The following is a 72,089-nucleotide window of genomic DNA, read 5'->3' as shown; positions in this document are numbered from 1 at the left end:
GATTGCCCTAAGATCTATCACGATTCTTGAATTGTCATGTACATTAACATAAAGTCATCACAAAAGAGTTATATTATAGTGAGTAAAGTGAGGTAAAAACATTTTTTTTATATAAATATATTTTTTTTTGTTGACATAAATAGTCAAAATGATGTATAAGATCCTAAGTTAAAGGACTTTAGTCTAAGTTCATTGACACACCATGGCATCGAACTGTATATAATTCTCCATGTTCATCTGTCAAAATCCTTTCATTAGGATCATTGAGATAAACAATGTTTCACTTTTAACTTTCTCTAAAGTAAAGTGACTGATTAATTGTTACCAGTTTCCATGCCTGATTCTGGCATATCTTTGCTACCCTCAAAGTGCATATTTACTACAAACTAATATCACAAAACAAGTCACACATACATTTTATGCTAATGCTTATTGGTTATCCTTAGAGAAAACAACACCTGATAAACAAAAAAAAATTAAACACCAAACTGGACTCGAACCACGGTCTCCAGCATGAGAGGCAGACTCGCTAACCACTAGACTACAGGTTACTACATGTTATATTTGTCGGTAGTAGATGTGATGAGGTTTAGCCTACTGTGGGTGAAAGCCAGCCAGATGATGATCTTTAGACTTTAAGGACAAAAACAAATGTGAATTCTTAACCACTGACTTCTTTCGGAAATTTTAGAAGCCTCATTTGCTTCATTTTTGCTGTCTTTCCTGCTAACTGCTGTTAACTCGCCACTAAGTAACGTAAGTTGATGTCAACGACTGTGCAAGCTCCTCCCCTACCTGCTGCATATTCAACAGAGAGGAAGAAACGGAGTTGCCCATAGGCTACCGACAGCAAAGGAACTTATTCTATAGGCTAGATTATGCCTATGTCTATTTTTACAGGCTGTATGCAGTATGTGCAAAGCCAAAGCACAATGAAATAAGGCAACTTATGATTTCGGGGGTTTACATAGGCTTTTGTCCGGTTTCATATTTGTCAGTCAACTTTTCAAAATACATTCGGGGCTACACTCAAACCATTCGGGGCTGAAGCCCCGGCAAAATCGGCTGCTGCCGCCTCTGCATTTGATCCTTTTCCAGTATGCTAGCATCCATTTCTTTATAATGTTCACACTTGAATTTACATGGGATTTTATAATAACTGTGTACAGTATACTATAACAAAAGCTTTAAATTTGAACTATTGATTTTGCAAGTGATTACAAAAATCTTTGTTCTTGAAGATTACATAATAATACTTCTTTAGCCACATATACTGTGTACAGTATACCTTCATGGAGCACTTGATGGACAAAAAGAGTTTGCTTGTGTTCTCTAAATTAAAAATAGTTAGTAAATGTACAATATAGGTAACATAAACAGCAGAGTGCTGTTCAGTGAAGCGGAGTTTGTGTGAATAAATAGTTTAGGATGTGTTCTGTACTGTTGAGAGAGTATGGCTCCGATTCCAGAGTTAGATGCATCGACCTCAACAATGAATGGACAATCAGGATCTGGATGGGAAAGAATGGGAGATAGCAAAACTTAACAGTGATATCATTAAGACTGCTATAAATCAATGCATGGGCGAAGCCCTCCTTTCTTACCCACAGAAACCAGCTGAAGCAAGTTCTTCCTCACAATGCAAGACTTCATGGCCTCAGACTTGGGTTTTGACGAGGGGAAGATTCTTCCACGTGTGGGTGAGGTACCGGGTAAATGTTCAATGGCACAATCACAAGAGCGATGAGGAGGTAGTTGTGAGGTTTTGGTCTTGCTGAAGGCTTCAATTAAATCAGCATACTCAGAGGTAGATTCGGACAAAAGCGGATTCCACTTGAACAGCCGCAGCTCTGATAGTTTTGGATGGAATGGCTTAAAGCTGGTTGAGATGCAGGCACTGGACCACTGGGTGACTTGCCGATTGCTCAATGAGATTTGAGGGTTATGTTCCAGCAACCGAGGTAACCCTAATATTACTGAGTACTGGGGTGAAAGGATGATATAAAGGCGAATGGTTTCAATATGTAGTACTCCATCTTGCAATGTGATATCCTCAGTAGTCTGTTGCACATGACCGTCATCTAGCGGCCGTCCATCTAACGTTGCTACTGCCAAAAGAGAATCACAGGAGTTAAGTGGAATATTATGATCCCTGACGAAATCCTCATGAAGTTGCCTGCTGCCACAGAGTCCAGCATGGCTGTGGTGAAAACAGATCTCCCCACAAAAGTGAATGTCACTAGTAATTCCACACATGATTTAGAGGGATTTAACAGACTACAGGCACTCACCGTAGTTGAGCCATTATGAAGAGGTCGAACTGGGCAGGAAACTCGTTGATGTCCAACTTGACTACAGAACAAACACAGATGCTGCTGAATTCGACGATCTCTCTCAGATGAAGTAAGGTGGGAGTGTCCAATATGCATGGATTCAGTGTTACTTGGTTAGAGTACGGTAGTTGTATGATCTGCAGGAGTCTTGGGTTTATGTGCTTGGAGGAGGTTATCGTTGCGGATCGTCAATTCAATTAACTTATCCAAGGTTTCACCCTCGTTGTGACATGATGGTTCGCTTTGAAGCTATAAGTTCAGTCCTCTCCAGTAGCTTCAAAGTGTCCTCCACCCATGTAGTTTGGGAAGTTAGAGTTCAGAAGTTGAGAACAAATTCAGTGGTGGAAGCATTACCCTGAGCAGCTGAACTCCGGCACTTTGTCCATCCACTTAATCATTGGAGGAAACAACTGAAGGAGGGAAATGTTGTTTGATCCCCATTCCAGAATTCTGTAATCCAATCCAAAACTTTCCCAGGGAGCAATGAACAAACAAAGGAAATGTGACTCTCATCAGTGGGGTAAAGTGCGGGATGCTAGGCAAGGCAAGGCAAGGCAAGTTTATTTATATAGCACATTTCATACACAATGGTATTTCAAAGTGCTGTACATAGAAGAGATTAAAATAAGAATAAAAAAAAATAAGAATAATTGAAACAGTTTAGAATATAAAATAAAATAAAATCCAGTACAAACAGTCGGACACACAGTGGCACAGTGCTCATTCAGTAAATGCACAGCTAAACAGATGTGTTTTAAGTCTGGATTTGAATGTGATGTGTAGGAGCACATCTGATCTCTTCTGGAAGCTGGTTCCAGCTGCGGCTGGCATAATAGCTAAAAGCAGACTCTCCTTGCTTAGAGTGAACCCTTGGTATTTCTAGCTGATGTGATCCTAATGATCTGAGTGATCTGTTGTTCTGCTCAGAATCCTGGCAGCAGAGTTCTGTATGAGCTGCAACTGTCTTATGGTCTTTTTGGGAAGGCCAGTGAGGAGTCCATTACAATAATCCACCCTGCTGGTGATGAAAGCATGCACAAGTTTCTCTAGGTCTTGACTGGAAACAAAGCATCTAATTCTTGCAATATTTTTCAGATGATAGTATGCTGATTTAGTTATTGCTTTGACATGACTACTGAAACTAAGGTCTGACTCTAGAGACACACCAAGATTCCTGACTTGATTTTTAGTTGTTTGACCCCTAGCGTCAAGGTATGCATTCACCTTGAGAACTTCATCTTTGTTTCCAAACGCAATGACTTCAGTTTTGTCTTTGTTTAAATGAAGAAAGTTTTGGCACATCCAACTGTTAACTTCATCAATGCATTGGCACAGGGAGTCAATGGGGCTGTAATCATTAGGTGATAGGGCTAAGTAGATCTGTGTGTCGTCTGCATAGCTGTGGTAAGCAATTTGGTTCTTTTTCATTATTTGGCTCATTAGGAGCATATACAGGTTGAACAGGAGTGCGTATTGAGCATTGAGGGACTCCGCATGTCATGGACGTCCACTCAGACTTATGGTCTCCTATACTCACATAATAACCTCTCCCTTCTAAGTATGACTTGAACCATTTTAGGACCATCCCAGAAAGCCCCACCCAGTTTTCCAGCCTGTCAAGAAGTATGTTGTGATCGTTTAAGCGAATATCGTTTATTATCTTTATGAGTGCTATCTCTGTGCTGTGATGCGATCGGAAACCAGATTGAAAATTGTCAAAGTATCCATTCGAGTTCAAGAATTTGTTCAGCTGATTGAAGACAACTTTTTCAATGATCTTGCCTATGAAAGGAAGATTTGAGATCGGTCTATAGTTGCTTAATATGGTCTTATCCAGATTGCTCTTTTTTAAGAGGGGCTTGACAACTGCAGTTTTCAGGGAGTTTGGAAAACTCCCAGAGAGAAGTGAAGAGTTTATCACTTCTAGGAGATCTGCTTCTAAAGAGTTGAACACACTTTTGAAAAAAGATGTGGGAAGTGCATCAAGGGCGCAGGTTGATGTTTTTAGGTGCTGTACGGTTTCTTCCAAGATTTTGCCATCAATTTCTTTGAAATCAGACATAGTAACTACTTTCTCAGGTTGTGGTCTGATTTGTCTGACCCCAGCACAACTCAAGGATGTGCTGATCACCTTTCTGATATTATTGATTTTTTCAGAGAAGAAAGAAGCAAACTCGCTGCACTTGCTGTCTGAGAGCATTTCACTGGGAATCTGGCTTGGGGGGTTTGTCAGTCTCTCTACAGTCACAAAAAGAGTGCGTGTGTTGTTTAAGTTGCTGTTTATAATATTCGAGAAGAAAGTCTGTCTAGCTTTGCCTAGTTCCATATTAAAAGCATGGATGCTGTCTTTGTAGATGTTATATTGGACTACAAGTTTTGTCTTCCGCCACATGCGCTCTGCTTTTCTGCATTGTCTTTTCATATTTTGCACTGCTGTTGAGTTTCTCCAAGGTGCTTTTTGTCTGCCACTCTTCTTCCTGACTTTCACAGGAGCAATATCATCAATTACACTTTTAATTTTTGAGTTAAAAGAATCAAGGAGAAAATCAACAGAGTCAGCAGATATACTTGGTGTTAAAGATATAGCCTTCATAAATAGTACACTAGTGTTCTCAATTAAGCATCTCTTCTTGACAGACACAGATCTAGCTTCAATGGCAGGAGAGATCAATATATCAAAGAAAACACAGAAATGATCAGACAGTGCTACATCCTTAATAACAATCGATGAAATGTTTAGACCCTTACTGATAAGTAAATCTAGAGTGTGTCCATGATTGTGTGTGGGTCCATGTACATGCTGAGTCAGATCAAAAGTTTTTAAAACAGTTATGATTTATTTTGTCATATTGGTTTGCATTATCTATGTGAATGTTAAATTCTCCAGCAATGGCAAAACAGTCAAACTCTGAGGTAATTGTTGATAACAGTTCTGTAAAGTCCTCAGTGAAGGCTGGAGAGTATTTTGGAGGCCTGTAAATAATGATAAGTAAAATGCGTGGAGCACCTTTTAACACACTACCCAGATATTCGAAAGACGGGTAATTCCCAAATGATTTTTACTTACATTGATAGACATCTTTAAAAAGAGCAGCTAAACCCCCACCTCTCCTACCTTCTCTGCAGACACTCAAATAAGTAAAGTTAGGAGGGGATGTTTCATTAAGGACTGTTGCACTACAGCTGTCTTCTAGCCAAGTTTGATTTAGAAACATAAAATCCAGGTTGTATGTGCTTATTAAGTCATTGACTAGAAGTGATTTATTTTTAAGTGAGCGGATGTTTAAAAGTGCTAACTTAACAGTTTTTGTCCCCACAGCAATCTTAGTTTGGCGTGTAATAGGCACCAGATTAGATGGGTTTGCTGTACGGCTTTTGAAAGCCTTAGACTTTCTATCATGTAATCGAACAGCAATAGAGAAAGATACAGGCACACTGGGTTCCCGCTTGTTTTGTAAACATTTGAGAAAGTTACTGTTATCGTAGCGGGGACCCGACACATATCACTGAGAGCTGGTATCAGTTGTTTTTGGTTCACCTCGAGCAGATGGAGGAGGGTGTGAGCCCTGGCATTGTGGCAGAGGTCGAAGAGCTCTCACAGGAGGAGGGGGAGGGCGAGCTGGGCCCGCAGGTGCTTGAGGGGCCTGCTGTTTTTTGCTTGATATCTGGGGGATTGCAGCAAAAGAGTGGGATAGTTTGGTTCCAGCACACACCAGTTCTTCCATTTTCTCTGAGAAACACAGATGTAGAGATGCTGGAGAGAGGGATAACGTGTCTGGTGAGAGGGGCTGTTGCTCTGGTGTTATCGGAGGCTGTAATATGCTGTCCTGGTTTCCCTGGGTGTTTTCCAGAAAGTCGTCCTTGGGTGCTGAATCTTGGAGCAGTTCTAATATGTCACAGTCCATCTGCGGTGAGCTTTGTGGGCAGGGCTCAGATGAGATTGTGTCTGTGAGCAGAAATTGTTGTGGCTGAGTGGTGTTATCATTGTCCTTGTGTGATTTGTCAACTGCATGTCCATTCAGGTGCTGAAGTGAAGTCCTGTGGTCATTCATACTGTGTCCAGGTGTGTGTGCCATTCAGATTGAGTGGATTGGCACACACTGCAGAAGGGTGATTGAGGGAGAAGTAGATATTGTCCTTTAGCACTCTTGAACCAAGTTTGTTTGGGTGGTGGCCATCTTGTCGAAACAGTTGCCTCTGACTCCAGAAAAGATTGAAGTTGTCAATGAAGTTAACTCCTTTTATATTGCAGATTTTTTGCAGCCATGTATTAAGCCCAAGCAACCGTGAAAACCTGTTTGTTCCTCTTGCTGGAAGTGGTCCACTGATGAATGTTTGAACTTTCAGTCTTTTAAGTGTTTCAAAAAGTTCATTGAAATCCTTCTTAAGGAGTTCTGACTGCTCTTTATGAATATCATTATTCCCCACATGAATGATGAGTCGATTTACAGTCTTATGTTTCATCAGAATGTTCTGAAGTTCCCTGTTTACATCCGAAGTTGTTGCTTGTGGAAGGCAGCATGTAGTTGTATCCCTGCTGCTAATGTTTCTGATTATGGAGTCACCCACTATCAGAGTCCTGGGCCCGGCTGCGCTCTGAGCTGAATGCCGCTGTCTGCTCGACCTTAAGCGCCAGTTAACATCAGTGTTAGCTACTGGCTGATTCAGTCTGTGTTCGATCACATTCATCACGTTTGGGGATTCCTCCTTCATTAATACTTCAAATCTGTTCACAAGATGTATAGGTGGTGGTAGGAAACCAGTGTTTGCAATCCTTGTCAAAGCCATATCTGGGGTAGAGGATGCTGCTAGTTAATGAACAAGGAACAAGGAACATTGAAGCAAGAATCCCTTACATTTGGTAGATGACCCATTACATTTTTCAGGGAAGGTGAGGCGTGGATTATCGATGGATGTGCCAGATGGAATCGGGTGAGTTACTGGATTGAGTGAGAATGTTGACTGGCTGGGTGTTGACAAACGGAGGTTTTGCATTGTTTTAACAAGTTTATCTGTAAGCGTTGTCAGTTGATTAAGCTGTTGGTGGTGTATGGCCAGCACATTGGCTTGTGCTGAGACTTTGGTGGTTAGTTGAAGAAAAGCCGCTGGATCAGTTTTTGGTGAAGTCTTCTGTAATGATGAGTCATTGGAGTTGAGATCCACGTGCAGCTTTATTAATAATAATGAAAACAGGCACACAAGCAAAGGTCAATCACCAGCAGTAGCAGTATCCAAGGATAATCAAAGGAGTGGTCACAAACAGGCAAGATGTCAGGGCAGGCAGCAAACAATCAGAGTAGTAGTCCAGGTAAGGAGTAGTAAACGTAGCCAGGCAGCACTCGTGCACAAGTAAAAGTACAATTACTTAAAAAAAACATCATCACTCAAGTAGAAGTAAAAGTACTAACATAAATAACTACTTGATTGACAGTAAGAGAAAGTATCCAATAAAAAGAGTACTCAAGTAGTGAGTAACTCGTTACTTTCACAAATGACATAATAGACGTTTACTCCCCTAAATTCCATTACATGATACACATTGAACATGTATTACAGAATTATTATTATTAATATTATTATTAATGGAAATTCTGTCATCATTCACCATCATGTTGTTCCAAACCCACATGACTTTTCATGCAACACAATAAGGAGACATTAGACAGAATGTCACTATTTACTTCCAGTGAATGTTTTTTTGTTTTCTGTATATTTTGAAAGGGAATGGTGACCGAGACTGTCAGTCGCTAACATTCTGTCTAACATATTTTGTGTTCCACATAATACAAAGCCTCACACTGGTTTGGAACAACATGAGGGTAGAGAAATGATGACAGAATATTCAATTCTGGCTGAGCTGTCACTTTAAAGAGATTGTACACCCAAAAATGAAAATTCTCTCATTATTTACTCACCCTCATGCCATCCCAGATGTGTATGATTTATTTCTTCTGCAGAACACAAATTCAGATTTTTAAAAGAATGGTTAATTTCCCACAATCCACCACAGGGAAGACGTACGAGCTGGGAGTTTACTGCTTCCTTCACTCCTGAAATGTTTTATTTCATGCTGAATGTAGTAAATAACTTTTTGACAAATCATTACTGGATACAAATAACAATAACATACAGATACATTTTAAAATGTACTCTTTATTTGATCAAATGTGTTTCCTCTTTATAGTAACACACAGTATAGGCTACTATATCAAAATGACAAACAAAATGAAGATTTATTGTATTAATATATATTATTTAATAAGAATAACAAATAAGGCCCAAATATTTTAAAATGTCATATGTGACGTTTCTGCACCAGCCCCAGAGCTCCGACACTTACATAATGAATTCACTCATTTCAGTCACTTACTGCTGAGATATAGTGCACTAACTGGCATTCACTATATAGGAAATAGTGAATGAGTGAATGATATAGCAGACACAGCCACTCTCGTCGCCACGATCACCTTGCGCCCGCACATCTCACACGCTGGCACAGAAATGCTGTCTGTTCGCGCTCCAGTGGTCGATCATGCGAATGTCAGTGATTTACACTTTATTTGGATGTTTACATGGATTTATACGGTTAATCCGCCTGAAGTAGCTGCGATAGTTTCCAGTAACCCATGAGGCGCTGGAGTAAATGCATAAATACTGCTCATGACATGTGGGACAAAGCACACTGATATATTGCTGCACTGATTTAAACATGTACACTTAAAAACGGATGTCATAAGAGCCCAGTTACAGAATCACCCTAAAATGACCATCTCATTACACAGAAAAGCCTGCGTTAGAATTTGAACCCAAATTTACCTCAGCTTGCTGCCTGAAGTTGGAGCTGTGATTTTAATCTTGAAATATCAGCTTGTCTTGGTGTTTAAATGAAGGCATTGCATGACGAAACTGTTCTTTTTTTCCACTGTGCTGAGCAAAGAAAGTGTTTCACTTTGAAGAGTTTGATGCTGCTGCACTGATGACTTGAGTGACAGTCGGTGACACCGACTCAGCGCGCACAGCTGTGAACTTCCGCTCTTGTAAAAGTAATAATAATCTCTCAATAAATTGCTCATTAATTCAAATTAAACCCAGTGATGTAACGACAGTAACGCCACACAGCGTAAAGAAGTAAAAGTAAAAAAATTTAATTAGAAATTTACTTGAGGGAGAGTAAAAAGTACCCACTTTTAAACCTACTCTAAAAGTACCCCCCAAAAAAATTTTACTCAAGTAAATGTAACAGAGGTAATGTAGCGCTATAAACATTTAGCTTTTTTGTGTTTAAGTGACATAACGAAAACACAAAACTTTATTTTTGTTAAACTGCGGATGTGAGTTTTGCTGCATAACAGTAGTCTTTGTTTTAGAAATACATTTTATCTAACTGTTAAAAGTTAGAAATATATAAAAATAAATATTGTGTTGCAGTAACACAAACCTGTTTGGTAAAACACTGGAATGCTAAACTTTTTTTTTACCTTTTGTTCATCTACTTTAAAAGTGACAATGTTAGAGATTTTCTTGGATAGATATTGCTTCTCAATATAATACCTATTGTTTAAAAATGTTCTTCTCTTTTGTTAAAAATAAAAATGTATGATTATTTGTGTTAAAGCTACATCTAAAATGACATGAAATGCATTACTGTGTTATAGTAATAGTAGTATAGTTTGATTACAGAATGTTATGTTAGACTTTATTTTTGTTAAACCATTTGTTCCTTATCTTTAATGTAACTGAGTTTGCTGCACAATGTTCACCTTTTTGTTTTGGAAACTAAGTGTTAAAGATACAACTAGAATTATTTAAATAATTACGCTGTTACTGTAACTGGATAGTTTGCAGCACATCCTTTACTCGTCGTTTTAGAAAGATAATTTCTTATCTTTGGTAAATGTAAAAATGTAAGACACTTTTGTGTTAAAGCTATAGCTAATGTTAAATGAAATGCAATGTTGCATTTTAGTAACTTAACCCTGTTTGTTAAGCTAATGTTATACTTTGTTTTTGTTAACCCATTTGTTCAGCTTCTGTATAGTCACTATGAAAGTACATTTTGTTGCACATCGTCACATTTTGTTTTAGAAACACATTTTACCCCAATAAAACAAAAAAAAACACCACTTAAGAAATCGTTATGGTGGGGTATGTCTTACATGATTCCATACAATTTCCTGCAAGAGTTAGTTGCCGCTATCCACTATCACTGTTTGACACAAACTGTAAGGAATTTTCAGATATTTCCTGAACTTAAGGCCAGGATAAACATCACCATGAATTGGAACACACCACAGCTCTGTAACGTGGTAATACTACTTGTTATTTTTATAATAATAATAATATTTACCCATATTATGTCATCATGGTTGAAAACATCTTGGTGATTACAACTTTGTATTATTTAATCAATCACTGTTTTTGAGTTGCGTTGAGAGAAAACAAGTCTTATACCATACATTATTTTTTCACCTCAGTTCCCCTTCTGTCACTCACTCGATGTTGTGTACACTATAAAGGGAGCAGACGTGCGTCTGTATATCAGATTTTTTTCTTTGGCGGTTGTGTGATCAGTGAGCTGTGTTCACGACTGCTTCACCCACCTCTGCAACAGAGCTTCTGTTGGATCTGACCTCGCATTCCAGCGGCTTTCTCCTCTCTGCACGCTGTGCAGCCTCTGCCCCTGGGTGCTTCGACAGCGCTTCTCTCACAAAAGAGTTGATTTTCTCTGAAAGAGTATATTTTCCTCTAAAAAAGTTTATTTTCTGGTAAAAGAGCAACATACACAAGTGAGCGATGATCGTCCTTTTCCACTTAAAGATGCCTTTCCGCCGCTGTGTTGTTCCTGGATGTGGTAGATATCAATCCAGATTCGACGGTCATAGACGCTGCCTCGTGTGCCTGGGTCGCGATCACACTGAGGTGGCATTTTTGGATGGTTCATGTTCTTACTGCGAGGACATAACCATGGCAACGTTGTGGTCGTGGCTTTCGTTCTTAAAGACGAAGACCACTCCAGCCGCCCCCCGAATCGCTCCTTCTTCCCAAGGGATTGAGGATGACCCGGCTGGTGATGGAAGCAATTTGGAAGCCAGTCACAGCCCCACGAACTACCCGCCCCCCGGCACGCTCGCTTGCTTCCATCCACGCTCGGGACGATGGTGGCTCGCTTCACGGCCAGTTTGCCTCCTCCTTAGAGCCAGGTCTGGATTATGGCATCGCCGCTGCATCGGAGAGCACTCAGGCGTCTGACGCTGAAGATTAGACTGGACTCCCATCCTCGGGCCAGCCCACACAGTCTGAGTTTGACGCGCAGATGGCCGAAATACTTTCCCGGGCCGCTGTGAGCGTTGGGCTGGATTGGAACCCTCCGTCTTCCCCCCAACCCTTGCGGCTTGATGATTGGTACCTCGGCTCGGCGTCCCCCTGCGAAGAAACAACAGGCAGCTCTGCCTCAACCCGGGCCCAACTCTCCGCCTCAAGCCCCAGCATAGAGCGTCCCGCAAGCGACGCACACACCCCGTCTCCAGGACCTCTTCTAGGGTATGTAAAGCCCCTAAATGCTCCTGAGACGATGCACCCAGGAAGCCAGACATTTGCTCCGGAGCTGGTAGCAAGACCACTCCATTTCCCCCTTTGGGCTGCGGTACCCACAAAAGAGCAATTTCCTCACATCCTGGGTCATCAGACCAGCATGCGCCATTCTCACAGCTCCCCGGCACCAAAGCTTTTTGATGAGTCTTGAAGACTGGGCTCAAGATGGTGCAGAGTATGGCTGCTGCGTTGCGAGCTACAACACAACACTGCAGTTTATTGTTTGTTTTGTTTACAGTTTTTAGTTTTTTTGTCTTGGATGTTGTCAGCCTTATTGTATACGACAGACAAATGCTTTTGGACATTGGTTCGGCAATTACACACCGAAAACTGGACTTCAAATTCCTCAATGCCGACCCGCTGTTTACAAACACGCCAGCGGAGCCCTTGTCTGGGCTGCCCGGCCGCGGAAACGCAGAAGGAAAAGGGGAAAAAGAGCCAGCCTTCTCATCAGAGTAAGACGTCGCACAAATTGACCCCCACTATCCAGTATACTACTGGCAAATGTTCAGTCTCTGGACAACAAGCTCTGCGAGCTGAGAGCGCGGATCTCTTTCCAACGAGAGACAAGGGATTGCTGCGTTATCTGCCTTACAGAAACCTGGATGTCTGCGGATATTCCAGACTCGGCCATCGAACCCGCAGGGACCTCTCAGGTAAAAGCAGAGGTGGTGGTGTATGTTTTATGATCAATAAATCATGGTGTGATCAGAGGAACGTACATTTTATCAAGTCTTTCTGCTCTCCTGATCTGGAATATCTCATGCATCTGTGTCAACCATTCTGGCTACCGAGGGAATTCACAGTGGTCATTATCACAGCTGTGTACATCCCACCACAAGGTTCACGCTGATAGCATAATGTGTTTCTTCAGGAAGTGCATGGAGGACGTTGTGCCAACCAAAACAATAAGGATATACCCCAACCAGAAACCATGGGTTAACGGCGATGTTCGCATGGCACTTAATGCTCGGACCTCTGCTTTTAATTCCGGGAACGCGGAGGAGCATAAACAAGCCCTCCGTAACTCTATCAGTGCAGCCAAACGCCAGTACAGGCAAAAAATTTAAGGACAGTTCAACACCACCGACTCTAAAAGTATGTGATAGGGAATTAACATCATGGACTACAAATGGAATAAAAACGGTGAACACCGCTGCCTCTCTCCTGGATGAGCTTAATGCATTTTATACACATTTCAAGGACAACAACACCGCCCTCGTGGAGAGAGCACTCGCAGCCAACGCTACAGAGGTTGGTTCACTCTCAGTCTCTGTTGCGGATGTAACCCGATCCTTCCGATGGTTGAACATCCGTAAAGCCGTGGGTCGCGTCATCAGAGCGTGCGCGAACCAACTGGCTGGTGTTTTTACGGACATTTTCCACCTGTCCCTCTCCCTGTAGTCCCCACATGCTTCAAAACATCAACCATTGTGCCTGTACCAAAGCAAGCCAAAATCACTTGCCTAAATGACTGGTGTCCTGTTGCTCTGACCCCCATCATTAGCAAATGTTTTGAGAGGTTAATCAGAGATCACATCTGCTCTGTGCTGCCCACCTCTTTGGACCCATTGCAGTTTGCCTACCGCAACAACCGCTCCACTGATGATGCCATTGCATCTACAATACACACTGCTCTCTCCCACCTGGAAAAAAGGAACACATATGTGAGAATGCTGTTTGTAGACTACAGCTCAACATTCAACACCATAGTGCCCTCCAAGCTTGATGAGAAACTCCGGGCTCTGGGCTTAAACAGCTCGCTGTGCAGCTGGATCCTGGATTTCCTGTCAGGCAGACGTCAGGTGGTTAGAATGGGCAGCAACATCTCCTCATCACTGACCCTTAACACTGGAGCCCTGCAGGGCTGTGTTCTCAGCCCACTCCTGTATTCCCTGTACACACATGACTGTGTGCCAACACATAGCTCCAATGCCATCATTAAGTTTGCTGACGAAATGATGGTGGTAGGTCTGATCACTGACAATTATGAAACAGCCTACAGAGAGGAGGTGCACACTCTGACACGCTGGTGTCAGGAGCACAACCTTTCCCTCAATGTCAGTAAGACCAAGCAGCTTGTAGTGGACTTCAGGAGGAAAGACAGAGAACACAGCCCCATCACCATTAATGGAGCACCAGTGGAGAGAGTCAGCAGTTTCAAGTTCCTCTGTGTCCACATTACTGAGTAACTCAAATGGTCCATCCAAATTGAGGCCGTTGTGAAGAAGGCTCACCACCGCCTCTTCTTCCTGAGACGGCTGAGGATGTTTGGAATGAACCACCATATCCTCACACGGTTCTACACCAGTACTTTAGAGAGCATCCTGACTGGCTGCATCACCGCCTGGTACGGTAATAGCACCGCCCACAACCGCAAAGACCTGTAAAGGGTGGTGCGAACTGCCAGAAACATCATCGGAGGTGAGATTCCCTCCCTCCAGGACATCTATAACATGCGGTGTGTGAAAAAAGCTCGGAGGATCATCAGAGACTCCAGCCACCCGAGTCATGATCTGCTCTCACTGCTTCCATCAGGCAGGCGGTATCGCAGCATCAGGACCCGCACCAGCCGACTACATGACAGCTTCTTCTTCCAAGCAATCAGACTTTCGAACACTTGATCTCTCACGATTAACAAGCACTGCACTTTATTAATCTTCATCTTATTATCTCACACAGGACTGTCAAATATATTCTCCACAATATAACTACTGCATATATATTTTTATATACTCTAATTTTTTGTTTTTATTGTATGTGTATTCTATATTGTGTGTGTTGATTACTGTACATTGTATATTAGTATTGTGTTGTGTAAGTATATACATTTGATATGTAAATTATGTTGTGTAAATATGTTGTTTATTGTAAATTGGTAAATATCTCGCCACTGTCATGACTGCTATGTTGCGGAACTACACACAAGACTTTCACCTACTGTTGCACTTGTGTACATAGAAGTGTGACAATAAAGTGATTTGATTTGATTTGAAGACGTCCCTACAGGAACTCCTCTGTCTATAACCCACCCCCTGCCGGGTGTGTGGAGGGAGGTAAGTGCTTTGAGTTTTTTCTCAGCACCCAAGCCTCGGGACGCGCTTTTGCCTCCCAATACATTATTTCCTGCTCCCCCCCACCGCGAGGCCCAACCCGGTACGTCCAAAACGTTCGTCCCATTAGTGCCCATCGCACATATCGTGTGCTAATCATCCCTTCCTGCCCTCAGACTTTCAACCCTTGGACAGACCTCTGTTTTCTACGGACAGGAGTCCCCCTACAGCAGGTGTCCAGACGTGACTCAGGTTGCTGCTCGCCACTCACATCCTGGGCGACCACAACATGACGGCAGACGCACTGTCACGACAGGTTTCGCTCAGCAGAGAGTGGAGGCTCCACCCCCAGGCGGTCCAGCTGATCTGGGACCGGTTCAGCATAGCACAGATAGATCTCTTTGCCTCCCAGGACAACTCCCATTGCCCGCTCTGGTACTCCCTAACGGAGGCCCACAGCTGGCCCCGGGGACTCCACAAGTACGCATTCCCCCCAGTGAGCCTTCTTGCACTGGTGCTGTGCAAGGTCAGGGAGAAAGAGGATCAGGTCACCTTAGTGGTTCTTTACTGGCCCACGGATCTCACTCTCTTCGCGACAGCACCTCCTGGCAAATTCCCTGAGGACGGACCTTCTTTCTCCACCCTCTGGCACCCAGACGGGACGCAGAAGTCGTAGACACGATCAACCAAGCCAGAACTCCCTCTACCAGGCAGCTTTACGCCCTCATGTGGCGTCTGTTCGCAAATTGGTGTTCTTCCAGATCTGAAGACCCGCAGAGATGCGCTGTTCGGTCAGTGCTTTCATTCCTGCAGGAGAGTTCAGAGTCCACCTTGAAGGTGTATGTTGCTGCTATCGCAGCCCACCACGACAGTGGGCGGCAAGTCCCTTGGTAATCCTGACCTGATTATCAGGTTCCTTAGAGGTGCCCAGAGGTTGAACCCTTCCTGGACAAGCATTTTCCCCTCCTGGGATCTCTAAATAGTCCTCTCAGGCCTTCAGAGACCCCCCTTCGAGGCACTTCATTCAGTCGAGCTCAAAGCCCTCTCCTTGAAGACAGCCCTCTTGATCGCGCTTATCTCTCTAGCCTATCACATCCAGGCCATGCTCGCTCCCTGGCGGGTTCAAGCACACTCTACGAGGAGTGAGGCATCCTCGTGGGCACTGGCCCACAGCACCTCCTTAGCAGACATCTGCAGAGCAGTGGGCTGGGCAACACACAACACCTTTGCTAGGTTCTACAACCTCAGGGTTAAGTTGGTCTCGTCCCGTGTTTTGTTAGGTCCGAGCCCATAGAACTAGATAATAGGGAACAGCCAACCGGTTGTTCTGCTTGCACAGGCATAGTTCCAGCTTCAGGCAACTCCCTGTGATGTATTTTCCGCGGTATGGTCCCCCATGCTGGCAGGAACCACATATCACTTGGGCAGCCCCCACTGCCCCCCGGTCTCTTGTCAGGCAGGATCTACCACCGCACCATGTCCGTGTGTGGCTTGACAACCCCCGTGTGTATTGGCCACAAGTTACCTCCCCCCAGTCTGGGCAGGTTGTGGTCTCCGCAGAGCCTTTTACCCCTTTAAGAACAGGAACGGAAAAGGATGCCTTCCCCAACACATCTATAGCCCCAAGCCCCAGCCACTTTAAACTCTATGATGAGAAACATAGAGAGAGAAAAGGCCGTGGCTGGCCTCGTCACATTACACCAGTGATTTTTTTCTCAACATCATTTGCCATAAGAGGAAGTACTGATTAACTGTGTGTTTGAAAGTAAAGCATATTTTCAGTAAAACTAATTCATATTAGTATAATATTAGGTAATTGTCTCACATCTCATGTACATTCTGTTAATGATGGGGAGCCGAGGATAAACCTAAACAGTGACATGGAAAATCATAATCTCTTAAAGAAACCATAATATCTGATCTATCAAATGTTTGCTCAGACGACTGTTTTGTAGCTTGTTTCCATGATATTGAGGAGCATCAACCACCCTTCAACACTGAGGACATGTGACTGTTAATTTGCATGTAATGTATGGACAGCAGATGTGCTTACTGGATGCAACCTATCGACAGGAATGTTTTACCCATAAATAAAAATTTACAAATCCCATCATGTACTCACCCACATGCCATCCCAGATGTGTATGACTTCCTTTCTTCTGCAGAATACAAATTACATTTTAATTAAGACCTCTGTATGTCCTTACAATGCAAGTGAATGGGTGCCAAAATGTTTAGATTCCAAAAAGCACCTAAAGGAATCATAAAAATAATCCATATGACTCCAGTGGTTTAATCCATGTCTTCAGAGGTGTGGGTGAGAAACAGATCAATATTTAAGTCATTTTTTGCTATAAATTCTTCTCTCTGCCCAGTAGATGGTGATATGCATGAAGAATGTGAATCACCAAAAATATAAGAAGAAAGTGAAAGTTAAAGTGGAGATTGACTGAACAGGAAGGAGAATTTATAGTAAAAAAGTACTGAAATATTGATTGTTTCTCACCACACATATCATATCACTTCTGAAGACGTGGATTAAACCACTGGAGTCTTATGCATTACTATAAGTAGCTTTTGTGTGTTTTTTTTCACCATTCACTTGCATTGTATGAACCTACCGAGCTGAAATATTCTTCTAAAAATCTTAATTTGTGTTAAGCAGAAGAAAGAAAGTTAAACACATCTGGAATGGCATGAGAGAAGTTTCATTTTTGGGAGGACTCTTCCTTTAAGAAAGTATTTTGACACACAATTACACAAGAAATCCAAATAGGCTAAACCACATTTATTTTCGAGATGATATCTGGATGCCATGTGCAGAAATTAAATAAAATAGTGAGGTCATGTGACAGCGAAACAGTATATTAATATAATTGAAGTTATTTGCATGATTATTTAAAAAAATGTGTTATTATTACGTATATAATTTGTATTATGTACAGATTATTATTATTATTGTGTATATTATTTTGTTAGTCCTGCAATGATTAATTCCAATGTTAAATGTTGTGTTTTATGGCTTAATTAATTGACTTTAAGAGTAATTAATTAAGCCATAAAAAGTGTTTTTCTGTTGGAAAAAAAAACTTGCTGTTGTTATTGACTTTTATCTCTTTGAGAAATATACAAAATAGAACTAAAATCTTTTTGTAGAGATTTAAAAATTATTGTTAATAATAATAATAATACAAATAATACATTCATACATACAATTTGAGTGACTGATAATTGCTTGATTACTTGCATTAATGTCTGATTATTGTAGGCCAAACAAATCGAGTGTGATATTATTTATTTCTGCTTACAGCACTGTTTTTCTGGTCGCAAGTCATGTCTAACTACGTTCATCAAAATAAATAAATAAAAGATCAGAACAAGAACACGTTTTAATTTTAAAACATCAGAGGCGTTTATTAGAATATCTAGATAATTACATGTGAGCTTGTTGGAGCAAAGTGTGCGGCTCCTCATTGCTGCACGACTCAGACTGACATGAGACGGTTACAGACGAGAGACTCGACAAGAAGCACAGCATTTCTATCCGGTATCTGTACACACCTGCCGGAAATCACCCGAGATCAAACGAGACCTGTTTCTGTTGAATCGAAACCGAAACGAGATTGCTGGAAACCACACACACAGTAAGTCAACTCAAGACTTTCAATATGGTTATAATGTTTTACCAAACTCCTTCATAAAACTCTGATCATTTAAGTGACTCTTAAAATGGATGAACTATTTCTTTACCTTCGTAACTTTAACTGGTCTCGAGAGTAATGCAAATGAAAACGACTCGTTCACGTCTTGATTATGAAAAAGGCACGCGAGAGAAACACTGAATTGTTATAACATTATCACAAGCCGTTTTAGCATTTACATATTTTGTCCGACAATTCATAATAACATTTGTGATAGCAACAATTATATTTTTTTATATAATTATTTTATTGCAATTATGATTTGACTGGTCAGATTGATAATTGTAATATGACTAGTAAGAAAGATTTTGACAAGTCAAAATTCAATTGAACATTTCTGCAATGATCGTGAATAGACATGTCACACATAATTCAGTGTTCATTATCATCAGTGTTTCATTACATACATTACGTAATAAATACGTTTATGGGATCAAAATCCCGCCAAATATATTGAGGTCACGGGTCCAAAAATAATAAGCGTGAATCAAAATAATTAGCGCTGATAAAATAAAATAACAAGCATGAATCAAAAATATATAAACACATTTAAAACATGCTGCAAAACAACAATATCAACAACAGAAAAATCAAACAATCATGTTTTCCTTGGTTATATTACTGTTATTTGTGCTGTCCGAACAATTTTGCTCATATTTAAATTTTTTGTATTCTTGCGCTGTATTTTTCTTTGCTTTTGTTTCCATGTTCTGCGCTTGAGTTTCCAAAACTTGTTTGTAGAGTTTCATGTAAATCAGGGGGTGTTTTGTGTCTCTATTGGTCCATTAGTTCATGATCAACAGCTCCTCCTCTAGCCAATCATTCGAAGAGGGGAGGTGACGTCACTTCAATGCAACTCCAATGGCTGCTGCTCAATATTATATTATTATTTGTGGTTAGGGCTTATGTGCTTGACCTCCTGAGACCCCCGTGTGATTGGTGTGTGCATTTTCCCTTTTTGATTTGTAACTAGTAGCCCCTATTTAACATGCAATTTTTTTTTCTAGAGCATATAGTTAAACAAATAAAAATATACCCACATATGTGGACAACGGGACTAAGTTGTGAAATTTTAAATGTATAGAAAGTGATATTTTTTAAATCAAATTATTAATTATGTGTCCAGGAGTGTTGGTTATTCATGATTTTGACAGATATTACATTATAAATTGTGAATCTACCATAGGTGGGTAGAGTAGCCAAAAACTGTACTCAAGTAAAAGTACAAAATGTATTAAAACACTAATAAAACATAATTACTCAAATAGAAGTAAAAGTACTAACTTAAAATAATTACTTGAGTAAGAGTAAGAAAGTATCCAATTAAAAGAGTACTCAAGTAGTGAGTAACTCGTTACTTTCACAAATGACATAATAGATGTTTACTCCCCTAAATTCCATTACATGATACACATTGAACATATACTACAGAATTATTATTATTATTATTTTTGGAAATTCTGTCATCATTCACCATCATGTTGTTCCAAACCCGTATGATTTTCTTACTTCCATGCAACACAATAAGGAGATATTAGACAGAATGTTTGCCTGAGTCACTATTTAATTTCAGTGAATGTTTATATATATATAAAAGTCATATGGGCCAGGAATATAACCAGCAACCCTGCGATTAGCGGCTAACCCGCTCTACCACCTGAGCCAGAGCAGAACACAAATTCCGATTTTTAAAAGAATATTTTAGCTCTGTAGGCCTGTGCTCCAAAAAGCACATAAAGGCAGCATGAAAGTAATCCATAATACTCCAGAGGTTTAATCCATGTCTCTATAAGTGATATGATAGGTGTGGGTGAGAAACAGATCCATATTTGTCATTTTTTGCTAGACAGCAGGGGGCGATATGCAGAGAAGAATTTGAATCACCAAAAACACAAGAAGAATGTGAAAGTTATCTGTTTCTCATCCACACCTATCACATCACTTCTGAAGATACTGATTTAACCACGAGAGTCTTATGGATTATTTTTATGCTGACTTGTTTGTTTGATTAGCTTTAAAATGTTGCCACCCATTCGCTTGTATTGTATGGACCTACAGAGATGAGAAATTCTTCTAAAAATCTTCATTTGAGTTCAGCAGATGAAAGAACGTCATACACATCTGGGGTGGCAAGAGGGTGAGTAAATAATGAGAATTGTAATTTTTGGGTGAACTAACCCTTAAGGGCTCTTGTCAGATCTGGATGAATTAGTCAATAAGAAGAGAGGTTTGGAAACATTTCTAGTAATTATTACAGTGAAAATGTCCCACTAGGACATTATATATAATGCTGAAATATAATGCCTTCTTTCGCTCTTTCATAGCTTTTAAAGTCCTGTGTGGATTCATATTTCAGTGTAGTTACAGTTTTCAGTGTCGTAATATTTAGATCGTTAGTTCTGTACAGCAGTACCACCGCTCTCTAAATGCAGAGAACGCAGCCTATGTAGGGCACTAACTCCTGTCATGGAACACTCGCTGTGTCTGAAACCGCCCCCTATCCACTATATAGTGCACTATTTAGAGTTTTCCCTATTTTGTAGGAGTGTCTGAATTCTGAGTGAGCCACTCGTTCCCTACTTTTGTTCACTCATTCTTACCCACAATGCACTCTAATTTCAAGTGTACATTTCAAGTACACTCAATGATGGTTACTTTCCCACAATCCACCACAGGGAAGACGTACGAGCTGGGAGTTTACTGCTTCCTTCACTCCTGAAATGTTTTATTTCATGCTGAATGTAGTAAATAACTTTTTGACAAATCATTACTGGATACAAATAACAATAACATACAGATACATTTTAAAATGTACTCTTTATTTGATCAAATGTGTTTCCTCTTTATAGTAACACACAGTATAGGCTACTATATCAAAATGACAAACAAAATGAAGATTTATTGTATTAATATATATTATTTAATAAGAATAACAAATAAGGCCCAAATATTTTAAAATGTCATATGTGGCGTTTCTGCACCAGCCCCAGAGCTCCGACACTTACATAATGAATTCACTCATTTCAGTCACTTACTGCTGAGATATAGTGCACTAACTGGCATTCACTATATAGGAAATAGTGAATGAGTGAATGATATAGCAGACACAGCCACTCTCGTCGCCACGATCACCTTGCGCCCGCACATCTCACACGCTGGCACAGAAATGCTGTCTGTTCGCGCTCCAGTGGTCGATCATGCGAATGTCAGTGATTTACACTTTATTTGGATGTTTACATGGATTTATACGGTTAATCCGCCTGAAGTAGCTGCGATAGTTTCCAGTAACCCCGCGAGGGCGCGGAGTAAATGCATAAATACTGCTCATGACATGTGGGACAAAGCACACTGATATATTGCTGCACTGATTTAAACATGTACACTTAAAAACGGATGTCATAAGAGCCCAGTTACAGAATCACCCTGAAAATGACCATCTCATTACACAGAAAAGCCTGCGTTAGAATTTGAACCCAAATTTACCTCAGCTTGCTGCCTGAAGTTGGAGCTGTGATTTTAATCTTGAAATATCAGCTTGTCTTGGTGTTTAAATGAAGGCATTGCATGACGAAACTGTTCTTTTTTTCCACTGTGCTGAGCAAAGAAAGTGTTTCACTTTGAAGAGTTTGATGCTGCTGCACTGATGACTTGAGTGACAGTCGGTGACACCGACTCAGCGCGCACAGCTGTGAACTTCCGCTCTTGTAAAAGTAATAATAATCTCTCAATAAATTGCTCATTAATTCAAATTAAACCCAGTAATGTAACGACAGTAACGCCACACAGCGTAAAGAAGTGAAAAAAGCATTAGAAATGTACTTGAGTGAGAGTAAAAAGTACCCACGTTTAAACCTACTCTAACATTTTGTGGAAAAATGTCCTTTTACTCAAGTAAATGTAACTGAGTAAATGTAACACGTTACTACCCACCTCTGGAATCTATGTACTGATGATCATTGTCCCATGTGTTTCAAACATGTTGAGTGATCCAAACATCATCTGCTGCCCGAAACTGAACATTTGATCAGATTTTAGGAGTGAACGCACTTAACTGCATAGAGAGCTATAGGATGCTCCCTTGCTCCCTATTTAGTGAATGACTTAACCTCCAGTGTGCTGTCTGTCTGCACTGGTCTCAGAACAGTTTGAAATGCAATATATTGACTTGAAACAGGTTTCAATTAAAAAACATAGAGATCACTTTTATTGGCACTGCGGTTGGAGTGCTTCAAGGAAATCAACGTCATGTTGTTGTGTAACGTGACTCGGTTTGGCAGAAGTTTAACCTTTAAATGACAGTCTAGATTATTGTGAACAGTATGCAGTCGGTATTTATTCATTTAAATAATGTGTTGCGTATAGCAAAATCAAAATACAACATCCACGCATTTGGACGCGGGGTCACACAAGGTTAAAGTAGGTCCTCATAATCCTGTAGAACAGATTTGAGCGCGGGCCCTACCAGGTATGCGTAGACTGGTGGCGTATGGGCATCGTATCCATTTCAGCTCTCATTATATTAGATCGGCTCCCTTAAAGGTGCAGTATGTAGGATTCAGAAACCCTTTTTATTAATGAGACCTGTGGCCGTTAAGTGAACAGCAGCAGCTACCTGTTGCTCGTGCTCATGCACACTCTCCATTAGGGCTGTCAAAATTGCTCAAAAATGACATTCGAATATTCCCTCTAAAAAAAACACATATATTCGAACTATTCGAATATCTGGTTGCGCATTTGGTCAATGACGCGCATTACGTCAATAACAGGACAAATTAATACAAAGAGACATAACTATTTGTATAGGTAGTTTATTTAAGTTTAAACATATTTGACAACGTATTACCTACACAAAAACAAGTAAATCAACTAATGGCCAAGACCTCACTCGCTCGCTACGCCAAGCAGGCACTCTTTCTCTCTCTCTCGCCCTCACGCTCTCTGCATAACGGTTTAAAAGAACAACAACAATAAACAAATGTTGAGTGCTGATCAAGAGTTTTGTGCAAGCAATATAAGGTCGCGACTCTTGTCCCAAATATAGCAGGCTTCATTCAGTGATTAAAACAAATTATTAACATTAATTGAAGTTTTACAGTATATAGAACCGACATTGAGCGCTCGAGCGAGCTGTGCTGTGGTAAACATGGAACTTTTCCTTGACATGAAGCGGTAAATAATCAAACCAGTGGAAGCCTGCAGTGCATGAAACTGCTGTATCTAACCTACCTTATTCATGCAACATCTATTCAGTCAGTACAGTAGCCTTACATTTTAGTCATGTTTCTGTTTAACGTTAAATAAAATGAGGCACACAATTCGAGAAATGTGACAACAAAGACCCCTCAGGCAGCACGCCCACTTCGCAAAGCAGACAGCCAGCACATCTGCTACCGCGGGCGCGTTTTTTTTTCCACATTCGAATATTAATTTTCACCTTCGAATTTCTGTTTTTTAAAACTATTCGAATATATATTCGAATTTAGAATATTCGTTGACAGCCCTACTCTCCATAGGGACACGAGTGAGCATCAGCCAACACAATGACATAACGTACAAAGAGACAATTTGATTCACCGACATCATGCAGACAGATGAGATAGCATAATTAAAATGACACAGTTATGATTGTTTTACTACAAACTTTGAGACTGTATATTGTATTTGACTCTTCAGTGCTGGAACAGGGCTAAAACAAAGTGTGGATATCGGTCTGACTGTACGAGACTGTAGTTTGCAGTAATCACTTTTCTTTCCATGAGACATTGACTGCATTTATACGATAGCCTATGTCGGCATTAGCTAGCTAACTTAATTAATAGCTGTTAGCTAAATTTGGTGGATGATGACAGTAGCGGTTTATAAAATAGACTATACATTATAAATATGTTGACATAATTCAGTATTGATGTGATTCCATCACAACTGACATTTTGATATATCGATGCGCTTTTGTTTTATAATAATAGATTTGATATATTTTCTGTATAACCAAGTTATGTTACACTAATGAATGGAGCTTTTTGCATTATTTTGAACACTGTCTAGCATTCATTTCATGTGTTATTGTAGTTTAGCTAAAATGTCACAGATCAATCCTTATGGCACTATATTTCACATGCTTTGCAGTCATGTAAGCTTACCTGTCCATGAATCAAATGCCCCGCCGATGTTCACTCTAGTTTTCGCTCAACCATGTTCCCGCCAGACGGTATTCAGTAGATAAATGTTTTTTTTGGCTTACTCAAAGTTGGTGTAGGAGTCGGTGTTGTGCTGGGAGTCGGATGTTTGCTGGACTCCATCTCTAAGACAACGTTACTTAGTGTTGCAGTTTGTTGTCGCTATTGAATAGCGGAAGCACTGAGGCAAGGCTCTCAGTAGTGAGCATAAACGTCACATCCTTTGGATTTCTGGGCAAAAGCGACACGCTCCCTTCTCGCTCCAGTCTACAGGCTTAAATAAGCAACCTAGGAAGTCCCGGGAAGGGCTCATTTTTATGTTGCCTTACAAGCCGTTCCCACATTGGCAAAAAAGTATAATATTTCATGATAAGTCTTACATATTGCACCTTTAAGAGAATGAGCATGACATAGTGGATGGAAACTCACCACGAGTTGTAATTTCTTTAGACTAATTTTTAGAAATGTGCTTAAAAATGTGAAAGATTTAGATGAAAACCCAACCACTGACATTGATAAACAGTACAAACGTGAATGTTCTACATGTCTAAAGCATATAAAGTAAATAAACTAGTCTTAATCAACTCACTCTTTTTACAGAATCCATGATCCAGCTCATAACAACTTCGAATATAATCTGCATGCACAATACTCAATAATAAAAATCATTTTCATCTCTCGAATTAAACATTTCACTCCCTCATTCAAGTCCTCTGTTCACACACGCTCATCAGCAGCTCTCTCATCAGTTCTCAGTATTTCTCATTATTCATGTCTGAAAGAGGCGATTCTCTTGTACTGGTGACTCCAGAACTGCTGCTAGCGACTCACTGTTGACTCATAAATTGTTGTGACTGGAGCGTTCAGTCTGTTTTGTGAACTAGTTGGAGTGGTTCTTTGCAAAGAAGAGTTAGGAAAAGCAGATATCGCCAGTTCTAGGATCATATTACTCTCAGTTATCAGCTCATTTTGAGTTGGAGTGTCAGGCACATCTAAGAGACAGGTTAAGATGGAGTAACTTGTGGATCATTGTTGACTCAAAACGCAAACTGTTTCAAACAATTCTGTCCGATTTGGTGAACCATTTCAACTCGTTCAATAAAAAGAACCGGTTCAAAAGAATGATTTGTTCATGAACTGGACATCACTACTGTTGCCGTATTTGCTACTATGCAGATAAACTACTGGTCTGTAACGATGCTGGCAAGGAAAATAACGAAGACGATGACGAAGACGTGAAGATGAACCCAAGTGCAGTTTATATCGAAATGTGATCAATCCAAGTGTGAAACCAAAAACAAAACATAAATATTAACTAAACTTGACTTAACATTTAAACAGAACATAAACATTAGCTTGGCTTGGTTTGGCAAAACAACGAAGTTACATTAACAATACTTGACAAGAGACCATGACAAACATGAGGGCTTAAATACACAGACATTTGGTAAAATATAACAAGAAAACCAATCACAAGACAATGAAACATGACCCAATAACATGACATAACAGAACTGATAACAAGTTAACAAGACAATAAACCAATGAAATCAAGACACATGCACATGGAGGGAAACAAGACATCACATGACAAGGGAAAAAGACTTTTCAAAATAAAAGACATGGAATCAAAACACATCTAAAAATGAAATACATGAACACCCATATTAAACATTACATGGTCTGTGCTTGACGACTTTTTAAACAATCTTTAGATGCATTTATAGACTATTTTAAAATCTCTACAGTTTACGATGCAGGGTGAGATTGGGAGACAACATTTTACCTGGAATTTTAGGATTCTTTTGGCCCATTATTAGTACTAGTAATATTTATTATTATTGATTTATATATGGGTGTTGCACATAAATAGAATTCTTCGATCCATACTATGAGCCACTGACTAATGTAAAGTAATTTGATGTATCATTGAAATTGTTATACCACACGTCACATAACCTTCTTTAGGATGTGCTCCATTCAGAGGTGATCATCCCTATGCTCTATTCCCAAAGACTTTTCCATTCACTGAGAGCTTAGGGTCATTTGGAACTTATTTTTTAGGTATGGGAAAGTACCTAATTTTCCCTAATTCCCTCATTTTAATCAGAAAGTATGTTTGAAGTGATCTTACTACATGACTTTCATGATTGTTCTCCCTTCAAAGTGCCCTTTGGAGGGTGATTTATTCAATTTGAAATGCCATGCTTACATTTACATTTATGCATTTGGCAGACGCTTTTATCCAAAGTGACTTACTAGGGACAATCCCCCGGAGCAACCTGGAGTTAAGTGTCTTGCTCAAGGACACAATGGTGGTGGCTGTGGAGATCGAACCAGCGACCTTCTGATTACCAGTTATGTGTTAGCCCAATACGCCACCACCACTCCATATGAACATGCTTATGCAAATGGATGGTAAATCGGCTAATAGCAATAATGAAAATGTGTTTCATTATTTAGGAAACCAAAAAGTTTGAATGGCAATATTCTAAAAAATATTTTTTTTCACACATTTAAATAGAGAAGATAAAATGTATTAATTTCAGTAAAGACTGTAAAGTTAGAAAAGGATTTCCCACAACTGCTGATATTGATTCCAGAATGGATTAAATTCATTATTTTCCTCAATTCTACAAACAATACCCCATAATGACAACATGAAAGAAGTTTGTTTGAAATCTTTGCAAATTTATTAAAAATAAAAACAATTAAAAATCACATGTACATAAGTATTCAGAGCCTTTGCTCAATACTTTGTTGAAGCACCTTTGGCACCAATTACAGCCTCAAGTCTTTTTGTGTATGATGCTACAAGCTTGGCACACCTATTTTTAGACAGTTTCTCCCATTCTTTTTTGCAAGACCTCTCAAGCTCCATCAGGTTGGATGGGGAGTGTCAGTGCACAGCCATTTTCAGATCTCTCCAGAGATGTTCAATCAGGTTCTGGCTGGGCCACTCATGGACATTCACAAAGTTGTCCGTAGTCAATCCCATGTTATCTTGGCTGTGTGCTTAGGGTCGTTGTCCTGTTGGAAGATGAACCTTTGCCCAGTCTGAGGCCCAGAGCGCTCTGGAGCAGGTTTTCATCAAGGATGTCTCTGTACATTGCTTCATTCATCTTTCCCTCAATCCTGACTAGTCTCCCAGTTCCTGCCACTGAAAAACATCACCAGAGCATGATGCTGCTACCACCATGCTTCACTGTAGGGATGGTATTGGCCAGGTGATGAGAGGTGCCTGGTTTCCTCCAGACATGACGCTTGCCATTCAGGCCAAAGAGTTCAATATTTGTTTCATCAGACCAGAGAATTTTGTTTCTCATGGTCTGAGAGTCCTTCAGGTGCCTTTTGGCAAACTCCAGGCGGGCTGTCATGTGCATTTTACTGAGGAGTGGCTTCCGTCTGGCCACTCAACCATACAGGCCTGATTGGTGGAGTGCTGCAGAGATGGTTGTTCTTCTGGAAGGTTCTCCTCTTTCCACAGAGAAATGCTGGAGCTCTGTCAGAGTGACCATCGGGTTCTTGGTCACCTCCCTGACTAAGGCCCTTCTCCCCCGATTGCTCAGTTTGGCCGGGCGGACAGCTCTAGGAAGAGTCCTGGTGGTTCCAAACTTCCATTTACACATGATGGAGGCCACTGAGAAATGGATTTGTACCCTTCCCCAGATCTGTGCCTCGATACAATCCTGTCTCGGAGGTCTACAGACAATTCCTTGGACTTCATGGCTTGGTTTGTGCTCTGACATGCACTGTTTTGTTTTTTATTTGTAATAAATTTGCAAAGATTTCAAACAAACTTCTTTCACGTTGTCATTATGGGGTATTGTTTGTAGAATTGTGGAAAATAATGAATTTAAAGGGGTCATGACATGGTTTTTTTATTGTATTATTATGTTCCCTTAGGTGCAATTATAGTATTAATATATTTTTTTTTAAGAAAAACTTTTAAAATCTAGTGATTTATGACCTTTTCCCACCCTGTTTCTCATCCTCTGATTCAAACAGTCTGTTTTGGGGGCGTTTTCCATTTAAGACTTCAGTGTTAACGCCCACTGTTATGATTGGCTAACGTCAGTGCCTATGTATCAATTATTGACGCCCCCAGCCAGAACAATATGCAAGTAAACTAAGTAAAAACACTGTGATTATTCATAATGAATGAAATTGCGCTTTAAAAAGTAGTTTAAAGTTTAAAATAGATTACTTACAGTTTGCGTCGTCGTTGTTCCCAGAATAGTCGGCACGGACTTATCTTTGAGCAACAGTTTTCTGGCAAAGCCAGCATCATATTGAGATTTGTTCTCAAAACAGTCATCCTTAAAATGTACAGAACAAACGCTTAAGTTAACACTGCCGTGACTGGAACGTCCGCAAAAAATAAACTGCATCCATTTTTCCCTGGCGTCTGGATCTTTCGGCAGCTTATTCAGAGGTTTTGTTTGACCACAGCCAGGAACAGCACATCTGTGTGGCATCGTAATTTTCCTGTGCACAAGTAGTCTCTGTCAGAGCTCGCTGTCCATCGACTGAACACTTGTGAGGCGACGGCGATACTGAAATGAGCGTGAGTTGTCTTGCGCTTAAAGCGTAGTTATCTTGTGCTGGAGGCGGTCATATGCAAACGCTGGTACGTCACTTCTAACCGACACGTCACTTCTAACCATGAATCCAGAACGAGCTGTATTTTGAGCTTGATTAAATAAATGATTTGTTTAGAATGGGGAGGACGTCTTAAAATATTAAACTTGCAGGACGTTTTAATGATACAAAGACCTCTTATATACCAAAAGATCAAGGCAAATTTGGTTTCTCATGTCATGACCCCTTTAATCCATTTTGGAATAAGGCTGTAACATCACAAAATGTGGAAAAAGTGAAGCGCTGTGAATACTTTCCGGATGCACTGTATATTGTGTGAATTTTCTTTTCCACATCATTACTCTTATCACTAAATCCAGTGTTGTTGTTGTTGTTGTTGTTGTTTTTTCAAATCCTGCTAAATTGTGCAAACCCGTCTTTTGATTTCCATTATTGAAGATAATTATTTTATTTAGTAAAATATTTTTTTTATATAATTTTTTTTAAATGTTTAATTAATTCAGCTAGCTTCAGTAAAGAAAAATAAAATAAAATATTGCAACAGTGAATAGTTGCTTTATTCAAGCACCAAATATGTTATCATAACCTCTCCTGAGACCCAGCAAATTGATCATTTTGACTTATAGATGTCTTAACATAATTGTTTGGTACATGACATATGTGACATGATCCATCATTTTGAGTCACTTTGACCAAGAAACACATTTTGAGTTATAACACTAAAGTGAAAAGCAATGTCCCAGCTTTCTAATGACATAGACCTTTAATTTGTATACATTATTTGATTGAAAATGTATTCAAACATGCATACAATAATTAAGACACCTCTAACAGGTTAATAATATATATATATATATATATATATAAAGACAATTGTGCTGGCTTCTTTCAACATACCTTCTAATGTTCATTCAGCAACATTGTGCAAAATCCTGCACTATTTCTATGTTGGTAAATTATATTCTAAAGTATGCTTTGACTAAATCACAATTTCTAAACTTAAACTGTCATTATTAACTACCTCATCTGCCTATTTGTATCCTCAAAATAGGAATAGTACACCTTTAATTTCCTCATTTATTACTTTTCCCCCATAATATTATGACTTACGTCTAGTAATTTTGAATTTATTCTCAAATGTTTGTTTTTATTTTAAGGTAACACTAAAACATCATTGTAAATTCATAATTACAAATGACTGTAATGTGTTATCCTACTCTTTCTGCTAAATTTTATATTAGTATTATATTTTAAATAACTGGATTGGATTAGAGCAAGGTGATTCATATGTTTTGTTTTTGTATCATTTAACATTTGTGACAGCTCTGCCACTAAAATGAGTGAGACTCTGAGAGCAGCATCTCCAGGACCCAGCTGTGTATCTGTGAAGAGTGATCAGTCAATGGAAAATGCCCCTGGGTTCAGTAAAAGAGATGTGACCTCTGATCGAAGGTGAGACAAGACGCTTACTTGTTCATTCATTCACTATTCTCTGTGTAGTGAAAAGCAGTGAGTGCCCTATATCAGCAAGATGTGATCAATTAATCATTAACAATAAACTGTTACTGGTGAACAGTTTGAAACAAAAAAATAAAAGTACATTTTATTTCTTTTTTTCCTAACCCACACACTACCTTTCATTTTTAAGCAAGCACTCAATGCTGATTTGTACAGGCATAAAACAAAAACTAAAGCGATTGGGGTGTTCATTGCCAACGATGCGGTTCCCTACTCTGCTGATGAAGATTTGTAATTTCCATGTATGATTAAAACACTCAAACTATGTCACAACATCCCTTGTGTCCATTTTAATAGCAAAGTTCCTTCTATAGTGATATACTTCTGAATGTTGAATATTTACATTTACATTTACATTTATGCATTTGGCTGACGCTTTTATCCAAAGTGACTTACAGTGCACTTATTACAGGGACAATCCCCCCGGAGCAACCTGGAGTTAAGTGCCTTGCTCAAGGACACAATGGTGGTGGCTGTGGGGATCAAACCAGTGACCTTCTGATTACCAGTTATGTGCGTTAGACCACTACGCCACCACCACTCTAGGAATATATGTGCAGTAGAGTTTAAAATGCATTTTATGTAAATGCTCAATCACATGCTTGGAGAGCAAATGTCTCCTGTGACATTTTTGTCAAACTCAACAAAAAAAATCCACTCCTTTTCTCCCAAATTTGGAAGGCCCAATTCCAAATGTGCTGTAGGCGCTCGTGGTGGCGTAGTGACTCACCTCAATCTGGGTTGGCGGAGGATGAATCTCAGTTACCTCCGCGTCTGAGAGCATCAATTTGCGCATCTTATCACGTGGCTTATTGAGCGTGTTACCACGGAGACATAGCGCACGTGGAGGCTTCATGCTATTCTCTTGCAGCATCCATGCACAACTCACCACGTGCCCCACCGAGACCAAGAACCACATTATAGTGACCATGAGGAGGTTACCCCATGTGTCTTTACCCTCCCTAGTAACCAGGGAAATTTGATTGCTTAGGAGACCTGGCTGGAGTCACTCAGCATGCCCTGGAATTGAAATTAATTTTTCATTTGACACTTTATAAGTGCTAAATATGCTTCTCATCATATGTGCATGATCGTCAAAGTCTGATGTCACTTGCTTGCTGCATGGTTTACTGTAGACACACTTGCTCAAGTAATCTACTCAGCGCTATCCTGTCTCTGGAGCACGACAGAACTTGTGAAACCTGTTTGAATTAGACTGAAAATTTTCTATTTTGAAGCACTACGGAGATATAACAATAATTAGGCTACTAAAATGTATCATAGTAAACAATTCCTGTTGCAGGATTGCTATCAAAACAGTGATTGAAGCAGGACCCTGGGTCCAGCCATTCATTTGAACATGAATTTGACAAGTGCAATATAACTAAACATCAATCCAGACCAGGTACACCCCTTCATGACAATGGTATTCCCTGATGGCAGTGGCCTCTTTCAGCAGGAAAATGCACCCTGCCACATTGCACACATTGGTCAGGAATGGTTTGAGGAAAATGATTAAGAGTTCAATGTGTTTACTTGACCTCCAAGCTACCCAGATCTCAATCCAAATGAGTATCTGTGGGATGTGCTGGACCAACAAGTCTGATCCATGGCAGTTCTATCTCACAAATTACAGGACTTGAAGGATCTGCTGCTAATGCCTTGATGCCAGATTCCACAGGACACCTCGCAGCATCCTCGGCTATATTGTGCTCAGATTTGGTCTGCAAGATCAGAATTGCACGTGCAAATTGTGTTCAGTTTGTGCCATTGCCTGATCTGCATAATTCCTTTAGTGAATCCGGCACTAAACAAGCATAGTTACTATATGCAAAATAATGGCACTTTATTCTTATTGAATCTGCCCCTGTGTCCTCTTTTCCCTTGACCCTGCAAGAGTCCCCTGTTGCCTTTACACTTCCAGAGTCACATTTCCTCGCCAGGTCCTCCCTGGTCACCTACCGGATCCCCAGTGGTCTCATGGCTTCCCTCCGGAACCACAGTGGTCTCCTGCTGTCCGCCGGATACCCAGTGGTCTTTTGGCTGCCCGCTGGATACCCAGTTGCCTCTCAGCTGTCCACAGGATCCCCAGTGGTCTCCTGGCAACTAACCATATCCCCAGTGGTCTCCTGTTAACTTGTCTGGTACGATCTTGTCTTCCGGTTGTCTGCCGGCTCCGCCCTGAACTCAGGGTTGTCCGCTGGATTTTTCATGGCCTCGGTTACTGTCACCTGCTCCCCCGTAGTCTTCAGTACCGCTGTTGGCTCCGTCGTCAGCTTTTAAGTCTCCTACCCAGAACTTTGTCAACGTCCCCCCCGTCTTAAATCAGACTGATTTCAGCAGCAGAACATTCAACAACTGTCTCCGAATTCACAGTAAGATCAGTCTGCCTAGTCAGCTGGAATGATCTGTCCTTGACTAGCCTCTCTAAGTACTTCAAAACCACAGAGGTTGAGCCATGCAGGATGATAATCATTAAAACAGCCTGGATAAGATGTTGGTTGCATTGGGACAATTGAGCCAGCTGACCTGTTGAGACTTTTAGAGTGTCCTCAGATTCTGTCTGCTCTCCTGCTGTTAACTCTTCTGAGAGACCTCCTCACTTCTTGCTCGTAAAACCCAACTCTACTAATGTATTATGCTGCTTCATAACTTAATAATGAATTCAGATCTTTTAGGTATTTCATTGGTGCTGACAATGATTGGTGGTTTTCCTTTATAGTCCAACATAGCTTTGAAAGTGCTACTTGATCTCTGTACCACCTCCTTCTGCTTCACTGCTCTTCACAGATATCAGATTCAAGCCCTGCATAGCAGTGTGGGTTTTCAGTGCAGACAAGTTACATTCTTTGGCCTATACAACAAATGTTTTAACGCAATGTCTCCTTTTAACAACACTGTATAAAGAAAAACATAAAAAAAACTTGAAGGCATGCATGTAAAGGAATGTCTCCTAATGTTCAGTTGCTTTTATTTTAGCAGAAAATGGTCCTCCAATGCCTGCAGTTAGTCTGCAATATGTAAGGGTGTGTTCACACTCGTAGTTTGGTTTTCTTGGTCTGGACCAAATAAGAAAATGATACATTTATTCATTTATTCCTGGTTTGCTTAGCATTCACACTGGCATTGTTAACACCAAACTTAACGCTACAAAACAAAAGGCATCAGTAAAATGTCACATCCTAATTGGACAGCTTTTAAGATGTATATTTTTTTGACAGAACTTGCCGATCATCCAAAACAATGCTGGCTGCTGGGCTAAATGCGCTCGTTGGATTTATATATGTAAATAGGGTGGCATTTGTACCTGCTGAAAACAAACAAAGAGCTAATAAAATGTGTAAAGGAGTCAAAACAGTGCCAGGAATTCCTCTGTTGCACACACAAACACAGATATGCTGCATGGACAGCTGACGGCGGTTCCGACACCTGTACCGAAATGTAATGGGTAACATAGCTCCTATGATGAGAAGAATTAGGTATGCTTGAGGTCAGTATTAGGCAAATTTCATCCTGTTTTTGGTCCGTTTAGATGTCTTTGGTCCATGTTGCGTTCATATATCAATCAAACCACACCAGAGTTAATTTGGAAGTGGACCGAGACCCACTATTCAGGTGGTCTCGGTCCGCTTGTTTGGTGCGCACCAAGGTTCGGGTAACAGCATTCACACTTGTTCAATTGAACTGCACTAACAGAGCAATCACACCAGAGTTTTAATCGAACCAAACCTGCCAAGTTTGAACACACCCTAAGAAGCAATATCAGTTCTAGACTTGAACCTTTATGAACTCTATTTGTTATGTCAGGACATAAACGATCCACAATCTGTATCTGTAGACAGAAACTGATCTGTAATATAATCAGCTACAGACATGTATATATAATGAGTTGATTATACTGATATTTCTCAGAGCTGTAGAAATGTTAATACTTTTAATTCTTTCTATCCATTTTCTTTTTTCTTCTTGTTTGTGCAGTGCGGATAGAGATGGTTTTATTGACCTGCATCAGGATCCTCACCAGCCAGTGAATAATATTTTGCATAGAGTCAAAGAAACTCACAAAACCAGCATGAAAAACAGATATGAGATCTTATTTGAGGGAATCAGAATGCAAAAAAATCAATCTCTCCTGAAACGGATATTCACACAGCTATACATCATAGAGGGAGAGAGTGAAGGGGTGAATGAAGAACATGAGGTTTTACACATGGAGAAAACAGCGAGAACTCAACACTTGCAAGACACTCCAATCTACTGCAATGATATCTTTGAACCCTTACCTGAACCAGGATATATAATGGAGAAAAGAAAGAGAAAAAAAACGAATAAAGACTGTTCTTACTAAAGGCATCGCTGGGATTGGAAAAACAGTCTCTGTGCAGAAGTTCATTCTGGACTGGGCCGAGGGAAAAGCAAATCAGGATGTTGATTTCATGTTTGTGCTTACATTTCGAGAGCTGAACTTAATAAAAGATGAGCCGTACAGTCTTCACAAACTTCTGCTCGACTTTCATCCTGAACTTCACGATCTGGACTCAACGATCTATGATGAGTGTAAAGTTGTTTTCATCTTTGATGGTCTGGATGAAAGCAGAATTAAACTGATGTTTTCAGACAGTGAGAAAGTTTCTGATGTGACTGAGACTTCAACAGTGGGTGTGTTGATGTCAAACCTCATCAAAGGAGATCTTCTTCCCTCTGCTCTCATCTGGATCACCTCCAGACCAGCAGCAGCCAATCAGATCCCCTCCAAATACATCAAGCGTGTGACAGAAATTCAGGGATTCAATGACCCTCAGAAGGAGGAATATTTCAGGAAGAGAATCAGTGATGAGGATCAAGCCAGCAGAATCATCTCACACATTAGAAGAGCAAGAAGCCTCCACATTATGTGCCACATACCAGTCTTCTGCTGGATCTCATCCACTGTGCTTCAAAACATCCTGAAACAAGATGAGAGTGCAGAAATCCCTCAAACTCTGACTGAGATGTACATCCACTTCCTGCTCATTCAGATCAATGTGAGGAATCAGAAGTATGAAGAGAGAGATCCAGAGACACTCCTGCAGTCCAACAGAGAAGTGATTGTGAAACTTGCTGAACTTGCTTTCAAACAGCTGATGAAGGGCAATGTCATGTTCTATGAGGAGGACCTGAAAGAGAGCGGTATAGATGTCACCGACGCCTCAGTGTATTCTGGCATCTGCACTGAGATCTTTAAGGAGGAATCTGTGATTCATCAGAGGAAAGTCTACAGCTTCATTCATTTGAGTTGTCAGGAATTTCTGGCTGCTTTTTTTGTGTTTTACTTACATGCTGTAAAGAATTTGCATTTGTTTCTTTATAAAGAATGTGAACACGACCAGGTACATGAGTATAGATATGAGTGGGATAGTCCTGAGGTAATCTCTCTGTATGATTCACTAAAAGCAACATTAGAAAAAGCCCTACAGAGTGAAAATGGACGCCTGGATCTTTTCCTGCGATTCCTGTTAGGAATCATTCTGGAGTCCAATCAGAGACTGTTACAGGATCTACTGACACACACAGAGAACTGCTCTGAGACCATCATGAAAATCACACAGTGCATTAAAGACAGAATAAAGGATAGCAATATTGATAGTGATGAGGATGATGATGAATATCTCTCCACTGAAAGATCCATCAATCTGTTCTTGTGTCTGCTTGAAATGAAAGATCAGACTCTTTCCAGAGAGATTCAGGAGTTTGTGAAATCAGAAGGACACTCAGAGTATGAACTCACTGCTGCACACTGTTCAGCAATTGCCTACATGCTTCAGATGTCAGAGGAGGTGCTGGATGAACTGGACCTGAAGAAATACAACACATCTGAGGAGGGTAGAAGACTGACTGATACCAGGTGTGATCAACAGCAGAAAAGCACTGTAAGTGTTGATTTATTTATATGAATTTGTGAAGTGATATGCAATTCCCATAATTATACTTTCATAACTAGGGCTGTCAAACAATATTAGTCAGGTGGTTTGAATGTTGTGGCTGAACGGTGTGTGTATATATATATATGTGTGAAAATGAAATGTGAAAAATAATAATAATAAAGAATGAGAAAGTGTTTCAAAACTTTTGACTGGTAGTGTGAGTGTGTATATATATATATATATATATATATATATATATGGCTGTCAATCGATTACCATTGATTCTAATTTTTAATCAAATTAATTACATGCTGTCCCGATTAATTAATCTCAATTAATCACATATACAAATATTTGCTGAGAAATCCCCTCAAATAACCATGATTCAATATATAATGATTACATAATTATACATAGTTATCTTTAAATATTAAAAAATTATATATATAGATATATCATTTTTGAAACACTTACTCATTCTTTATTATTATTATTTTTCACATTTTAAAATAACAGTAAATTAATCAAAACTATGGAATAACATAAATGGAACTTATGTTCAAATCCAAAATAAATCAAAATTTTTGATAGACATTTTCTCCTCAGGAATCACCCTGAGATGCTTTTTAAACAGTATTGCAGGAGTTTCCATCTATGTTGGGCACGTATTGGCTGCTTTTCTTTATTACTCAGTCCAAGTCATCAATTTCAAAATGTTTTGTAATTAAATAAATATGTTGGCACAATTATATTTTTGTCTACAAAACTAATTTCAAAAACTTTTTTTTAAATGACATTTTAGTTTTATAATGAAATCAAATGGTGGCACAATTATATTTTTGTCTACAAAAATAATTTCGAACATTTAAGCATACACCTTCAAATCAAAAGATTTTAAAGATCATGAGAAACTTTTCAGTCAAGTGTTTCAAAATGTTTGACTGATAGTGTGCATATATATATATATATTAGGGATGCACCGAAATTAAAATTCTGGGCCGAAACCGAAAATCCAGGATGCACTTGGCCGAAAACCGAAACCGAAATTTATTTATTAATTTTTTTGTACCTATTTTAAAAAAAAACAATTATAATTTTTTGTATAATTGTATTAAAATTATACTTTTTCATTAATTTCATGAATTTAATGAATCTGAATTAAAAAACTACAAACCAATAAAATAAATCACAATTTTAAAACTATATTAAATATTATTCTTCATTCAGTTCTGTAAAAATCTAATTTTACAGATTTTATTAACAATTATCCAAATAATGTAAAGTTTTAGAAAACTATTATATGCAAAACAACAGTCAAGTAATGAACTTAGCTAGCATCTTTCTAAAAGTTTAAATATGCAACATTAATTTTAATTAAAACAACAGGCAGCACACAGAATGGCAGAGGGCCTCTATTCCACTGATCTATATATAACTATAATATATAATTATATATATATATAGATCAGTGCTCTATTCGGTTTATGTACACTTAATTGAAAATTATTGTGCAAAACAGCAGTAATTGAACTAAATCCAAAGGCAACTGTAAACGACAGATGTATCCTCAAGTGAAGAAGAAGTGTAATGTAACTGCTATACACATCACATTGGACCGCTTTCTATTTAAGTAAGTGACAGGTTTCTCTTCAAGAACAAAAGTTGCTAAACTTTCTGACAGTCTCTCCTGTCAGAAAGCTCATCAAGAACATGAGATGCTGCTCTGAACAGTTTCTCACTCTCTGTGCTGGTGCTTGGGCAGATAAATACCTGTGCGCAATCCGCGCAAGCAAAGGAAAGCTGTCTTTGTTTATGCGACCGTAGTCAAGGGGATTGTCGCTTCTGGCAATGGGTAGTTCAGCTAGATAAGTTGTGGTGTACCTGCACTAGTTGTGGCACTGCTGTGGATCAGGGCACTTTCCTATAGAATCTCTTGCTGTATTCTGTATATATATATCTTGAAATTTCTGCTGAACAAACACTGCAGATCACAAATGTGATGTCCTTATCAGAAACTTTTCTGATACCACTGACATGATCGGCCTTTGTTTGGTAGCGCCGTGATAAGGGCTAGATCGATCCAGAGTGAAATCTGAGCACTGAGGGGCGGGGCGAGGAGGTATATATTTTCAGCTCATATTTTCGGCCTTTTTTGTCTTTCGGCCAAAAACCGAAAGTGCCATTTTCGGCCTAAAATTTTCGGCGGACGAAATTTCGGTGCATCCCTAATATATATATAATAAAAAATATTCAGATAATTAAAATACATTACATTGTAGAGTTAATCATTAATAAGACAATACAAAAAGCGGCTTTAGAATACAATGTATTGTTTACTACCATATTATTGATCATAAGTCAATCAATGTCACACAGTTCACAGCAATCCATTACACAAGTGAATGTTTCAATCAGTTGGAGATTTATTATGAGGGCTTGTTTAACCCTGTGGGGTCTGAGGGTGTTTTGGGCCCTGGAGAAGTTTTGACATGCCTTGACATTTGTGCTTTTTTCATTTGCTTAAAAACATATTAATGGCTAAAGTCTGATAACACTATATTCAGCACAAAATGGGCTACAATAATATGTGAGCAACATGTGCGTACAGGTTTGTATTTATGAGAAAATGACGTTTATGCGTGATTTTTGAAAAAACTAAAATTTTAAGTCACTGAAATAAGGCCATATAACACATAATAAACATTTGTCCACAAGACTTTTGAGAACTTGTAGCCTAGAGTTTTATCTACAAAATGATGTGAAAAGCATCCTGATCACTCATTCATACAAAATAATATAGTCATTTAACTTTTGTAAGACACATTTAGTGTTAGAAAGGTAATATGCGAGGAGGCGTGAACTATCATGAATATTGATGTAATTCACACCTGAGGAGACAAAAGACCCCTCCCCTGGACCTATCAATGAGGAATGTGACATTATCTTTACATAGAGACTTTACTTCATTTTAGACCTATGCTATCATTTAAAAGAAGTCTCTTCTGCTCATCAAGAATGCATTTATTTGATCCAAAATACAGTAAAAACAGTGATATTTTGAACTATATTTACAATTTATAGGAACAGTTTTCTATTTGAATATATTGTAAAATGTCATTTGTGATCAAAGCTGAATTTTTAGCATCATTACTGCAGTCTTCAGTGTCACATGATCCTTCAGAAATCATTATAATATGCTGATTTTCTAATATGGGCATATTTAAAGTGCATTTTACTCATTTAACCTGAACACATATTTGCAAGCACAAGCATTGATGATAATGAGGCGGCATAAACACTAGATAAAATATAATCTAAACATTCATATAATTTTATATCATATTACATATCATATTTATATCATACAGCATACAATTTAAATACCTGCTTTAGCAGAAACAGCATTTAAATGTAATTAAAACTTGCTTATTAGGACATATTTCAAATTTCAATACTCTGAAGCCTGTCTGGCAAGTCTGGAAACAGTCCCACTAGTAAAATATGTACATGTTTATATAAAATAGCATATCAACTAATGAAAAATAAAGGACTTACTCAAGTCTCTCTTCAAAATACAAACGTTCATCGGAGTCCCGCTCTTCTTCTGAGGAAAATGTGGACTCTTCGTCACTATCCATGAGTTTTCTCACTTGTGTATCATTACAAACACGCAGTAAAGTGAATGAATTGTGTTTAAATCAAACCTCACTGTCGGGGGCGTGTACCACTTGTATTGATCATCTCAGCACATTACCGTATGAATGGTGCCCTCTGCTGGTGTGATCACATTAGCTATAATGAGCTGAGCCAGTAAAAACTGAACATCGTTTTGTTTCATACAGATTACATTGCAGGAGAATATGTGTTTTAAATGTTAATTGTTTTATTTAAAAGTAGACATTTTAAGCTTTCTTTAGACATGTTTCACATTTGTGTGATAAATATTTGCGGAGTTTCAGTTCATTTTTGTGACGTGTTTCAGATATATGCTCGTGAACACAGAGACTGCTGAAAGCTCACCCTTTTTAATTTCTTTATTTTACAAAAGCACAAGATTTTGTTTTTATTGTGAGTGTACACAAATAAAAGTAGACCCTTTATAGTCTCTAATGATGTCTTACACTTATCTGTATACACAAAATGACAGAGTATTTTAAGTTGTTTCCGCTGTAATGACGAAAATATCCATCAGGACGTGCCGGCGCATCTGTCGACCCCAGAGGGTTAAGGACCCGTCAATGTACACCTGCGTCAAACATGCTTTTGTACCGTCTCGGGTACATTGTATCATAAACATAAATTTTTAGGTCGCTGTGTGAAGTTAAATATAGTTTAATACTTAGAACACATCTTGAGATCTCTTAGTTCGAATTTGCGCTCCATCAAGTGTTTTGAACGCAAGAACATAACGCATGTTTGTGTTGTTCTGCTACTGAAGTGTTTTCTTCACTGTATAAACTGTGTGTTGCTCATACAGCTGAAGTTTCTTACTGTCCTCTGGAGAAGACAGGTGGTACTACAAGCTTGCATTTCTCAGGAATCTTCCTTATTATGGTCATGGGACATTGCTATTAATTACATAACTTTTTTTTTAAACGCATTATTTTTAATCAAATTAATCACACTGAATTAACGCATTAAATCGACAGCCCTAATATATATATATATATATATATAGTGTAGAGTGGAGGAGGGCGAAAGCCTTCCATGGCTCCGCCTACCACTGCTCCGCCCCCGGAGTTCTCCATGGCTCCGCCTACCATGGCTCCGCCACCTGAGTCTTCCACCTCCGCCCTCCACGGCCACAGACAGTCCCTGTCCTGTGGCCGCCTCCCAGGCCTCCTGAACCAGTCCCTGTCCTGCCGCAGTTTCCCAGGCCTCCTGACCCTGTCCCCGTCCTGTGGCCGCCTCCCAGGCCTCCTGACCCAGTCCCCGTCCTGTGGCCGCCTCCCCGGCCTCCTGACCCAGTCCCCGTCCTGCAGCAGTCGCCCAGGCCTCCAGACCCGGTCCCCACCTTGAGGTCATCCCCTTGGTCTCCAGACCGTCCCCCAGATCTGCTCTGGTCACCTTGGTCCCCGGCTCCATCTTGGCCCTGCCTCCCTGTATTTGCCCTATTAAAGAAGACAGTTAAAGAATGGAAAAGCATATCCTGGTCTGATGCATCTGGATTTCTGCTGAGGTAAACAGATGGTAGGCTTACTGTAGCTTCAGCTTTCTGTTCTTGACTGACTGAAGTGGAACCTGATGTGGCCTTCTGCTTTTGCAGCCCATCCGCATCAAGGTTGGATGTGTTGTGCATTCTGAGATGATATTCTGCTCAATACAATTGAACAGAGGGGTTATCTGAGTTAGACCGTAGACTTTCTGTCAGCTAAAACCAGTCTGGCCGTTCTCCATTGACCTCTCTTATCAATAAAGTGTTTCAGTATGGAGAACTTCCCCTCACTGGATGTTTTTTGTTTTGTTTTTGGCACCATTCTGAGTAGACTCTAAAGCAGGGGTGCACACACTTTTTTACGTGATGATCTACTTTTAAATGACCAACTCAATACGATCTACAAACTAAAAAAAACAGTTTTGTTTAAAAGAAAAAAATGCTTGTTGGGACTACTGCATTTATGCCTACATGGAATTCATCTTTTAATTAATTAAAAAGATATATAATAATGTTCAATGTTGATATCATTAAATTTTAACTCTAAACCCAAAACACCTACAGCACAATATAAAAAAATAGCCAGGGCATTTACCTTATTCTGATGACTTGCAATGAAATGAATCAGACAGTTTTGTATAATCCGGGCATTAGCTGCTGGTAGCTAGCCTCAAAAACTGCTAGCATCGCAATTTCGCGCTCTGTTCTCAGAAGCCCTTGGAAGGCACAAACCTAGTTGTCATGGCAACTGAATAAACAAATCTTGCCTGGTCAAAATGTACTCATCAAGTGCAAGTCAGACAGAAACTAAAATATGGAAAAACATTATATTTGTTTGTATTAAAATTTAACGAAATACATAAAAATTTTGTGCGATCTACCAGCATTGCCTTTGCGATCCACTGGTAGATCGCGATCGACGTATTGGGAACCCCTGCTCTAAAGGATGTTGTGTGTGAAAGGAGATCAGCAGTTACAGAAATGCTCAAATCAGCCCGTCTGGCACCAACAATCATGCCACGGTCCAAATCACTGAGATCAAATTTTTTCCCCATTCTGCTGGTTGATGTGAAAATTACTCCTGACCCATATCTGCATGATTTTATGCCTTTCACTGCTGCTACACTATTGGCTGATTTGATAATAGCGTGAATAAATAGGTGTACAGGTGTTACTAATAAAGTGCTATGTAGTGGATTACCGATATTTCGCAGATTCTGATTTTTTATTTTTTTTATCGCATCGGCTGATATATTTTCCCCTTTGGCCGATTTCTTTCTTGAGGGTGCCAAAAATAGCCTGCTTGCATGTGAAGCGAATGAGATACGTAAACAACCAGTCATAGTTTGTTTTGTTGTTACATGCATCGTGTTACTAAAATAATAGGCTGGTGTGCAACACAGTGTCATTTAAACGGTCTGCATATCAGACGCATTTGAGCTCATATTGTTAAAGTGTTCACCTGTTTCATTCTCCCTCTCTCAGTCTTGTCTGATGAAAAAAAGGCAAATATCAATCAAACTAATATTATATACCATCTGCTAATTCAGCTACTTCAGCAGATCCAGCATCCTGTGGAATACTCATAAATCTTCCTCTGAAGCATGTATTCTAACAGTCTCTCCTATGATAAAAGGCAAATATGAATAAAGCTTCTATTATATACCTTCTGCAAATATGCTGATATATCGTTTAAACAGATGTAATTCATGAACCTTGCGAAATTCTAGTGTTTTCCTCCCATCGAGCGCTCATCTAATATCTTCCTCTAAAGCATGCATCCCCCTTTTTCTCCAATTCCCAATGCACTCTAAGTCCTCGTGGTGGGGTAGTGACTCGCCTCAATCCGGGTGGTGCAGGGCGAAATCCAGTTACCTCCATGTCTGAGACCGTCAATCTGCACATCTTATCACGTGGCTTGTTGAGTGCATTACCATGGAGACATAGTGCATGTGGAGGCTTCATGCCATCCAATGCTGCATCCACGCACGATTCACAATGCACCCCACTGAAAATTAACCACATTATGGCGACCACAAGGAGGTTACCCCATGTGAATACCCCATCCCACCCTAGCAACCAGGCCAATTTGGTTGCTTTGGAGACCTGGCTGGAATCACTCCGCATGCCCTGGGATTCTAACTTGTGAACTCCAGTGGTGGTAGTCAGCGTCTTTACTCACTGAGCTACCCATGCCTCCTAAAGCACGTATTCTAACCATCCCTCCTCTATAGTTCCCTGTCACCTTTAACTTTCTTTTCAAATAATTAAAGGCAAATATCAATTAAACTTGTATTATATACCGTTTGCAAATATGCATATCATTTAAACAGATGTAATTCACAAATCTTGTGAAAATTCAGCATATTCTTCCTGTTGAGTAAATATTAACAATTTCTTCATGTGCAAATAAATGATGAAAATTTGATGACTAAACAAATATCAGAAGAAACTGCAATCTACCATTTAAAACACATTATTTTAAAATGTAGATTTCTTTTTTACAAAGTTAAAGTTTTGTGTGAAATTGACTATTTATAGTGCAAAATAAGAGTTTATAAATTTTTCATGGCAATTTTACGTTTATGTAATTTACTATATTAAATTGTATTGTAGGCATTGTATCTACCTATCAGCCACCCTGCGCTCTGGAGGTGGTCGACCACTAGTGCCAAGTATGAGTATATTTATATATATATATGTTTTTATATAAGTACAAATGTAAAGCGTTTATCATATATTTCCATTTGTCAGATTGGTACTCTATTAACCCTCTGGGGTCAACGGACGCACCGGCGCATCCTGCTGGATATTTTCATCATTACAGCGGAAACAATTTAAAATACATTTTTGGGTATACAGATAAGTGTAAGACATCATTAGAGACTATAAAGGGTCTACTTTTATTTGTGTACACTCACAATAACAACAAAATCTTGTGCATTTATAAAATAAAGAAAATAAAAGGGTGAGCTTTCAGACGTCTCTGTGTTCACGAGCATATTTCAGAAACACGTCACAAAAATTAACTGAAACTCCGCGAATATTTATCACAAAAACATGAAACGTATGTCTAAAGAAAGCTTAAAATGTCTACTTTTAAATAAAACTATTCAAATATTCTCCTGCAATGTAATCTGTATGAAACAAAGTGATGTACAGTTTTTCCTGGCTCAGCTTCATTATCTCTAATGTGATCACACCCACCAGCAGAGCGCGCCATTCATACGCTAATGTGCTGAGACGATCAACGCAAATGTACACGCCCCCGACTGTGAGGTTTAATGTAAACACAACACAACTCAACTTTTCTGCATGTTTGTAACGATACACATTCAAGGAATCTTCTGGACATTAAGGAAGAGTCACATTTTCCTCAGAATAAGAGCGGGACTCCGAAAAACATTTGTATTTTGAAGAGAGACTTGATCCAGGCGAGGATACAATTTCTGACGAGTAAGTCAATTCGTTTTCATTAGTTGACATGATATTTTATATAAACATGTACATATTTTAGTAGTGGGACTGTTTCCAGACTTGCCAGCCAGGATTCAGAGTATTGACATTTGAAATATGTCCAAATAAGCAAGTTTTAGTTACATTTAAATGCTGTTTTGGCTAAAGCAGGTATTTCAGTTGTATGCTGTATGATATAAATATGATGTGTAATATGATATAAAAATATATGAATGTTTAGATTATATTTTATCTAGTGTTTATAATGCCTCATTATCATCAACAAAATATGTGCTCAGGTTTAATTAGTAAAATGCACTTTAAATATGCCCATATTAGAAAATCAGCATATTATAATGATTTCTGAAGGATCATGTGACACTGAAGACTGCAGTAATGCTGTTGAAAATTCAGCTTTGATCACAAATTGCCTTTTACAATATATTCAAATAGAAAACGGTTCTTTTAAATTGTAAAAAGAGTTCAGAATTTCAATGTTGTTTCTGTATTTTGGATCAAATAAATCCAGTCTTGGTGAGAGACTTCTTTTAAATGGCAGTGTAGGTCTAAAATTAAGTAAAGTCTTCATGTAAAGAAAATGTATTGTCAGATTTCTTCTTTTAACTTAAAACTTGATTTTGATCATTAAGTCTCATCACATTCATCCTCTATCCCTCATTGATAGGCCCAGGGGAGGGGTCTTTTGTCTTCTCAGATGTAAATCACCTCCATATTCATGATCATTCACGCCTCCACGCATATTACCTTTCAACACTAAAATTGTCTTACAAAAGTTAAATGACTATATTGTTTTGTATGAGTGATCAGGATGGTTTTCACATCATTTTGTAGCAAAAACTCTATGCTACAAGATCCAGTGCTCAAAAGTCTTGTGGACAGATGTTTAGCATGTGTTATATGACCTTATTTCAGTGACTTAAAAGTTTAGTTTTTTCAAAAACCATAAATGCATAAATGTTATTTTCAAAAGAATACAAACATGTACACACATGTTGCTCACATATTATTGTAGCCCAGTTTGTGCTGAATACAGTGTTATCAGACCATTAATATGTTTTTAAGCAACTAAAAAAAGCACAAATGTCAAGGCATGTCAAAACTTCTCCAGGGCCCAAAATACCCTCAGACCCCAGAGGGTTAAGCTCTTCAAATTCCAATCACATTTTATTATCCAACTAAGGAAAGTGATGGGAATACCTCACACAGTTTATACAGAAAATTTGCGGAAATTATATTAAACTGAAAGCTACCGCAAATATATGATTGACAAATCCTTTCCTGTCATGCTTTTAGTTTGCTTGAAGTTGGTGAAGAGCCACCTCACTGTTGCGAGTGTATTTTTACACATATCTACACATCTTACATGAACTGAAATACACCTGCCGGTAATCACTGTGATTGCTTCTGCGCAGAATTCTCAAAATAACCTAATATTATTCAGGATAGCTATATGAGACAGGATATTAGTAAAGTGATAAATATTTAAGACATAATTCTAAGCCACCACCATCTACACCATCTATTGTGCTGTATTTTTATTTCTGTTTAGATTGGCAGGCTGTAATCTCACTGAAGAGTGCTGTGAAAGTTTGGCTTTAACGCTACAATCATCAAACTCCCTCCTGAGAGAGCTGGATTTAAGTAACAATGAGCTACAGGATTCAGGAGTGAAGCAGCTCTCTGATGCACTGAAGAGTCCACACTGTACACTGGAAATACTGAGGTTTGAGTTTCACATTGAGTCATTGATCAGATGACCCTTTCCTGTATCAGTGTGCAGATCTTGGCCAGGATACACTGATTGTAAAATTAAGACTGAAGTTAGTAAAAAAAAAAAAAAGGGAAAAAAAGAACATTTATTCACTCCCCCTCATGCTGTTCCAAACACAAAATGGTGATGTTAAGCAGAATGTTAACCCCTGTTTACAGCATCTGTTTTGTTTTACATGAAAGAAAAATAAAAAGTCACATGGATTTGGAACAACACGTGGGTGAGGAAAAAATGACTAATGAATTTTCGTTTTTGGGTGAACTAAGAGTTTAATGCAAGATAATTTAAACCAGACCATCTTGCAATCATTAGAAATATAAAAACGAAAGTATTTTCGTCTGTAATTATATTTCGTTTTTATTGTTTTTGTAGTGCACATTATAGGTGCCTGTGAGTTTTTCATTCTTTTTCAAACAATATGAACTTAAGTTGTCCAAACAGCTAAACATGTATTTACATTTATTTAGAAACTAATCACAGAACACCCACCTGTAATTACTCAATCTTGTATTGTTCTGTTTAGATTGGCAGGCTGTAATATGACTGATGAGTGCTGTGGAAGTTTGGCTTCAGCTTTACTATCATCAAACTCCCACCTGAGAGAGCTGGACTTAAGTAACAATAACCTGCAGGATTCAGGAGTAAAGCTGCTCTCTGATGGACTGAAGAGTATAAATTGTAAACTGAATATACTGAGGTTTGAGTTTTACATTGTAACATTAATATGTAGTAACCTTTTACTTACGTTGCTGGATTTTACAGCTCATATCTGTGGTCACCCTCATACGGTCGAGTGTTTTGCTTCAACTAGTCTACGGGTGCAAAAAGAGTATATTCAAAAGAGTATATTTCATTCTAAAAGAGCTAACGCAAACACCTGGTGTCTTTTTAAAGATGTCCTTCAGCGTTTGCGCTACTGGATATGGCTGTTATCTCTACCCTCCGGACAGACATGAAATCTGTCTCGAGTGCTTGGGGCACCAGCATGCTGAGGCAGCTTTTGTGGAATGATCATGTTCTCATTGCGAGAACGTTGAGTGAACGTTACGGTCACAGCTCACTTCCTTCTTCATGAAGCAAGGAGACACCACGGCTGCTCCCCAACCTGGTCCGTCCTGGGTTGATGCTCGGCAAGCACCACGGGCGATCTAGATGTGGACATGGGAGCGTTTCCAACAGCTAAGCCCCTGCGGACCTCCCAGCATGCTCTATCTATCTGGAAGAGCTGTCGAGCGATGTAGGCGGCCCGCCTCAGGGTGGGTTTAATGTGTCGTTCGTGACTCGCGATGAGAATGAGGATGAGCTTTCGGTCGCAGCATCGTAGGGTGGGCTTCTGCTGTCCTGCCCACGTACAGTATAGCACAGGATGAGGCCGATGCTGAGATGGCAGCCGTGCTTGCCCGGGCGGCTGCGAACATTGGGCTAAAGTGGAATCCTCCACCCTGCCCTGAGCGTTCGCGGTTGATGATTGGTTTTTGGGCTCTGCGCCAAGTGTATGCTCAATTCTTCCAGGAAGTGGACGAGCAGCAAGTCCTGTTCGTTGAGCTGTACTGACCCAACTGGACTTGGTTCTTGGATCTGATGCTCCTGACAGTAGCACTTCCCTGGCACATTCCCCTGATGAAAACCTTCTCACTCAGGGACAGGGCATGCTCCAGTACCTGCGGCCAGACCTCTGGAATCTCCACGTCTGGCTCCTGGACAGAATACGGAAGACCTAGCCTGTCTCCCTCTACCCTGAAAAAGTATGTGGCTGCCATAGTAGCATACCACGATATACTGGACGGGAGACACTCGTGACAGCGCAACCTGATCAACAGGTTTCTCAAGGGTGCAAGGAGGTTGAATCCTCCTAGACCACACCTGATTCCCTCTTGGGCTCTCTCTGTGGTCCTACCTGCCCTATAGAGAGCCCCCTTTGAGCCCCTGGAGCAGGTTGAGCTTGGCACTATGTCTCTAAAAACGCCCTCCTGGTGATGCAAACATCCATCAAGAGGGTGAGGAACCTGCAGGCGCTCTATGTCACCAGTGAATATCTGGAGTTTGGTTCGGCACACTCTCATGTGATTTTGACACCCCGGTTCCGTGCCCAAAGTTCCCACCACTCCCTTTTGAGTGGTGAACTTGCAAGCGCTCCCTTCAGAGGATGAATGCCTTGTTGTTGCTGTGTTCAGTTCCTGCCCTGCACATCTATCTGGACCGCACGCAGAAATTTAGATGCTCAGTGCTGCTCTTTGTCTGTTTTAGAGGGCAGCAGATGTGGAAAGCTGTCTCCAAGGGTTCTCCAAGCAGAAGCTGGCACTTTGGATTGTGGAACAATGTTTTCACCCAATTTGGAATGGCCAAATCCCAATGCACTTTTAACCCTCTGGGGTCGGCAAACGCGCCGCGCGTTTTGCTGTTTTTTTTCCACATAGCAGCAACATAGACTTAAAATACTCCGTCATTTATGGTCATATAAATAAAATCAATACATGATTATAAACTATAGAGGGTCTTCTTTTTTTGTGTACACTCATATTAACATCAAAACCTTGTGTTTTTTTTTAAATAAATAAAATAAAAAGGTTGAGCTTTCAGCAGTCTCTGTGTTCACGATCATATTTCAGAAACACGTCACTAAAATTAACTTAAACTCCGCGAATTCTTCTCACACAAACATGAAACATATGTCTAAAGAAAGCTTAAAATGTCTACTTTTAAATAAAATAATTCAAATTTAAAACAGATATTCTCCTGCAATGTAATCTGTATGAAACAAAGCGATGTAAGGTTTTTACCGGTCCATCTCATTATCTGTAATGTGATCCCACCCACCAGCAGAGCGCGCCATTCATACGCTAATGTGCTGAGGCGATCAAGGGAAAAGTACACGCCCCCGACTGCGAGATTTGATGTAAACAAACACAACTAAACTTTTCTGCGTGCTTGTAAACTCCTGGATGTAAGGATGAGTTAACAAGAAGAGCTGGACTCCGATGAGCATTTGTATTTTGAAGAGAGATTTGATCAAGCAGAGGATACAATTTCGGACGAGTAAGTCATTGAGTTTTCATCAGCTGACATTCTATTTTATATACAGATTTTACTAGCGGGACTGTTTCCAGACAGGACTCAAAGTATTGACATTTGAAATATGTTCTAATAGGCAAGTTTTAGTTACATGTAAATGTTGTTATTTACATTGTATGCTATATGATATAAATATGATATGTAATATGATATAAAAATAATATGAATGTTAGATTATATTTTAACGTGTTTATACTGCCTCATTATCATCAACAAAGCTTGTGCTTGCAAATATCTGTTCAGGTTAAATGAGTAAAATGCACTTTAAATATGCCCTAGAAATTCAGCATATTATAATGATTTCTGAAGTAAAATGAGTTCACACAATGTTTTTAACTGTATTTTGGATCAAATAAATCCAGTCTTTGTGAGCAGAAGACACTTCTGTTAACGGTAGTGTAGGTCTAAAATTAAGTAAAGTTTTATGTAAAGAAAATATATAGTCAGATTACTTCATTTAACTTAAAACTTGATTTTGATCATTAAGTCTCTTCACATTCATTCTCTCTCTGTCACATTCCTCATTGATGGGCCCAGAGGAGTGGTCTTTGTGTGAATCACATCAATATTCATGATAGTTCACGCCTCCACGCATATTGCCATTCAACACTAAAATTGTCATACAAAAGTTAAATTACTATATTGTTTTGTATGAATGAGTGATCAGGATGATTTTCACATCATTTTGTAACACAAACTCTGGACTACAAGATCCAGTTCTCAAAAGTCTTGTGGACAAATGTTTAGTATGTGTTATATGGCCTTATTTCGGTGACTTACAATTTTTGTTTTTTCAAAAACCATGCATAAACATTATTTTCTCAAAAATACAAACCTGTACATACATGTTGCTCACATATTATTGTAGCCCAGTTTGTGCTGAATACAGTGTTATCAGACTTTAGCCATTAATATGTTTTTAAGCAACTGAAAAAAGCACAAATGTCAAGGCATGTCAAAACTTCTGCAGGGCCCAAAACACCCTCAGACCCCAGAGGGTTAAGTCCTCATGATTGTGTAGTGACTCGCCTCAGTCCGGGTGGCGGAGGACGAAACCCAGCTGCCTCTGTGCCTGAGAACGTCAACCCACACATCTTATCTCATGGCTCATTATGGTAAATGGTCTGCACTTATATAGCGCCTTTTTAACCTTAACAGTATTCAAATCGCTTTACACTGTGACTCATTCACCCATTCACACACACATTCATACACCAATGGCGGTAGAGCTGCCATGCAAGGTACTAGCCTGCCATTGGGAGCAACTTGGGGTTCAGTGTCTTGCCCAAGGACACTTCGGCATGTGGAGTCATGTGGGCCGGTATTCGAACCACCAACCCTGCAATTAGTGGCCGACCTGCTCTACCAACTGAGCCACAGCTGCCCCGTTGTTGAGCTTGTTGCCACGGAGACATAGTGCGTGTGGAGGCTTCACGCCATCCATCACGGCATCCATGCTCAACTAACCACGCACCACACCGAGAACGAACCACATTATAGAGACCACGAGGAGGTTACCCCATGTGACTCTACCCTTCCTAGCAACTGCGTTTCACTCTGCATAGCCCTGCAATGGTGCATAGACACGATCTGTGAATAAATAAAATCAAAGCAATTATGTACTTCACCTTAAAGACAGAAGTGATAATTGTCAGCTAAATTGTGTCATACTTATTAATTGGGTTGTTTGACAGGTGTTAATTACTTATTTTTGTATTGTTCTGTTTAGATTGAGTGTCTGTAATATTACTTGTAAGTGCTGTGAAAGCTTGGCTTCAGTTTTACAATCATCACACTCCCTCCTGAGAGAGCTGGACTTGAGTAACAATGACCTGCAGGATTCAGGAGTGAAGCTGCTCTCTGATGCATTGCAGAGCCCACACTGTACACTGAGCATACCGAGGTATTTAAAACTGCAAAAATTCACAAAATTGACATTTTTAGTTTTTTTTTAATTTAGTTTATAAATTATTTATTCCAAAAAAACAGCAACAACAAAAAACCTTAGCTTTTATGGAGGTAAACACTTCTTTGTTTAAAGTAGGAATACTGAGGGGTTTATACAGTATACACACATGACCTAAGACAGGGAATGTTTACTACAATTAAATGTCAGGCATTGTTAAAAACTGAGTTTAAATATATTTGGCAACTGTGTATGTAAACTTCTGACTTCAACTGTATATATATATATATTTATTTACTGCATTGAATATTCTGTGGTGAGCATTTTGAGTCATCTTGGCTGAATGGTCACTTCTAGGGAGAGTAGCCACAGTACTAAATTGTCTCCCATTTATATACAATTTGTTTAAATGTGGACCAATCAATATTGAAACTCTTCGGAAAATAACATTGTGACCTTTTCCAGTTTAATGCAAAGCAACAATTCTTGATTGCAGGTTATGGAGAGAGGGGCGGGCCGAGCTAAGATTGTGCGGAGCGAGGCCGGGATGTACACCTGGAGCGAATTATACCGCCCAGCTGTTGGTGATTGCTGTGATGGCGGGCGGGGTATAAAGCCACAATGAGAGCTGCAGTCGGGGACAGACAAAGGGAGAGAGAGAGCTACAACGAAGCTGTGCATTTCTGGGGAGCTGAAAAGCACCCTGTTGTTGTGTGTTCGTGCTGCTGAAAAGTGTTGTGTTGATTGTTTTGTTACACTGAAAAGTGCTGACAATAAATAGTCTGATTTTGGATGTTTGCATGGCTCCCGCTTCCTTCAGAGAGTCAAATAACTTTCTTACACTGGTTCTTTAGTAAGCTACCGAAAGGGATGGCGGAGCGAGACCAGTGCCATCGCCTGGCATCACGGGCGGAGGTGGACCAACTGGCTTAAGACCAAGTAGGCTGCGAGCCGAAAAGTTTTTTTTTCTTTCTTTCTTTCTCTCTCTCTTGCTCTCTCCCTCTCTCTCCCTGTGTTTCTCCCAGACTGCAGCTCTCGTTGTGGCTTTATCTCTCGTCCGTTAACACTGTAATCACTCACAGCTGGGTAAGATAATCTGCTGCAGGTGTCCATCCCGGCCTAGCTCCGCATGGTCACAGCTCGGCCCGCCCCGCTCTCTACATAGGTCTTCTGAGATCAGTTTTTGGTCCACGTCAGCAGATGCTTCTTGTGCATAGCAAACTCAAAATGTTTGAGTGCATTTTATAAGTCAAAGGAGCCCACACCTCCAATCTCGTTTAATTAATTGGATGCTAGGTTTGCCAAGTCCTGGCTCTAATTAGTTTTTGTTGACATCATTAGGGGTCCAACCTACACTGCAAATGTTTGAATGATGTATTCAATATTTACAAGAACAATACAATAATCTGTTTAATTAGTTAAAACAGATTGTGTTTGTTCATTATTGTAACTTAGATGAAGATCAAACCAGATTTTAAGACAGATTTATACATAAATGCAGGTAATTCCAAGTTTATATTTGATTCAGTGATCTGGCTTGTGCAACACTCACGTGAAACCAGTATTCAAAAGTGCAGTGCAAATGCACATTTCAGATCAGAAGCATATTTAGCGTTAATTAATCACAGAATGTGAGATGAATGTCATTAAATTTGCTTCAGAGGCTGCAAAGGCAAAATTCGGAAACAAATCAATGATATTCATTTACGTTCTGCACTGTTTTGGTGCAGTTTTTGCTGTAAAAACCCTCCATTCTCCATTCCATATATTCAAACTAGCATGCCAAGTTCGGTCAAGACATACATGGAAACGATGACATGGACATCTGACTGTAAACGTGAAAGAGATTTAAGAGCTTTGGCTCGTTTAAACATAAAACATTTGACAAAGGACTGGGCAAACATTTGTATATGGCTTTATATAAATGTAAATTTATTTACAATCAATGCAAACCTGGACACAGTTTGGGCAGAGTCAATAGAGGTCAAAAGAACAAGACAATAAAGTGCTTTCAAAGTAAAAAAACAAAACATGACCCTTAAATTGAACAACTAAAGTGAAATTTGATGTAGATGAACAGAAACCTATAGATTTAAAAATTGAAAGGATAATATGATCTTCTTTGTAGATTGTCTGGCTGCATGGTGGAAGAGGAAGGTTGTTGTCATCTGGCTTTAGCTCTGAGTTCAAACCCTTCACACCTGAGAGAATTGGATCTAAGCTACAATCACCCAGGACACTCAGGAGTCAAGCTGATCTCTGAATGGGTCAAGTATGTTTAGCAGATTTCTAAAAAACACAATTTACATTTTACATGTTCCAGTTTGTTTACTATTTTCTACACCAGATTGCTCTCATTTTGCACAGGTTTAAACGTGTCCTCATTCAGAAATCACAAGCACACAAAATAATACACACAAGGCATCAAAGCCTGAACTCAGTGTTTACACATGGAGGAATGTGTGTTAACTAAGTAGAAAAATTGTAGTAGGATAAGTAGGGCCACAGGTAAATATGATATAGGGCCACAGGTGATTATGTACTCTGTATATATTTTCAAACATTGTTAGAATCCATTTTCCATTTACATATTACATTCAGTAATTTAGCAAATGCTTTTATCCAAAGCGACTTACATAGAGGAACAAAACAAGCAATTTGTCATAAAGTCAACAATATCTTAAGTGTCGCACTGCCAAATTATCACAGTGTCTGGATAAATAAAGATGCTAGCTCACAAGAAAGAGACAGACACATTAAAAAAAAAATTAAGTAACAGCATTTAGTGTTGATTGCTTAAAGGTGGAATAAGTCATTTTAATCCAATACACTTTTTGTCAAATTCCATAAATATGTTTTTACGGTCCACTAGCTGTCCGTTCTGTGTGTGCGCTGAAAATAATCTGGAGATGGGAAAATAAACATAGTGGATCGGACCGATCCACATAACACTATTACATGTGCATGAATTGGGGGGGGTTGGAGCTTCTGAAGGAGCACTGATGTGAGAGGTCTGTTGTTTGGCTGTTAAGTTCAATATCAACAGTCACAATCAATCATTTACAACACCTTTAAGTGCATGTAGGACAGATGTATTATCAGCTTTTTCTTGAATGCTGAGATGGTATCAACAGACCGTGTGGAGGTTGGATGCTCATTCTCCCAAAGAGGACCAAAGAAAGTGAATGATCACGAAATTGACTTTGTGCCTCTTTTCGAAGGGACCACCAGCTGCAGCTCATTCATTGACCGCAGAGAGCTAGTTAGGCATAGACCTGGAGTAGTGAATTGAAGAAAGAGTGAAAGCCTTGAATTTGATGTGGGCAGCCAGTGGAATGTAATCATGAGTGGGGTGACATGAGCCCTCTTTGGCTAATTGAAGACCAGATATACTGTAGTGTTCTGGACCATCTGCTATAGCTTAATCGTGCTAGCTGTAAGACTGGCCAACAGGGTAATACAGTATTCCAGACTTGAAATGACCAAAGGTTTAATCAGAAGCTGTGTGGCATATTGTAACGGTGGCAGCCCATTAACTTTCAGAAATAAAACAATTTCCTCTGTTTATTTTATTTATTCGTTTGGGTGCCAGACAGGCCTTTAATCCTGTCAATAAATAAACTCCAGTTAGCTTATTAAAAACCACCAGTTACATATCAAGTACTTGAAAGGAGGGAGAATCAAATTACCGGCAAACGAGTTTGTGTTTTTGCTTCACAGCTGCACTCTCGATCACACCGACACGGCGTCCAAACCCAGGAAAGCATAAGCCATACAATCTGATCACTGCGCGCTTCCATTCACACGTCTCTTCCAAGCAGACTCATTTTTCACACCGGAGTTTAGGGAATTTACAGCCTGTGGAAAAAAGCAGTTTTTCAGTCTGTTTGTCCTTGTTGCCACTTCCTGATGGCAATAGCTCAAACAGTTGGTGTCCCAGATGAGTTGGATCTTTGATAATGCTCCTTGCCTTCTTAAGGAGTCTGTTTGAATGCAACTCATCCAGGCTTGTGAGTTCAGATACAATGACCCGCTGTGCTGCCTTCAATATGCGTGTTACGTCCCATCGGTCAGCAGCAGTGCAGCTGGTATACCACACTGTTATGCAGTAGGAAAGAATACTCTCCAGGGTACTGCTACAAAAAAAGAGTAACTTGGTCAGCAAGTGGGCCATTCTTAACTTCCATAGGTCTTTGTTGGGCTCTCTTCCAACAAAGAGTTGGAAAAGAAACTATGTGATATATTCAGGGACCATGTCATATCTTTTGTGATGTAGATTCCCAGGACTTTTATACTCTCCGCCCTTCCCACCTCCTCTTCATTTATGTAGAGGGCAGAATGAGTGGATTTCCTGGTCTTTCTGAAATCTACTATGAGTTCTTTTGTTTTGAAGTGTTTAGGACAAGATTGTTACCAGAGTACCACTCCACCATGTGTTTCACTTCCTGTCTGTGGGCGGTCTCATCGTTGTCAGTTATCCGCCCTACCAGAGTTATGTCATCTGCAAACTTGACAATGGTGTTAGTAGAGCAAGTTGCAGAACAATCATATGTAAAAAAATTATAGAAAGCAGGGCTTAGAACACAGCCTTGTGGTGCTCCAGTGTTGAGAATCAAGGTGAAGGAAGTTTGGTTTCCAAGTTTAAATTGCTGGTGTCTATTTGTAAGAGTCCATAATCCAACTACAAAGTGAAGTTTCCAAACCTATGGTGCTGAGTTTCCTGAACAGTTTGTGAGGAACGATGGTATTGAAAGCTGAGCTAAAATCAATGAAGAGCATCCGGACATATGTGTTCTGCTGGTCCAAATGGGTTAGGGCAGCGTGCAATTCTATTGAAATTGCATCTTCCGTGGACCTGTTTGCTCGATAGGCAAATTGATATTGATCAAGATTGATTGGAATAACCGACTTAATGTGCACCAGAATTAATCTTTCTTAGCATTTCATAGCTACAGATGTTAATCCTCTGGGGTCGACGGATGCACAGGTGCGTCCTGCTGGATATTTTTGTCATTACAGCGGAAACTTAAAATACTCCATTATTTTTGGGTATACAGATAAGTGTAAGACATCATTAGAGACTATAAAGGGTCTACTTTTATTTGTGTACACTCACAATAACAACAAAACCTTGTGCTTTTATAAAATAAAGAAAATAAAGATGGTGAGCTTTCAGACGTCTCTGTCTCCACAAGCATATTTCTGAAATGCATCACAAAAATGAACTGAAACTCTGCGAATACTTATCACACAAACATGAAACATATGTCTAAAGAAAGCTTAAGATTTCTACTTTTAAATAAAACAATTCAAATTTAAAACACATATTCTCCTGCAATGTAATCTGTATGAAACAAAGCGATGTACAATTCTTACTGGCTCAGCTCATTATAGCTAATGTGATCACACCCACCTGCAGAGTGCACCATTCATACGCTAATGTACTGAGAAGATCAATGCAAATGGTAAACACCCCCGACAGTGAGGTTTGATGTAAACACAATTCATTCACTTTACTGCGTGTTTATAACGATACACAGGCGAGGAAACTCCTGGATAGTGACGAAGAGTTAACAATTTCCTCAGAAGAATAGCGAGACTCCGATGAACGTTTGTATATTGAAGAGAGACTTGATCCAGCCGAGGATACAATTTCGGAAGAGTAAGTCATAAAATTAAGTAAAGTCTTTATGTAAAGAAAATTTATAGTCAGATTACTTATTTTAACTTAAAACTTGATTTTGAGTATTAATTCTCCTCACATTCATTCTCTTTCTGTCACATTCCTCATTGATAGGCCCAGGGGAGGGGTCTTTTGTCTCCTCAGGTGTGAATCAAATCAATATTCATGATAGTTCACGCCTCCTCGATTATGACATTTCTAACACTAAAATTGTCTTACAAAAGTTCAATTACTATATTGTTTTGTATGAATGAGTGATCAGGATGGTTTTCACATCCTTTTGTAGCAAAAACTCTAGGCTACAAGATCCAGTTCTCAAAAGTATTGTGGACAAATGTTTAGTATGTGTTATATGGCCTTATTTCAATTACTTAACATTTTACACATAAACCACACATAAACATTATTTTCTCAAAAAACAAACCTGTACATACATGTTGCTCACATATTATTGTAGCCCAGTTTGTGCTGAATACAGTGTTATCAGACTTTAGCCATTAATATGTTTTTAAGCAACTGAAAAAAGCACAAATGTCAAGGCATGTCAAAAGTTCTCCAGGGCCCAAAACAACCTCAGACCCCAGAGGGTTAAAGCCGATAGTCATTCAGACATTTTGGTGGTGATTTCTTGGGTATAGGGATGATAATTGATGATTTGAAGCACCTACTTGTCACAGGAGAGCGCCAGCCGCTGCGTGTGCACACGCCGCCATTATGGATGAGAAGTTTGCAGTGAAGTTATGTTGGTCATCTATCACCACTCCCAAGTTCCGGGCTGTCCTGGTTGGCTTTAGCGTAGTTGAACGCAGATGAATAGAGAGGTTGTGGTCAGCAGATGGGTTTGCTGGGATCATGAGGAGTTATGTCTTGGCAAGGTTGAGCTGAAGGTGACTTTCTTTCATCCAGTCCGAGATCTCAGAGTGGCTGGCAGAGTTGCAAGCTGAAATGGTGGGGTCGTCAGGCTGGAATGACAGGTAGAGCTGCGTATCATCTGCGTAGCTGTGGTAGGAGAAACTATGTGCCCTAATGATATGACCGAGTGATGTATGGAAGGCAGAGAGACAGAGACAGAGGGGAACAGGACAATGAAGGTGCAGAAGAACAGTTGTCCCTAATGATATTTGTTGTGCAGTATTCTGGTTGACTGTTCTTTTGCATGATACAACAGTGCTGGGCAACAAGTCCAGCTAAATCTGAGTCGTTATGTGGTTACGTCTATCATTCAAACCGTCATACCAGATAACAGGTAGCTACAATAACTGCAGTAACGGAAACTTACTTTAGATAAGTAGGTTGCCTAGAGTGCTTCTATACTAAATTACTGCAGTTTAGAGGCCATGTACTGTACTGTGTAGTGTATGTACTGTATCACATGTTAATGACTCTCCATTGTCACTTCAGGTGTGAGAACGCTGTGCGTTCATGTGCTGCTGCTTCATGCTGGTGCCTAGTGTTTGTTTGTTTTGGTTTTTGTTTAGTTTTTTATTTTCATATTTGCCCTCTCTGTTGGATATCTCTCATTAATCAAGTAGCTGTCAGAATATTCTTGGACAATAAGTCAAATTGCTGCGCTACCTCATTTGATCCTGCTCACAACCCCATCCTTGCTTATCAACATTTAGTTCGATTAACTGCTTCTTTGGAATAATTTGTTACATGAAGTCTCTGCTGATCAACACACAGTTGGACTAACTGCTTTCCTGGAATACATTTTTACCTGGCCTCTTTATACTAAATATCCTGTTGACTGACCTGGCTCTTTTTTGCGATTGCATCACACTGAGCCATTGCAAGCTCTCTACCTGCGAGTATCCATCACTTTTTTTACATTTTGGTACAGTGAGTCCCTGCTCTCTTTATCATTTGTGATGGCATTCATTTGTATGGTTGGGTAGCCTTCCTTCCAGTGGAGTGTTTGGTGTAGATCCGACATGGATCTTGCTAACATAGTTGTTCAGTTGTTTGCTTGGGTCGCGAGCCATAAATGGTCATGTCTGTGCTTAGCTTTTTTAAAACGCTGTCTTTGATTTTGGTATTGTATTTGTCACTCTTAACTATACTCTTTCGTCTGAGATGACTGTTCAGTACTCAGTTGCTAAACTTAGAACTTTGATAGGATTTTTTCATTTTTTCACGTGACCTAGTATTCAGTGATACTGACGAACAGTGCAACCTTGGCGTAGCCTGACTTTGCTCAAGGTGTTCTGAATGGACACGATTCGAACGGGAGACAATTGTGCCCGCATCGTGATCAAATTCCATATAACTCCCAGATAAGTAATTCCCTGAGTGGGAGAGAGAACGCTCTTTTTGATGTTGAGTCTCAGACCCAGAGAAACCAGATGAGCTAAGACAATATCTCTGTGCTGAAATGCCAGTTCTTGAGACTGTGCTAGTATCAGCCACTCGTCTGTGTAATTCAGAATGCGGATGCCCCGGAGTCGCAAAAGAGCCAGTGCTGCATCCATGGATTTCGTGAATGTGCGGGGTGATAGGGCTAGGCCCGATATTGGAAGGGAACCTCAGGAACTTCCTGTGCTGTGGCAGAATTTCTATATGAACGTGTGCGTCCATGAGATTGATCGTGACCAACCAATCGTGATGTTGTATTTGGGACACGACCATCTTGATAGTTAGAATCTTGAACTTGAACGCCCTGACTGAGCGATTCAAGCCTCGAAGATCTAAGATCGGACGCAACCCCCACCCTTCTTGGGAACCAGGAAGTATCTGCTGTAATAACCTGACTCTTTCTCGGGAAGGGGAACATGTTCTATGGCCCCTTTGACCAAGAGATTTTGCAGTTCTTTCCACAGTAGACATGCTTACTCTAGTTTCATGGTAGTGGAAACCACGATGTTGAAACGCGGTGGATGGCAAACAAACTGGATTCTGTAGCCTTTTTCTACTGTTCTTAGGACCCATATAGAAATACCTGGCAGAAGTTTACATGCTTCCAGGTTCTCTGAGATGGATATTAATTTTGACACTTCCTGTTGAGGGGATGTAGAGTATTCCGTGTCCTGGACTAAGGCAGGAAGCAACGGAACTCCCTACATGTTGCTGGAAATCTCCAACTACCAAAACACCAGAGGCAGCGGAAATGGAGAGCTTTTGTGGGGGTATCAGGAAGGTACAGGTGAATGCTTCACACGCCCCGACCCGAGGGGGGCTACCCTCACAAGGGTGCAAGACCATCAGGGTTTTTTCCTCTTAAAAATGACTGCCCTGAGGTCTTGCTTTGGGGGCTGCTGAGGGCGACGAGCCAGTCCCCAGCCTCTACGAGGGGGAGCACGACTCGCCACACTTTGTTTCTGAGCCTCCCTTCTAGAAGGACCGGGGCGGGGCTGGGTGGCCAATGGCCCCTCCCTCTGAGTGCGGCGAGGAAGGAATTGCCCGAAGGCGTCCTAGTGATTTTTAGCCTCCTGGAACCTGGTGATGACTACATTCATAGCGTCAACAAATAAGCCAGAAGGTGAAACCGGGGCATCGAAAAGGAAAATATTGTCCTTGTCTCTGATGCCCAACAGGTTGAGCCATAAGTGTCTCTCCGTGCTGACTAAAGCAGACATAGATCTGCCAATGGTGCAGGCCGTCTGCTTGGTTGCGCAGAGAGACAGATCCATGGCTCGACGAAGCTCGGGGAAAGCCTCCTCGTCGACCATGGTGCCCACCCTCAGGTCCTTCAGCAGATCAGCCTGGTATGCCTGTAACATTGCCATAGTGTGCAGGGCAGCACCAGCTTGACCTGCTGCCTGATAAGCCTTCCCCACAAGCGTGTAGGTGGTCCTGAACGGCTTTTTGGGGAGAGTGTTTTTTTTTTAATGATGATGCCGAGCCAGGCGAGAGATAACCCGCAAGTGTCTCTTCAACCGGGCAGCATCACCGAATACCCCCCTGCCTCAGCACCCACAATAGTTAAGATATAAGGTTTCCTTTATGAATGAGAGAGCTCCTCATGGAGGTAATCAAATAAAGGACTGATGAGGCGTTCCCTTCCCTTGGCCACCAGACAGAAATCTGTCCTCCAACTTGGAGCATTTGGGGGTCTCTTGTTCGCGTGGCCAGTCTAATTGAGCCTGGCCACCGCACGAGTAATCACCTAGAGTAATTCCTCCGATGATTTATTATCATGCCCGGAATGCTCGGAGGTGGGTAACTCCAAGTCTGCAGACTCAAGAGATTCATGTTCCCATGAATCATGAACCGAAGAGGCGCCGGAGCGCACTTCAGGATCACGGGAAGGACCAGCTGGATCTGGGAAGAGAGCGAACGATAGGGACGGACCCGTCTCTCGCTCCTAAGCCAGATCCATATGAGAGCCCCACGATGGAAGTGTGGGCGCTGACTCTCGGAAGCAAGACGAGTGCGAAGCATTTTGACTGAGAACAGATCGCAATGCTCGCACCCGCACCCGCGCACCCGCCCCAATGCAAGAGCAGCATGCTCTTCCCCCAAACATACAAAACAAAACTGATGTGTGTCCCTCTCAGCCATAGAGCGTAAACAAGGGAACACACACCGCTTGTTCTGTCTTTCAGTCATTTTCTTTTTTTTCTTTTTTTTTAAAAGAGAAAGGTTTCTGCGCACTGCCTATCAAAATCTAACTCCTAACAGAGGAACAGTAGAAAGTTTCTGACAGGCTCATAAAGCACACACACACAGAGTGATCTGAAGACAAAATACCTATTTATAGCCATACTACAGGTGCATCCAATGATGTCACCAGCAGAGGCTATAAATTCTGGTCAATTTCATTGACGTGTTGCACACATATTCACAGCTGGTCACACCTAAAGTTGTTCCCAAAGCGCTAAGTCAGCGCAGCATCAAAGTGTAGCTTTTGACAGGAACAGACAGTGTTATGGACTGAACGTGAACTTTTTATTCACATGAAACTAGGGCTACACACAAACTACAAAATATAACAGAAGAATTCGATCTACCAGACTGAGAAAGTGACTTAAATTGGCTGTTTGGAAGCATTTGAATAACTGAGGGGTACTTAAGAGCACAGATTTAAAATGCAGATAGAAGTCATATAAGCACAACTGGACTCAGCCTTGAATATATACTGTATATTATGTGTTATCTACACTACACACTGCTCTCTCCCACCTGGAAAAAGGAACACATATGTGAGAATGCTGTTTGTAGACTACAGCTCAGCATTCAACACCATAGTACCCTCCAATCTTGAAGTGAATCTCCGGGCTCTGGGCTTAAACCGCTCGCTGTGTTGCTGGATCCATGACTTCCTGTCAAGCAGACACCAGGTGGTTAGAATGGGCAGCAACATCTCCTCATCACTGACCCTCAACACTGGAGCCCTGCAGGGCTGTGTTCTCAGCCCACTCCTGTATTTCCTGTACACACATGACTGTGTGGCAACACACCGCTCCAGTACCATCATTAAATTAGCTGATGATACGACGGTGGTAAGTCTGATTACTGACATGCTGGTGCAGTATATTTTTATTGTATACAGTCTTCTTATTTTGTGTATACTGTATATTATTAGGTGTATATTGTAAATTGTGTTGTGTAACAAGATGTGTAAACTGTGTTATGTGTAAATCGGATGATTATTGTCATTGTTATACTGCTATGTTGCATGGAACCGCACCCAAGACTTTCACAAACTGTTGCACTTGTGTATATGGTTGAGACAATAAAGGGATTTTATTTTATTTTATTATTATACCCTCACCGACCACTTTATTAGGTACAACAGTACACCTACATATTCATGTTATTTATATAATCAGCCAATCATGTAGCAGCATTGTAATGCATAAAATCGTGAAGATATGGTCAGGAGCTTCAGTTAATGTTCACATCTAGAGTCCATGTCTTGACGGGTTGGTGCTGTTTTGGCATATTAGGTCATAATCTTTTGGCTCGTCGATGTGTGCATGTGTATATATGTATTGATATATGCAATTAATTGTGATTCATTTTATTAATAATAATTTTATGTAATTGATTGGATTAAACATTTTAATTGATTGAAAGCTCTAGCATTTTTATTTATTGATTGCAACATTACATTTGAATCAAGTAATGGTTAATTTAAGTGCTCATATAATTGTCTGTGTTATGTTTCTCCATATACAGTATGAGTAGAATGTTATGACATGTTTGTTTGTTTGTTTGTTTGTTTGTTTGTTTGTTTGTTTGTTTGTTTGATTTACCATAGTGTGGATCATGGTGGAGAGTTCATGATTAGAGCTGGTCTACAAAAATGTAGGTGTACATACACACATACTTGTATAGTGATTGTTTTTTGTGTATAAATGTTTTCCCTTCTTGTTTTTAGATTTCTGTTATCTCACACTGGATCCAAACACAGCAAATGCTCAACTTGTTCTGTCTGAAGAGAACAGAAAGGTGACATATATGACAGAGGAGCAGTCATATTCTGATCATCCAGAGAGATTTGATAAGTATCCTCAGGTTCTGTGTGCAGAGAGTCTGACTGGGCGCTGTTACTGGGAGGCCGAATGGAGTTGGAAGACTCATATATCAATGACTTATAAAGGAATCAACAGGAAAGGAAGGAGTGAGGAATGTGAGCTTGGATCCAATGAAAAGTCGTGGAGTCTCTACTGCTCTGATGAAAGAATGTTAGTTTGTCACAGAAATGGCACAGACATACCTGTCCCTTCACCCCCCTCCAACAGAGTAGGAGTATATCTGGACTGGCCGGCTGGCATTCTATCATTCTACAGCGTCTCTGACACACACACGCTCACACACTTATACACACTCCACACCACATTCACTGAACCCCTCTTTGCTGGTTTTAGAGTTTATGACTCGGTGTCTTTGTGTTCGACCTCCATTCATTCACAGTAGACAAGCTTCCATTGTAAGTGATATGTTGTAAAAGTGATTTCCGTTCATTTTTACAAACTGCAAGATGAGTCAACATTCTTTATTATGGGTTAGGGTTAGACCACAGAGTTTAAGTTGTATTTATCTCTTTTTTTACACATGTGGACATAGTTTGTAAAGGCCAGTTACTATCAATGTCAGTGTACCAGTCGCAATCAATGTTATGTAATTTCAAAGACCACAATGGAAATAGGTTTTTAACATTATATTTGTACTCACAATATATAATGCACTACCTTTATTTAATTTCTATTTTGACTTCCTGAAATTCCTGGTGAATGGAACTCAAATGCCTACTGTTATTTAGTTTAGCTCCTTTTATATTCTGCTTCACTCATGTGCCATCTTTGGCCGAATGCCAATCACACATCCGCCCAAAGTGAGATATGCCTTTCTTTTCATTCTTCTTTTGTCTGCATTCTGCCTTTAACATTCTTTTATGCACCCATCTTTGAAGTAGTATTTGTGTCATAATAAATGACAACAAAAGAGGGTTACTGGTGAATATTATGGCCATGTATATTGTGCTGGTGCCGTAGCACCCCAAAAGAAGAATGTAAACATGACAAATTACACATATCTACTGCATATTACTTTAAATGATTGTTGAGTTGTAAAAACAGCAACTTTTACTGATCTTGTGTGAATTCTTCTCATAGAATAAGGCATGTACATTTACATTTATTCATTTAGCTGACGCTTTTATCCAAAGCGACTTACAATTGTTATATATGTCAGAGGTTGCACGCCTCTGGAGCAACTAGGGGTTAAGTGTCTTGCTCAGGGACACAATGGTGTCTCACAGTGGATTTGAACCCAGGTCTCTCACACCAAAGGCATGTGTCTCATCCATTGTGCCATCACCATGTAGTCTTGTGGCCACCATAGTGGAGTGGCCAGTGTCTGACTGTTTGCCAAAAGCACACCGTTGCTCGACTGTTTCAAATCTTTTAGCTCTCAGTGAATGACAAATAACTTTGCCAAGAGTATATCAGGGCCATTAAAGTCTTCATTTGCATGCACCGTATCAAGCTGTATTATTGTTCTAAATTAAATTCTCACATCTTGTGAGAATCAGAGTTGTTGTATACTTTTCCCTTTTTTACAGTTTATACTCAAAACAATCAAAAACTGTACGAAAACAGAACAGCTCATTGAAGAGCCTATAAGTCTATCCCTTACCGCATCTTTATTAGTGGTCGGCCAATTAATTGGCTGATATTTGGTATTTTTAGGTTATCGGCAAGGGACGATACCTTTTCCCATTTGAACAATTTGTTTCTCAAGGCCTGACAATGCCAGGAATCGCCTGCTTGCACGTGAAGACATCAGAGACATGTAAATGACCAATCACTTTTTGTTTTGTTGTTCCTAGCCATTGTGTTACCACAATAACAGACAGCAGTGCAACACCGTATCAATTAAACTTTTGTGTATCAAACAGATGAACACAAGCTCATTCTCCCTCTTTCTACTTAACAGTTCCAACAGTTCCTTTTCTAATAAAAAAAAAAGCCAATATCAATAAAATATCTATAAAAGGTGTGACGAGGCAGGCGAGGAATGAGGATCTATACGCAGCTTTATTAAAGTAAACAAGAAAGCACGCAATGCAATAAAACAAAACACAGGGAACCTCGCACAGAGCATAACAAAACATGCAAGAACTAACAATTTAACTGGGGGAAACAAGGGCTTAAATACACAAGGGAAAACAAGCAACACCTGGGGAAACAATCAGGGAATGAGAGACAATCAGGGGAAACCAATCATAAAATGAAATTACAAAAGACTACAAAAACCAAACAGGAAACAGGAACTAAACAAGAACTTCAACATAAAAGCACAAAAACAAAAGACAACAAGGAATATGTGTGTAATGACTGTGTGGAAATCAGGAGAAGGCAGACGAAATTCGGATCTAAATGCGGTTTATTAACAACTAAAACACAAACACTGGAACAAATGAAAAGTCCACAATGGGAAAAGTAAACTCAAACACAAAATAACGCACGGGTGAACACAGGTTGACAAAAATCCACGAAGGGCAGGGTTAACTAGAACAAACACGAGTGAAGATGGCAACACAAACACGAATGAAGCACACACGGGCAAAAGCACGAACATGAAACGATAACGATTGACAAAGGGAAGGGGAGAAAGCGGGGTTTAAATAAACAGACAAGGTAATGACAAAATAACAGACAGGTGCGGACAATAACACAGTGATCAGGGTTGGGAGTGTGAACCGGGAATTGTGGGAAGTGCAGTTTCACACACGGACAGTGAGACTCAGGGCGGACAACAGGGAAAACGTGACATGGAACGGGATCGGTGATGGGTGAAACGGAAAACACGGAGCAGACAACAAGGAAACGTGACATAAACGTGACTAGTGAGACAGAGAACACAGGGCAGACAACACGGGAACGTAACAATTTGACACTAGGGATGAACAGATGTATCGGCTAACAATATATATCGGCCAATTATTGACCAAATTAAAACCTCTGGCATATCTATTATAAGCATGAAAACGCTGAAATGAAAAACCAATGGTTGATTTAAAATGAATTAATAACACACTTTGTAAAAACTCTAAATGTAAATGCACATTCCAGAAATAATAATCGCCACACTATATAGAAGGACTGGAAGCACTTCTAAGAGCTTCATATATTTTCTCTCTCATTCTTATGTTAGTGCAGAAAAACCACCATATACCGATGTGACAGTTGTAAAAACGGCACTTACCTATAGGCTACATGATGAGGGAAATTATCTAAAATACTTTGAAACCAGACAAACTTCTGAGACATCGGTATAAATTCCATTAATGCTGCATGATTGATTGAATTAACATTGAAATCGCAATACAACCTTTATTATAAGGTTCTGTTTTTACATTTAACGTTTCAGTCAGTTCATAAACAAAAATGTTTTACAGGTACAAAATAACCTTTAACCTTATTTAGATTTTTCTTTCTTTTTAACATATCTTCTATTAATCTTTCATTGTGGCTCTCTTTAAATGTTTCGTAAGGGCATTATGAGAGAGATCTTTGTGGTTTTTAAAACCCAAATGCTCTGCATGACCATATGATTGCTTAATTTATTAAACAGGAAAGAAGGGCTAATTTTCACACCAAGTAAATTGGTCAAAGCAATATCTGTAATTTTCTAATTGTAAATTAGGCTGGCTTGAGCATTCAGTGTCAGTTCAAGTTAACTGTGTACCATGATGAAACAAAACGTCATGGTTACTGTCGTAACCTCCGTTCCTCAAGGGATGGAACGAGACATTGTGTCGAATGAAGTGACACAAGGGTCTTCCTTGGGAGCCTCGTGTACCTCGGATCTGCCAATGTAAAATTGGCAGACAGAATTTGCATGCCCCGCCCCCGTACATACGAGTATAAAGGAAAGTGGGCGTGCATCTGTCAGTCAGTCTTTTGCAATGAGGAGCTGAGAATAAGGCATGGCCGTTTACAGTGGTAGGTCTAGTGATGTGGCACTCACTCGACGTTGTGTCGAATTAAGAGACACAAGGGGTCCCATTCAAAAACGCCACACACTAGTCTGTGTTACATGGACTGTCGAAACAGGTGCATGCAGGCTGCTAGAGGCAACTGTGTCGGCTGGACGTAATCCTCCCCAATACCCCCAAAAGGAGATGTCATATACAGACCTTAGGTTCCCGGCACCCCTGAGGGGGGGAACAGGTGCTACATGACTAGCATGGGAGCAAGCCCGGCAGCCGCTGCCTTTTCTCTCTCTATGTCTCTCGCATAGGGTGTCTGGGCTGGGGCTATCTTAGCGCTATGAAATCCATCGGAGAAGGCGGTCTTTCCAGATTTTATTCTTTCAGGGGGAAAAGACCCTGCGGAGGCCACATCCTGTCCAAGCTAGGGGGGAGGTAACATGTGCCAAATATACCACGAGGGTTGTGAAGCCGTACGGTGTGGTGGTAGGTCCTGCCTAATGAGGGGGGAGCTCTACAAGCACGGCGACCGGGGCAGTTGGACTGCCCAAGGGAGACGTGGGTCCGATGACAAGGGGAACGATTCGCGGAAAATACATCACGGGGAGTTGCCTGAGGAGGGAACTAAGCCTGTGGAGCCCTACCCCAGTACAGAGCACCTGTGGCTCGTAGTGGGTCTGGATGCAAATTGCTCCACTTAATTTGCAGGCCAGAAGGCTAGGGAGGAAAGCATCCAGGAATCGATTCTTAGTGGCTAACCTGGGACAGAAGGCGCACTGGATCAACTTGGTGAAAGGCGCTGTGTGCAAGCGGAACACCTGGTCGGTTGTGCCACATTACCAAGTTCTACCGGCTCGGACCTGACAAAACACGGGATGAGACCGACTCAACCCTGAGACTGTCAAATCTGCCGAAGGTATTGGTGTTGCCCAGCCTTGGCTGGGGGTACCAGTCGTCAAGCTGCGAAGGCTGTGGGGAGGACGGAGGGTTCCAGTCCAAGCCCACACTCACGGCAGCCCGGGCAAGCATGTTGGCCATCTGTGCATCAGCCTCAGACTGGGAGGGTTGGACCGTGTTGTGGTTAGTGCCATCTCTGTGAAAAATCACTCTAAAAGACTTGGAGTTTTTGATTTCAGAAGAATAGATTTTATTATCAGACAATAAAGCCGAGTTTCCTGCAGAACTGAACCATCTCTGGGTTTTCGTTCATTTAAATACACATCCTCTAACAAGGTGGGGCTAATACATTCCAAACGTGTCACCTCTATCCATAATCCTATTCTTTGACTCTGGTCTGATTATTTTAGGAAGTGGACAGGAGACACCTGTGGAAGAGCCTCACCATATATTTTCTCAGCAGTCATGAGAGCACCTGCACAGGCCTCTAAATAGACACACACATACACTCACCTAAAGGATTATTAGGAACACCTGTTCAATTTCTCATTAATGCAATTATCTAATCAACCTAATCACATGGCAGTTGCTTCAATGCATTTAGGGGTGTGGTCCTGGTCAAGACAATCTCCTGAACTCCAAACTGAATGTCAGAATGGGAAAGAAAGGTGATTTAAGCAATTTTGATTGCTTGGTGCCAGACGGGCCGGTCTGAGTATTTCACAATCTGCTCAGTTACTGGGATTTTCACGCACAACCATTTCTAGGGTTTACAAAGAATGGTGTGAAAAGGGAAAAACATCCAGTATGCGGCAGTCCTGTGGGCGAAAATGCCTTGTTGATGCTAGTGGTCAGAGGAGAATGGGCCGACTGATTCAAGCTGATAAAAGAGCAACTTTGGCTGAAATAACCACTCGTTACAACAGAGGTATGCAGCAAAGCATTTGTGAAGCCACAACACGCACAACCTTGAGGCAGATGGGCTACAACAGCAGAAGACCCCACCGGGTACCACTCATCTCCACTACAAATAGGAAAAAGAGGCTACAATTTGCAAGAGCTCACCAAAATTGGACAGTTGAAGACTGGAAAAATGTTGCCTGGTCTGATGAGTCTCGATTTCTGTTGAGACATTCAGATGGTAGAGTCAGAATTTGGCGTAAACAGAATGAGAACATGGATCCCTCATGCCTTGTTACCATTGTGCAGGCTGGTGGTGGTGGTGTAATGGTGTGGGGGATGTTTTCTTGGCACACTTTAGGCCCCTTAGTGCCAATTGGGCATCGTTTAAATGCCACGGCCTACCTGAACATTGTTTCTGACCATGTCCATCCCTTTATGGCCACCATGTACCCATCCTCTGATGGCTACTTCCAGCAGGATAATGCACCATGTCACAAAGCTCGAATCATTTCAAATTGGTTTCTTGAACATGACAATGAGTTCACTGTACTAAAATGGCCCCCACAGTCACCAGATCTCAACCCAATAGAGCATCTTTGGGATGTGGTGGAACGGGAGCTTCGTGCCCTGGATGTGCATCCCACAAATCTCCATCAACTGCAAGATGCTATCCTATCAATATGGGCCAACATTTCTAAAGAATGCTTTCAGCACCTTGTTGAATCAATGCCACGTAGAATTAAGGCAGTTCTGAAGGCGAAAGGGGGTCAAACACAGTATTAGTATGGTGTTCCTAATAATCCTTTAGGTGAGTGTATGTTGAGCACACATTCCATCCCGACCCCAAGCCTCTACACACACACACACACACACACACACACACACACACACACACAGTAAACGGCATAATAAACTGACAGTCAGAAATCGCGCTGCTTCCGCCCTGCATGCCATGGCTCTCCTGCAGGTCCACCAAGCCAAGGCACTCAGAAATATGCACGGGGGTGGCCCTGATCCCGACACACTGCAGGAACTGCGCTCAGCGACCGACCTCACCCTGAGAGCAACGAAGGTCATAGTGCAGGCGCTCGGGCAGGCGATGGCCACGCTCGTGGTCCAGGAGCGTCAACTATGGTTGAACCTGGTCGAGATGCGTGAAGCCGACAAGACTCGCTTCCTCAACGCCCCTGTCTCCCAGTTTGGCCTCTTCGGCGACACCGTCGAGGACTTCGCCCAGCAGTTCTCCACGGTGAAGAAGCAGAAGGAGGCCATCTCACACATCATGCCCCGCCGCAAACCTGCAGCCACGGGCCATGCCCCATCTGCTCGCCGAGGGCATCCTCCCACGGTCAAGAAACCTTCTGCTCCGCCTCAACCCGGGCCCAGCTCTCAGCCCCAGCGTCGAGCAACCCACGGGAAGCGCACGCCCCCTGCCGCACGGACACCCTCGAGGACCCGGAAGGCTCCCAGGCGCTCCTGAGACAGTCCACCCAGAGTCCAAGACGTTAGCTCCGGAGGTGGTAAGACCACTCCGTCCCCCGGTGGAGGGCCGGGAGGAGAATCTTGTGTTTTTTCATTTGCCGCACCCCCTAACAAGGGCTGCGGTACCCAAATTCTCAATAAAAGAGCTATTTCCTTTGTCTCTGGGTCATCTGGCCCGCAAATGCTGTTCTCACTGCACTTTGCTTCCAGATCTCAACAGTCCCGGCTTCCTGAACGCGGTGTCCCCGCCCTCAGCCCCATGACTGTTCCCCGGCCGGCCGGTTCAGACGATTCCAGAGGACGCCAACACCAGACCTCCTCCTCAGTCACGAACCCGCCCCCTGCCGGGTGCGTGGAGCAAGGTAAGTGCTTTGAGTCTATTCTCAGCACCAGAGCCTCGGGCTGCTTCACTGCCTCCCGACGCCGCATTACCTGTTCCACGACTCGCGAGAGCCCCGCCGGGTACATCCAAAATACTCGTCCCCTTG

At 40.5% G+C, this 72,089-nt stretch overlaps 1 pseudogene; it reads left to right on the top strand.

The window, feature by feature from the left end:
* The first annotated feature begins 18,608 nt into the window (after positions 1–18,608).
* LOC127661089 (NACHT, LRR and PYD domains-containing protein 12-like) lies at positions 18,609–65,827 on the top strand (annotated as a pseudogene).
* Positions 65,828–72,089: the final 6,262 nt, after the last annotated feature.

This window comes from Xyrauchen texanus, chromosome 2 (assembly GCF_025860055.1).
Source record: "Xyrauchen texanus isolate HMW12.3.18 chromosome 2, RBS_HiC_50CHRs, whole genome shotgun sequence".
In the NCBI taxonomy this organism is placed as follows: Eukaryota; Metazoa; Chordata; class Actinopteri; order Cypriniformes; family Catostomidae; genus Xyrauchen; species Xyrauchen texanus.
This window is presented reverse-complemented; position numbering and strand designations above follow the sequence as displayed.